General features: G+C 47.0%; 1 protein-coding gene across 5 annotated transcripts; it reads right to left on the minus strand.

Moving 5' to 3' along the window:
• Positions 1–36,098: 36,098 nt before the first annotated feature.
• On the minus strand, positions 36,099–46,051 carry LOC147666484 (uncharacterized). 5 transcript variants are annotated; one of them, XM_086949051.1, is made up of 6 exons: positions 44,925–46,051; positions 44,673–44,852; positions 44,325–44,588; positions 44,035–44,240; positions 43,561–43,866; positions 36,099–36,124 (listed from the first exon to the last, which is right to left on the minus strand). In XM_086949051.1, exons 1-6 carry the CDS (start codon positions 45,416–45,418, stop codon positions 36,099–36,101), a joined length of 1,476 nt encoding a protein of 491 aa, XP_086805177.1. In that variant the 5' UTR covers positions 45,419–46,051. The 5 variants fall into 5 exon arrangements, with proteins under 5 accessions (XP_086805177.1, XP_086805175.1, XP_086805176.1 ...); XM_086949049.1 differs by having other exon boundaries at positions 43,561–44,588; XM_086949050.1 differs by lacking the exon at positions 44,673–44,852 and having other exon boundaries at positions 43,561–44,670; positions 44,923–46,051.
• Positions 46,052–62,058: the final 16,007 nt, after the last annotated feature.

The following is a 62,058-nucleotide window of genomic DNA, read 5'->3' on the forward strand; positions in this document are numbered from 1 at the left end:
TCATCGTCTCTTCTTTGATGGTCTGCAGAAGAAACCTTTTGTTATAACTTTCTTTTATGCAATGTGTGTTTACTATCTGGAATTACATGATGTTTTAGATGAACGTTATTCTGTGCACAGATATGGCTTTGCTCTGGGTTAATGAAATACTAAATTAGAGACTTCACTTACAGTATAGTACTTTCCTCAGCTCCCACTTCCTCGCCACACCTAGATTTTGGAAATTGTTTAAACGTAGAAGGCTGGATGTCCTACAGTTTTTCAAAATAATCCTTCTTATGGCACTGACTTCAGTTGCCTGGTGCTAAATCTTGCTTTCTTCGTCAGTAATTTCAATCACCTATAGTATTAAAATTAAACAGTTAATACATGAACATTTCCAAAAATATAATTTACAAGCCAAATCAATGCAGAGTTGCAGAATTTTGAAAATGTGAGCTGTTTTTCAGACAGAGCCGAGTGTAGAATGGTAGCCTGAGAGTACTTGGATGTAGGGGTGAGGATTTATAGAATTTTCAACATTTTATTAAGCTCACAAAGGATACATGTACCCTATGGACTTGTAACATTGAATCCCAAAGGCAGAAATTAAAGTCATATGCACAGGCACCAAAACAGATATTTAAAAAAGGATACTATTAATTAATTTTTAATCTAGATTTCTGGGACGGGAATTTCCCCTCCATGGACAACAGGCATTTTTCCCTTGCCCTGAGTTACCACCTACTTGTATCTAGTATCCTGACTTTTGAGTTTTGGCCTCTGCCGCACACAAATCTGTTGTGTATTGCGAGGACTATGCCTAGACATATCCCTCAACTATGGTCCAGAGTATAAATCGAGGGCAATGAAATTAAGGCGTACTTTCAAGTGTTCATTGTATTCCACTTGATTAACCTTTGTTGGGTTTCTCTGCACCTGGATGTACCGGGTGCAGAAAAACAGGACACCATTTTTGTCCAGACAGGAAAATTAGACTGAAAAGACGCACAAGACTCTGGGTGCAGCAGAAGCAGCCAAGACTTATGCTGTTTTTTCACAAACTGGGGGAAACACACAATTCTTCCCTTTGTTAGACATTTCTTTACCCTTCCCTCCCCTGCTTCACCCATCGCCCCCCAACCAACCACATGCCTATATCTACCGCCTGCTTAAATCAAGTGGTAAATAAAAGCCCAAAAACATTATGAAATAATGAATGGCATGCGGTTTAACAGGCAGAAGAATCTGTTCCTTGTGGCAACTCCCCAGTCAATGGCGTCAAACTGGTAATTGCACATTACTGGGATAAATCTACCACAAAACAATTACATTAGATTTTGCTGCCTCCCCAGTACTGTGCAACTTCTAACAAGGGACTATGAGGGATCTTGGACCGGTCCTGTGACCTGGAGGGTCACACCAAGTGTGCCCTTATTTAAGGCAGAGGACTGTCATGGGTTTAACAGCTAGAGCGGTGGTGGCAATGCACCCTGTTGCAAGGATCAATAGCCTGATAAGATCATTGCATCATGGTCAGTGGAGTGGTGTCCTACTGACACACACATGGAACGCTCCATTTCTATGCCTGTGCCCAGACTTTGCGCTACCATCAAGTGTGTGTTTAGGGTGTTGGTGCGCGTAGAATAAATGCAATGTGAGAGTGCGACAGAGTAAACAGCATCTCCTGCCTGCCAGTTGTGTATGCAAGTGGGACCATCTATCCCTCTTTTATACCATAGTTCAAAGTCCTCTGATACCAATGAATAAAGTGCTCTACAAAGTACTCAGGTGCCTGCTGTGACACCAGGGCTGGTGTCAGCCTATCTAAGTTGCGGGGACATCACCTGCAGGCTGAATTACTTAATGGAGAAGCTGTGTACCTGTCCTGAAGAGCCTAGAAGTCTGCCTAGAAGCCTGCCTGTCTGGTAAGAAAGGGAAGGGAGGAGAAGGCTGTCCTGGAAGAAGCAAGGTCTGACACATCCTCGTTATCTGTAGGGCGGGCCGGAAAGCTATCCAGCAGGACCAGCTAGTCTGAGGGATTTCCCGCCCCGCCAAGACTCTCCCAACAGTTCAAGGAAGAAAATAAAACTCTACGACAAAGTGATTGTTGAGGCCCAGTTGGACGATTGTGTGCTGCCAACGGCGTGTTCAAGGTGGCATTTGCCAAATTCCTAACACAACAGGGTCTGAATCTACAAGATTCCTGGAGAGCATGTCCTGGGCTTTTAGCTGCTGAATTTCTGACTACTCTGTGTCAAAGGTCCATGAGGGACTACAACTATCCAAGTGTCGAACACCCTGTCTGAGCTTACGCCTGTGGTCCAGCCGGCCATAGTGTGGGCTCAATTGCTGACGGTCGGTCCTCCAGAGGGGCTGGACTTACTGACAGGCCAGGTGTGACTGCTACCCTGGGACTGCTGATCTTCAGGCAAAGGCAAAGAAAAGACCGAGTGGATGTCCTACTGTATGCAGCCTTACATCCAGGACAAAAGCGCTCCACAAAAGCCTGCTGGTGGGTCACTGCTCTCTTGAGTGTTCGGGCGTGCCATTCAAGTGCCGGGAAACAGGAAAGAGACCCAGACAAGACTGACTCATCCTGTGGAAGGACAAGACGCTTACGACAGAGCATATACGCATTGGGGTGACTGGAGTGACAGAACTGCACCTAAACTATATTCATGGTACTCCTAAATGCCCCTAGAGGGGAAGCGGGTATCAGAACCGGACACACCTGTCTACAGCACATGGTAGTCTGGCATGCCTGCACCTTCCTTTCACCCAGACTGTCCATAAAGTTGATTTTAGAGCTGCTACGCACATAGCAGGGTGAATCTCAGACCATTCTCTGGTGGAGGTGCAACTCGATGGTCGGGTTGTGGACTTCATCCTACCCCCAAGGGTTGATCCGTGATATTTAAAAGACAAGACGTACAAAGCTCGTATGAGAGATAGAGCAGAATTCTATTTTAAGCAGAACGTGCTATAGGGTGAATTTAAGGCAGTGATTCGCGGCCAGACACAAGCCTTGATTGGGAGAATGTCGAAGGAACGTAAATTGAAGTGCGCGGCTCAGGACAAGGAATGTGCTTTCCTGGAGGTTGGGTTGGCAAGTGGGGAATCAATTTCTCTCCGATTACACCATCAACTGAAGCAGCACACATTAAGAGCACTAATTGAAAATAGCGTGCAGTCTTGCGCTGGCTACCCAGCATTGTCTCTATGTTGTTGGTGATAAAGCCAATGAGTTACTTACATGGTTAGAGAGACAAGACAAAGGACGGAACTGGATCCTGGAGGACACTGACAACAAGGGGACGGACATACTGGGAGAGACTTCCTGAAAGAACTGACCCTGCCAATGCTAACGAATGAGGACCGAGACGCACTAGACCAAGACCTGACAGTAGACTGAATAAATAAGACAATAGGAGCCTTGCAAACAGGGCAAGCGACGGGGCCTAATGAGCTCCCCATAGAATTATATAAAAGCATGAAGGATAAAATCAGGGAGTGCCTCCAGAGTAGGATTCAGACTGCCTAAAAATAAGGGTGTCTCCCGGAGGACCAAAGAATGTCTGAGGTGGCGGTCATCTCAAAAAGGACAAACCACCAACTGAGTGTGGGTGTTATAGACCTATCTCCCCGCTTAATATTGAGACTAAGGTCCTTGCGAATGCCCTGGCGATCTGCCTGCGGACAGTAATTGCAACAATGGTTCATCCTGATCAATCGGGCTTTATGCCACACCAGGGAATGCGCTTAAATCTCCAACACCTTAATGAAGTACCACATGCAACAGGGGATTCCTTTGCTGAACCAGTGGCGCTGCTGTTAAGCTCTTGTATGTGGCCCCTCTAGCGAGCATGCGCCTCAATAATACATTCTACCGAGTCTTTGCCGTCCAACAGGGATGTTCCTTGTCTCCTATGCTCTTCACACATGTTTGGGTTCACTAGGACCTCTCTTATGGGGTATTCCAGTTGATCAGGAGTGGGATGTGAGAATCTCCGTCTACTCAGACGTTTTGTTATATGACACATAGCCAGCCTTCTCGAGTGAACGAATCCTACACATTTTTCACATACTTGGAGATTATTCAGGAGATAATATCAACTGGAAGAAATCCTTTGGTTGTGTTCATTACAAGAGAGCACAGGCAGGAACATACTCCCGAAATTAGTCTTCGCTGGGATCCCCCACACTTGCGGGCGCTCCCCCTCTCCTTACTGGGCTGGGTGGCCCTATTTAAAGTGATGACCCTCCAGGGTCTCCTGTACATTGTGCAAAAAAATCCTTTAAGATCCCACCAGACATTTTTTTTCAAAAGGTAGTCTGAGAACTTCGGCTCTTGTTGTGGGATGGTGGCACGTCACGCTGAGTAAGTTGCAGAGGGGAGTTTATTAAGGTGGACTGGTGGTCCGGAGCATTCACAAGTATTACTGGGACACGCAGCTGGTGGCAGTCAACAACTGGGTTTTTGCGGACTGTGAGGATCCTGCTTACCGGTAGATAGATTGGCCATGGGCAAGAGAGGTTACCTCACCCCGGTACTGTATCGATGAAAGTATGAGTGCACCCTACCTACTCATACCCAAACAGTGGTAAGGGTGAGGAAAGAGGCTACCAAGTGTTTAGGCTGGGAAGGTAAGCTGACTGAAATTACTCCACTGTATGATGGTGATTTCATAAGTGCAGTGGGAGGATTGCAGGGCTTCAAAAAATGGGGATTGATTAGCTTAGAACGGCCGGGCGATGTGTGGAGGGGACAGGCGCTTGTGTCCTTCATGATCCTACAACAAAAGTATAAATTAGGGGACTAAAAATGGTTCTGACATTTGCAGGTGGATCACGCTCTGCAAGGTCACATCCGGGAAGGGGGGCAGTTGCCTGATGCATCCCTACTGGAGGACCAGCTACTAATTGATCTCCTGACCGAAAAAGCAATCTCAACCATCTATAGGAAGTTGATCTACAATTCTCTGGATGCCTTGGGGATGCGGAGAGCTGTGTGGGAGAGGGATCTAGGCACACTTGGCGATGGGGATTGGGTTGAGGCCATTCAGGGTGTCAGGGAGTTGGCAATTAGAACTCATTTTTGTCTAATTTAACTGCAGATACTGATACTGCCAAATCAATGACCCTGTTTACATTAAAGGGCAGCTTGAACTCAGAGCTCAACAACAGACTCGATTGAATAAATGACCAGCACGCTGCTTATCTTGCCCAGACACAGGTACTTTGTAAATCTCTTTTTATTGAACTAGTGCTCAATCGATGGTGTTGACACCGAAAATACGGTGCACATTAGTGAGAGTGATTAGACCAAAAACACAAAGTCTGCAAATATAGAGTGAGTAACATAGCTTGGCTTGTCCTGACACTCCCTGGCCAAATCCCACTACATAAAACTAGATTGCCCTTTATCGAAGGCAGGTAGTCCTCCCAAGGTTCTGGAGGTCGCTGGGCTGCAAGACGACTTACCTTTTGGTTCTGGATCATCCAGGGATGCAGACAGGCCAGTAGGACTGGGACCAAGACAATAGTTCTCTACAGATCCACACCAGCAGAGAAGGCTGCAGTGCCCTTAGGTCGCCAAGAACTGAAATTCAGGGTCTGGGGATGCCACCTAAAATCTTGATTTAAGGGTGCTACAAGGGAGTGACAGGTAGAGGCTAATGGGCCCCTTTCCTGGGGTGTCTACACCCTCTATCATGCCCACCTCCTGTGGGGAGGGGACGTAGTCCTAGCCCTGATTGGATAAGTCCCATCATCTTCAAGATGGCGGGCACTACAAAGTGTACTTCACTTCGCCTCCAGCACCTGAGGGGTAGAGTTGACAGAGGGTGCGGTGGCACATCTCCTGTTCTATCTAAGGTTTCCCACCTGTCCTTGCACCTAAAAGGGGGTGAGGACAGGAAGATTGCTTGCTCCCTCTAACAGAAGAGGCTGGGGTCGCATTACCAAGGCGGAACGGCCTTTGAAAATCCCTGCCACAGATGGCTCTGCCTGAACAGGGGGAGGTGTGAACACCTCCACCCAGGAAAGGCATTGTTATCGACCTCAGAGTGTGCAGGCACTCTCCCCATGAGGACAGGACACTGTCTGGTGGTAGCAGGCTAGTTCAGGTCAGTCGATGATCACACAAAGGATTAGTAGATCTTAGGGGACCCCTCTAAGGGGCACCCTGTGTGCAATTTTTAATAAATTGGACACTGCAATCAATGCAGGTTTAATATGCTGAGATGTTTGGTATCAAATATCCCATATTTCAGGGAAACCTTCATGAGGCTGGGGAACTCCTAATGACAAGTGTCCAGCCAATGTGCTTACTATAGAGCTTGCCTGGTCACTTGCAATATCCAGGAACCGACAAGGACATTGCAGGAGATATCCCTAAAGCAGCGTCCACTATAAGGCCTGCTAGAGGGGTGTCTTACCTACATCTCAGACATTCCCTATGGGCATCGCATACAGGGATGTGTGCCATGTCGACTCTTCAGTTTTTTCTGCACCAAGACACACAGCTGCAGTGGCAGTATGTATGTATGTATGTATGGGTGTATGAATGTATGTGCTTGGTGGGGGGTCCCTTAGGGTGGCATAATGTGTGCTGCAGCCTTTAGAGACCCTCTTTAACAACAAGGCCCTTGGTACTAGAGGTATCTTTTACCAGGGACTTATATGTGAGCTAATGCGGTGCCAATCGTGGAAACGACAGGTACAATTTAGGGAAGGAGATCGGGCTCAGGGGACCTGGTTGGCAGGGACCCTATGCACTTCCAGTAAATATTATATCATTTTCCAGGTAAAAAGTGAAGGCTAACCATGTCCAAAACAGGCCCTTTCTTACATTGAGACATTATTTCTAGGACATCGAAAACTCTACAGCAGGTCTTGCTCACAGTCCTTATACTGTGACTGCCACTACTGAACATTAATCTTGAATTGTTAAAGCAGGGCCCGGATCTGGACAGGAGCCAATGAATAGGAGGGCAACTCACCAGATAATAGAAGTCTTCTGTCTTCACACTCACTCAGAGAGAACAATTCCATCCCATGTATTGCAGGAGAAAGACGCCACAACCCTCAGTGAAACACTCACCTCTCAGATGGGATTCGTTAATAAGAATAAAATGAACAAAACGGGTCCCTGGGGACCCCACAGATACACTGTTCCTACCAGTACTATAAATGCTTGGGGTCCCGCAGGTAAACCTAACCGTACTACAAAGCCTTAGGGCCCTACAGGTACACCTTTCCTAACCCAATTCTACAAATGCTATGTGCTCACTGCAGCAGGACTGGGCGTCTTAGGGGTGAAATGAAGTTGCTTGGCATTTATCTACCCTTAGCTAAGCCACGTGATAAAGGCAGTCGATCAGGATGATTCTCTTCGATCAGAAGTAGCTTTCAATATTGAAAAGGTGGAGACCCTGGTATAACACAAACGCAGATATGCGGTTAGGCTCTACCAGGACATGTAGTAAACTATTAATTTATGTATATGTAGGATTAGATTGCATTGCAAGTTAATTCTTATTTCACTATTTTCCGCACACAACATACAACATAGATTCCTCACGTGCATACCCTGATGAAGGGAGAACCCCCAAAATGAATTGGGCAGTCTGAATTTAAATTTACTTGCGGAACGGTGGATTTTGAAAGTGATTCTATGAGAATAAATATGCTTAAACTGGAATACAGGTGGATTTGCTTCCAAGGGAAGGAGACATTGATGCCCTTTTACGGGTACAAGCTGTGGAGCAGGAGACACAGACCAGATCTAGTCTGGGCTATATAAACAACTGTAGCCACACACATCTCCCTTCTGGCACGCGATGAGTGGATTACATAAATACTACAATAATGAATGAAAAATACGCAGCATGCATAGACAAGGTTTGCTATGTAACCTCTAGACTCCTGTAAACCTAAACAAACACCAGTAATCAGACACTAGGGACATCGCCTGCAGCAGCTCAGCTTTACCTTTTGTTTGGTATCTTGTCTTTGGAAGGTGGGTTTTTAGGATAAGCTATTTTTAGGTGTGTCTTCTTTTATTCCAGGATGGGGACTAGTTTTAGCATTGTCAGCTTTATACTCTGCATACCAATGCAGTACATAGAATACAGCCTGCATACCACAATCCATGGCTGTATCCCATAAAACATCTTTACCTCTTAACAACAAAGACTCAAGACCTTCTGGACTGTATTCAGTTAACCAGACGCATCTTCCAGTAGATTGACATCATATGTATGTGAAAGATATCTAATTGTGTTGTCTTTGTTCGTCTGCAGCCGGTGCCCCCATCGTACTACAGCTGCCAGGCCTTACACAAAACCATTCATTTTCCTGAATTCTAGTCTAAGTGCTGGTACTGCCAGAAGTGTATTCAAATTACATATTTTCCTTAAAATTGTCATTCAATTTTATTTAAAAAGTAGCATTTTGAAATAGCTATGCATTCTATAGCGTCCAGCAGAGTCTAAGAGACTTTGCTCGATATACAGGTGATACATGTAGAAAGTACCAATGGACATTGTAATAAGCCTCTAACCCACCTACACAACAAGGAGTTGTTTAATATGTGATCACTTCCATTCTGAAGATATTTTGTCCAAGTAAGGGTAAGGCTTCACTACTTCCAGCTACTCTTTACCAAGGTACCAATCACAGCTGCAATGTTTACAAAACTTATTTCCCTTAAAAATCAAACCTTTACTCCTGGAAATATAAACTTTCAAAAAGTGGGAAACAGCAAACTGACAGAGAGAAAACAGGAGGGTATTGGGACCCTGAGGCATTAAATCCAAGATAACAATATCATCTACATAAAGTAAACATGACAGATGGTGGACTCCTACAGACATCCCAGTTTCAATCCATTATTAGTATGAATTACGGCTGAGAGGCCACCATGCCCTCCTAAAAGTTCTTGCTGCCAGGTCGAGGAATGTAAGGCAATAACACTGTGGAAACTTCTATAAATGCTGCATAGACCGGTTTTTTTTCTTCTTGACTTTGTGGTGAAGGTGGTGGGCCGCATGGTACTTGACACACTTGTATCTTGGGTTGATGAAAACAACTTTTTATCCGATATCCATTAAGGCTTTCGCCCAGGTCATTCCACTGTGTAACAGTGTTTTAAACCTGTACATGGTTCTGAACAAATACACCGTTGCTTGTTCCAGCCCCATATACCAAGCTTTCATGGAGCAGTCCTCGGCATTCGACTGTGTCAATAGGTCCAAGCTGTGGCAGTTGATGTCATCCATTGGCCAGTCAGACAGGTTGGCTTTATTTCGATATAAAACGTATCTTAAAAAGCAGTACATACACATGATAAAAAATTTAACAAGATAAAAACCAATTCATAAAAACAGTCAGACGATACAATACATATAATAACAATGGATTGTTAAAAAAGTTTACAATTTTTTGATAAAACAGGATTAAACAATGTAATTAAGACTTCTTGACCTAAGCTGCCATGCCCAACTTAAAAACTTTGCAATGCCACAAGCAAACAGGGGCCGGGTATCAGACTTCAAAATTCTCAAAGCTACACTATGCTGTCTGGTACCCAATGTTTTGCACAAAAGCTTTAGCCACCTGTCGCGGGGGCATTTATAAGCTTGGCATTCAAACAAAAGATGGGGCACAGATTCTGACCTATCGGGATAAAGGGGCAGAAGGATGTAGTTTGTGCTGGGATCCTCCACCTGGAAGTCAATACCCCCACAGGAAGCAAGCCTATCCTAAATTTAAAGTATAGAGCCCTATCTGCAGGTAGCAAAATTATATCCAGGTAATCCTCACGGAGGGCTACTTCCTTCACTAATAAAAAATCTCTGGATGATTTACATAAGTCAGGGCTGGAATTCCTCCTACCTGCTACCTGCTACCCAGTCCCAATATACTCTTTTTAGAACTTGCTTAGGGGGGCCGATCTAGACTCCCAAGCTTCTTCGAGACCCAGCTCACCCAACAGGTGCTTTACATCCCTGAGCCACGTTATTTTCGACCAACCCGTCAAGGATAGTATTTCCCTCAGTCCCTCGGCATAGCTTCAAAGTTCAATAACCCTCCACACGCGAGCCCAAAGAAGGAGGGGTCTTAGTCTGGCCTGATCTGCAATAGCACGACAACCCATGTCTAAGAGTAGGGGGAGGGTTGGAGTGCTATAAGGGACGCACAACAGATCTTTTAAAAACTTGCTCTCCGAACAGGTAAGCAGGTCTATATTTTGAGAGCCCCACAACTCTGCCCCATATAGGGCCACGCTAACACCTCTTGCTGCCTAAATATCTTGGACCGGGGCAATAGGTTTGATACTGGATGACCTCTGTTCCTTTATGAGCGCCCCCACCACCCGTTTATGGCACAACAGCATTTTTTGGAGATGACTATTCCACCTCATGGTGTCAGTGAGGCAGATACCCAGGTAATCAAACTCCTTTACCCTTTCCAAATTTACCATATTTAACACTGGTGGTCGACCAAGTTTTCTTGGGGGGTTCAGGACCAAAAACGTGGTTTTCTCAGTGTTAATTTCTAACCCCCTGTTGTCGCAGGACTGAAAGCTATCAAGAAGCTTCTGCAAACCAACTGGGGATTTGGAAATTAAAAGGGTATCGTCCGCAAACAATAGGGTGGGGACTTTCCTGCCTGCCAGGGTTGGCGCATCAGCTGGATTTTTTAAAAGGTACTCCACCACTCCGTTCACATATAATGAGAACAGAGTGGGGGTAAGGACACATCCCTGGCGGACACCTTGATTAACTATTATACGGGCAGTCTTTTGGGCCTGTTTGCCCGACCGCACCTGCGCATAGTTCTCTGCGTGGAGCTTCATGATTAGGGATAGCAAATGCGGGTGCATCCCCATATTGAACAGTGCCCTCCATAGGCGCCCCCGAGGCACCAGGTCAAAGGCAGTCCGTAAATCGATAAACGCAAGATACAGACTGCCTTTTCCCAGTACGACTACCTTCCAATATAGCAGCAATAGACAAAAGCACTGTTCGATGGTCCAAGTGCCTGCTCTAAAGCCTGCTTGGTAGTCAGACCGGATTCTATGTTCTTCAGCCCACTGGAGGACCCTTCCATGGACCACTTTCCCTGCAACTTTTTTGTGTAGAGTCAATTAGGTTTATGGGCCGGTAGTTTCCTGGGTTGTCCCGTTCCCCCTTTTTAAAAATGGGGACAACCTCAGCCCCCATCCAGGATTCAGGGAGAATAGCACCCAAATAAGTTGCGTTAAGGAGGGAGGAAATGAGAATGCCCCATTCCGCAAAGTGGAGGCGAAGCAAATCCCCCGGTAAGCCATCAGGATCTGCAGCTTTATTGGGAACGAGGGATGTGATTGCCTTCTCCACTTCCATGGCAGTAAAGTCTATTGGCTCACTTATTCCAGGGGGACCAATGGTGGTAAAACAAAAAGGCCCAAACCTTCTTCCGAGGAAGAAGTATACAGGAGAGAAAAGTGTTCAAACCAGGATGCTTCGGGGATATTACATGTGATGAGTGAGTCGACAGGCCTATGCCTAGATCTAACCAGGTCCCAGAAACCTCTAGAGTCCCTCCCTGCACTTGCCGCTTTTAGATCGATCCAAAATTGATTTTCCCACCCCTTCTTAGCTTCCCTGATGGCGCCCCTATAGTTCTTTCTTGCGGTGCTAATTAGCCCACTTTTCCCTGCTTTAACTGCTTCAATTAGCTCCCTCTTTGCCCTCTGGCAATCAATGGAATACCATCCTGGGTCAGCCTTGGGACGTGCCCGGTCTGTTGTCCTACCTTCTCTACTACGTATGGTAAAAAGGTCGCCCAGGGTTTTTGTTATATGGCAAAAAAGTGTGGATATCTCCTGAGGCCTCTGAGTCATTGACTCCAGACTGGTCAGGGCCTCGGACATAATCACCCCTATATCTGCGACTTTCCCCTCATCAATGGCCACCTTGTTCCATTTCAGGCGTCTCCCACAGTTCGATGGGCAGACTTCACCCGCAACTGGTGCGCCTGTATAACATTGTTTACCTTCCAAAAGGTGGACAAGGATAGTGAGAGAGAGTTATGGTCACTATCCGAGGTTGGTATAACTACCATTTCCAACAAGTGGGCCCAAAGTTTAAGGTCCAACATGATATAATCAATTCTGGACGAGTGATCTGCCTATTGAACGTATGGGCACCACCAGGGTCCGACATCGTTCTCCCGTTAGTTGCTCTTAACTCATACTCCAATGTGAGAGCATTCAATTGAATGACCCGTTGGGACCACCTCTTAATTGGTGCCATTGATAACGGTGGAATGCCTCTTCTAGCGTCCTCTTCTAGGGTACCCAAAATATCATCAGCCGTCAACTGCTCATATGAGCAGTTGAAGTCCCCTGCTAGCAGAATATACGAATTAGGGTTGCAAACTCTAAGTTCCTCCTCAAGGCTCACTAGGGTTGGGGAAGACATACTCCCAATAGGTCCCCTAACATAGATATTAAAAATTTTCAATGACCGCCCTCCAAGAGGCCCTCTCATAGTAATCCTCTGCAAATCAGGGCTTTAATTTTCTATATGCCTAATCCGGCAGCCCAAAGAAATGCTTACCCAGATGAGTAGGCCGCCCGATGGGCGGCCCCTTCCTAAAGGGGGGGAACAGCTGGAACAAAGTAGGTCGTGTAACCAACCTTGTGCTGTGGTTCCAGGGACCAAGTCTCCTGGAAAAGACATACCCCGAAGGGATCAATGAAGGTGTTCCACTCCGGAGAATCCAGGTTTCGGGAAATTCCTGCTACATTCCAGCTGATAAACCTTAGGTCACTATCTATAGCTACTACCTCAACTGGGGATTGTTGCAGGGAGGAGGTGGACCCAGAAACAGGCTTTTCTAAAGCGCCCTCTGCCACTACCAATGGTTCCATAACAGTTGGGTTAGCACAAACAGGAAGAGACCCTGAGGAGAGACCAGAAGAAGGTATGTGAAAGAAGGACAACCCTATTTCCCCTTGGCTAAATATGCCACAGCCATGGAGATCTTCAGTAACGGCAGATAGATTAATAGTTAGGTTGCGACTATTACGTCAGTAGTCCCACCCTGGCCAGTTGTTACTCAAACCTGGATTATGGTACAGCACACTGGGAGAGGATAAATAGCTGGTGCCCCATCCCACTAAACCATGGGGTTGCCGGGTACGGGTAGAAATAGCTGAGGTCACAGGTGCTAATGCCCGAGGCATTCCCGCTAGGATGTTGACTGCACACGAACCGAGCTACCCTGGGGTCTTTGAAGTTGACTAAAATACAGTCACCCCTTAAGTCTTTAGGCCTGGTGCCCACCCAGCTAACCCGTCTTACAAAAATAACCTGGCCATTAATGGTACTGGGCAGAGGTCTGTTTTCCCTAAGCCAGTATAAAGTTTTGTTCTTAAGTTCATTATACGACTCTTGCTTGCCTGGCTTAAGCAGGGGTACCCCAGTGAGAACTACTACAAAAGGCTGGCAACCAGGAGGTAAATCAGCATTGGGAGCAGTTTTTGCTCCTTTGCCTCCTTCTGGGTGCGTCTGCGGAGCTATGATCGAATTGGCCTTCACAGTCTCGTTGGCTCGTTTGCTATTCCCAGAGTTCTTGTTCTTTACCAGGCACCTGGATCCGGGACGGGCAAGCTCTGTGGGATTCTTCAGAGGATTAATACTTTTCCCAGGGGCATCAGGCTTTGCTAGAGCGGCCGATATAGCCGGCCCCGTGATGGACATTCCCACAGGGACAACCACTGGGCTGACACTAAAAGTATTAGCCTCAGCGAGCCCCTGCACACTCTCTCCCGAACAAGAGAGAGTACTAACATCAGGAGAAATGGGTGGAGAATGTACCCTAGATGCTGTGATCCCTGCCAATTCACTATCCCTAATTTTGGAATGGAGCTTGGTCAAGGATTTCAGGGCAAAAAAATTGTCCAACAAGACCTGCTCAAACCTATCCAATCTTTCTCCTAACTTCTTCAACCTTTCGACTACTGGGATGATCAGGGATCTCATTAGATGTTCAATCTGAGCAACCGGAGATAGTTCAGGTCTGGAACCATCGACTGGAGCAGTAGGCAAGACCATATTCGACTGCTACCAGGAGGCACCAGAGACCTCTCCTCCCTGCTGCTCTTGACTGGTTTTTGCTCCAGTCCCTCCACCTTTCTTAGGCACACCATCCTGTTGTAATTTATCCTCATCTTTTTATGGGCTTTGGAGCGGCTACCCTTGCGGGGACTAACAGCCCTTTTCCTTTTTGTTGAATCTACTCCTGCAGCTAGCACTGGGACCTGCAACGATTGGGAGGTGCAAGCCCCAGGGCCGGGGGGAGTAGGTAAGGAAACTAAAGGGGCAGAGGACTCAAGGGATGCTGGGACAGGCAATGTAACTACACCTCCACCCTGGGCTAAATAAGACAGTCTATCCAGGCTTGCTCTAATAGCGTTTACACGAAGGTGGTCAGGGCCAGGGTGTTCATTAAGAAGAGCATCAACAACATGCACTGGCGAAGGTACAAACGTCAGTGCCCCCAAAGAAGAGCGTTTGTCAGTCGTGAGTTCATGAGAGAGTCTGCGCTCTGTCAGGGCAATCTCTTTTTCAACAACCGAAAATGCACGGGTGATAAATTGATCATGGTACCTAGTACACTCCCGCCTCCCCCCCTCAAGCTCTTACCCGAGCGGGTTGACATCGGTGTATACAATAAGAGACCTACAGAAGATAGTTGCGTGCGCTGAGTCAGCAGCTAACACTACAAAGAGTGAATGGTCAAACCACGTACCAATGGCCACCAAAACAAAGTTTCTTAGGGGGGTGGCCCGTCCCGGCACCTCCAGGCCCCGGACGGCCACAGATGGGCCCGCCCTTGGCCCGGGCTTCGCCTGGCTCATCCCGCGCACGTTCCGCGCAGCGGTAACCAAGCTAGGTTAATAAGATGCGCGACGGCCTGGAGGCTGTACTGACAGGGGGCGTGGACCAGGTGGCTGTGGTCAAGCAGGGACTCCTGGGAGAGTGAGTCCCTGCCACGCAACACTCCTCCTCTGCGGCGAGACTGGATCTCCCCTCAGTCTCGTCGTAGCCCACAAACAGCGTCCCTTGATGTTTCCGCACGATGCGGCACCTGCGAAGCAGGCGCAGCGAGGTGTTGGTCCGGGCAGTCACAGCAGGACAGCAAAGAAGACAGGAGTCAGAGGTCAGTTCACAAACAACACACTTGGCAAAAAGTTTCCCACTGCGAGTGGAAGTAGCAGAGTTTAAATCTGATTTACCAGCCTAGGGGCGGTACTGACAAGGGGCGTGGACCAGGTGCTGTGGTCAAGCAGGGACTCCTGGCAGAGTGAGTCCCTGTCACACAACACTCCTCCTCTGCCGCGAGACTGGATCTCCCCTCAGTCTCGTCGTAGCCAACAAACAGCGTCCCTTGATGTTTCCGCACGATGCGGCGCCTGCGAAGCAGGCGCGGCGAGGTGTTGGTCCGGGCGGTCACAGCAGGACAGCAAAGAAGACAGGAGTCCGAGGTCAGTTCACAAACAACACACTTGGCAAAAAGGTTCCCCTTGGCATAGGCAGTAACATCATTTTGTTTCTGTGGGATCTTCACCGTGATTCAACCGTGGTTGCCCACTATTCAAAGGATCTGAAAGTGTCCAGTCAGCTTGACATCAAGAGAGGGGTGTGTCAAGGGTGCATTTTAGCACCCTTTCTTTTTAACCTATACATTAATTCCTTAGAGAAGACCCTTTTGGCCACAAATGCTGATTGTACCCATGTAGGCAAGCGTAGCCTGCCAGTCCTCCTATACGCAGACGACGCAGTACTTGGGTGAGGACAGCTAGGTGCCTACAACTTCTTCTGAATTCTTTTGCCCTTTTTATGAAGGACTTGTACCTTTTGTTTAATCATTCCAAGTCGTTCATTATGCAGGTGGGACCTCGTAAAGCTAAGCAGTTCAGTTTTAAATTCGGACTTTCGTCAATACCGTAGACCAATGTTTTCTCCTATTTGGGAGTTGTGTTTGACGATTCCTTGAGTTGGTTCCCTTTGCTTACTTGGAAGAAAGGGGATCTAGTGAAAGCTTTTGCAGCTGTTTTTAATTTTGCCAGCAGAGTGGGAGGGAAGCCAATAGGGTCTCTTTTGAAGACATATGAAGACAAATATATCTCAAAGGTTAGTTATGGGAGTGAGATATGGGGCGACATTGGGGTAGGGGCAGTGCAAAGTGCTAAAAACTCTTTCCTGCGATGGGCCCTTTCTGTCCTACAAAGCACCCCATTTTATGTCGTGCACAAAGAGTTGGGGATGCCTTTCCTCTCAGATGTACTGGTTTTCGGTCCCCTGGCTTTGTGGCTTAATATTTGGGCTAATTAAGAAAATACACTTAGCAAAGGCGTCCTACGGGAATGCCTTTCACTTGACCATGTCTCAAGTCTCAGGTAGGTAGAAAGTATTCGCTAACCCTGAGTGCATATGTAAGAGGGATCTTTCTCTGGTCAAAGAGTGTTTTTTAAAGAATGAGCTGCTGTGATAGAAAGGGAAATGAGCTGTGCAAGCCTAGTGTGCGTAAGTACATTGTGTTAAAAACATTACTAACCACCAAACCTTATCTTCTAGGGCTTAAAAGCATCTATGATTGTTTTCTATTGTCCCGGTTTCGGCTCAACCTCTTCCATTACCTCATGGCACACCCTTGCGGCTTCCACAGAGGCCATTGCCTCATGCCCTGTGGCTGCAACGGTGAGTCTCCTCAGGACATGATGCACTTTTTTAATGTTTTGTAGTTTTTATGCTGTCCCTAGAAAGTTATTTATTATTCCCATTCTCAAAAAAGCGGGTTTTAGGCGGGTGAGACCAGCTCTTACCTTTTTACAACTGCTCTCTAATAACACTGTTTTGCATACGCTTAACTTTTTATGGGTCGCTGTAAGACTCAGGTCAAGCGGCGATTAACTTCTGTACTGTAATTCATGAATCTTTATCTTGTGTTCTGATTCACTTGGACATATTATATTTGTGAATCTGTAACTTGGAAGATGTTTTATCATTTTATGTATGACGTTTATGGTTTTCTTTTATAAAACCGAATGAAGTTTGTTGATAATAATCACCAGGGGATTCATTTACAGGGTAGCATCGTATCCCTCACAATAACTCCAGGAGTAACAGTTAACACAATGTACATGCTTTGTTCCGCCTACTTCCAACCTTACATGTACCCCTAATCACCTGCCCAAATCTCTCCCTGCTGATGACAATGCGGTCCTACGTCATCCCACAGACCAGATTTTTGGCCCCTTTGAAAGTGCCCATACAATGAAAATGATGCACTTGTAAAAACATATCAACTACCATTTGTTGTGTTTGAAACATTTTATTGAATAATAAAACCTAATAAACATAGCTGATTAATAAAGCAAAACAAAACATCAGTTGCTATACACATAAGAGACAAAAGTTGTACATAAAAATCAACATACTGTTACACAGCAAAGTTATGTAGAGCACAATTCTTCATTTTGGGCAATCTTTAAAGTTCAACAATAGAAACGTTCATAAAGAACAGAAAAGGAAAGAAGTTGGGATACAGTGATTTCATTAATGTAATGCTTCCTACACATAGAAAAACAAATACTAATTATTTTCCTTAAGCAATAAAGTCCGCATATTAAAATACTAAGAGAAATATAGTGAACAATGAACATTTCATGTGTAATTAGAATTCAATTTGAATATTTTAACCTCCTCAGCATTATTTGACTCATGATTACAACCTGAATTCTTTCTGGAAAGGAACCGCCTCATAGGGTTAAAAAATCATATCTTTTGCAACAATAGGATTCAGATGATAAACTTGAATTTCAATTCAATTTATTGATTTAGGCCTTTTTGGAGATCAACAATTTTAAATATATACAAAATCCATACACTTTTGTGAAATTGTCACCTAAACTTTAATTCAATCCACCTTTTGATGACACACTTCCCATTCCAGCCACCATCACAGGACCACTTGTTGTTATCTTCCTAATTAGTGATAATTTTTCGAATGGCAACAACAATAAATATGTTTAGAATTTTACCTCTGAAAATCAAAAACATGCCATTTCTGAATCATGGTGCACAATCAAATGAGGAGCAGAAGGGCATCTTTTGATGTAACCAGACTTGAAACTAGAATTCATGAACTTTTGGACAATTAAATGTTATATTTTAAAAGAGTTCAAACAGACCCAGCACGAGCTCCGCGAAAAATAGAAGATGACTGAATTGTACTTAGAGAAAATGTGCTGATAAGTAATCTATTGATGTAAAATACAGTGGTCAGGCAATGCTTGTGGATATAATCTATTCAGATTATAACTCCATAGTTTGTTCAATAAATTGACTGAGCATAATACTTGAAGGTCCATCTCTCAGATCAGTTCTATTACAGTTTTAGTTGCGATAACATTAAAAGAGATCATTGATAAATAGATTTTAAAAGCCATGGGTGGAATTGATCCTTGCACTAAATCTAGATTATTGTCTGCAATAGAAACCAGTACAAACAGATCACATCTAAAAGGACTGAATATGTTTATTATAGTGGTTCAGAGTAAACCCAGAAGACACACATTGTTCCTGAAACTCAGAAAATGTATCTAAAGATTATGATTACATCCTATTTTATGTCCAGAGACCACTTTAGCTGCTTTCCTGTTAAAGTGACAACATTTGCAAATATATTTAACAAAACATTAAAGCTGAATGTCAGAAATTCTGTCTTTATGTATTGTGTAAGAGTTATGTATGATGGTTTTTATTTGATCTGAAGCAACACTAACACTAAATAGGTATGTGCACAGGTTATCATTCAACTAACATTATTAGCAAACTTAATTTGGAGGGAACTGAGAAAAATGTACGCATGTACCAAGGGTTTTATTGTTAAAAAAAATCCACTGGTTTGGTAATTCACAGAGTTTGCAAATGCTAAACCCCTTTTTGAAATGTACTAAGCCTATTTAACAGTTCAGAATTTGGAAGGGGAATGTTAATAGTTTCCCTTCTGAATATTTAATACATCCTTAAGGTATGTATTAAGCTTTGAAACCATATGTGGGCTCAAAAACAGTAACAGGAGGTAGTAACCCAAGGGGACATTTGTGAATCTGAAAGAAAAATGGGGTGCATTAAAAAATGCCTTTATTTAAAAGCAATCACAGACACAGTAGTGTGCTGACTCAACAAGCAACCACTGTAGTACTGAAAATTCTGGACCCGCGTCGAATCATGACGATTTTTGTATCAGCAGACCGGTAATGAGTTAAATACTATGCACAAGCATTTTCGTCATGATCGAGTGACGGAATCACCCTGAAATCGGAGTTTCCGTTCCGAACCCTCGGGTTCCATTTTGTGAACGGCATCAATTTTGTGATTGCCCTCACATAGCCAAATGACTAAGGCTAAAAACGACTCTGAAGGACACGTACACCTTTGACGACTCTCCTGTGACCTGGGCAAGCTGACTCCACTGCCCGAAGCCAAACCTGTTCGGCCAGGTCCCTTCCCAGTGGCCGAGCGAGATTAGTATCAAGGCACAACATATCATAAACCTTTCATCGCACACAAACCATGCCTAATCTTACACACACCTGTCCCTGTTTCTTGCTTTATGACTTGCTTTACGAGGAGGAGGTACCCGATTTTATTAGGGGTCCGTCGATATCTGATGAAAATACTGGGCCTTGCCGGGTAATTGATTGTGTGCTGGACGGACAGAAATGTGGGCTTGTCATCATGACTCTGCTTTTTCTTTGTAGTGAAAATATGTGAATGGTCAACTGTAAAATAAGGAATGTTTGCCTGAAGCATATTATTTTGTATAAAAGGAGAAGACTGGCTTTGTAAGATCGAGCAGTCTCCTGAGAACATACATGCTGTTGTACTTCTAGGATACCTGTTACTGGCTGCAGCCAATAAATACGATCTTTGATTTCACCTAGAAGACTCTGTGTTTCTGTAGTCTGAAACAGGAAGGGCTCGAAGTCTTTGGGTGCTGTTCCCTGGCACCGCTGGGTTCTTAAAAACCCGGTACTTCACCACTTTTTACCAAATGTATTATTAGTACATGACCTTCAGTATTTCCTACATGCTGAAATTTAGTCTCTAATATTTTTGTAATGTCGTGTAAATATTTGTTCCTGTTAGTTCCCATTTCAATATTGTCATGAAATGTGCCTATTCTTTTAGTCAAACATATTGAAATATCTTTATCAATTATTTGGGGCATTCTAAAAAGTGTTTTCACCCTCTAACTTGAAACTTCCTAAGAAATAAATTGACGTGCAGTTCCTGGTTTCTCTAGATCATTTAGCTTTCTCACTAAACAAGCACAATATTGATTTGAGAGAGGTAGTTATTGTAGTCATACGCACTGGGGTTAGTTTTGAGAAAACAAATATAGAACTTCCTTTATCTTTAGAAATAATAATTGCAAAGATTTATGTTCAATAATTTCAGATAATTTACTAATAAAGATATCAGATAAAGATCCCCTAATTTCTTATACCTTGTGGTATCAAAAATCTGCTAGAATTAACAGACTTCTCTTCTAGATAAATCCAGGTTTGAGAAGGTATTAAATGTGATTATCAAACTTCTCTTATTTTAACACATTTTTCAGTGCACAGAGTATTTTCCCTACATAGATCACAACATTTCATGCAATGGTCTGTGCTTGAACGTACAATGAAGGGGTAAAAACGTATTTCTACCACAATCAAGAAACCCCCGGGTCTCTGAGGATTACTATATCAAATGAAGACCTAGCTAAGATGAAATATCCTTTTAAAAGGACGATTTTCCTCACCCACCATAGTTGGCATGCTTCCTTATTGGGAATCTCCTTGCACCGTGATACAACCCCGTCAGCGAGAGGGAGGAGTTCAGACATGTTTTGTTATAGAGAAAGGTATACTAAATACCACAATAATGAGCTCAGGGTAGTCGGGGCTAAAGGGTATGTGGTTTACATTATTTGTATGCCCCTGCGCCATGATTAAAAACAGGGCACTGTGGGAGAAATATATATGCACTGTTAGAGTCAATAAGAGGTCAACATGTTTCAGCCTATTAACCCTCCAAAGAGGTGTTTGCCACATTCTTCAGGACTTAATCAAAAGTTCTGCTGCTCAATGTACTCCATCAATAACAAGCATTGGCATAGCCAATAGGTCTCGCCTTTGGGACCTTATAAGTGTTTAGCCATGCAGATCCAGTAACAATGTGAAATAATTTCCATTAAAAAAAAGAAGACTCTAAACTAACTAAGCTTGACGTGACTTTATAACTGGTTAATCGAACATTTCTGGAGGTTTAGTATATATAAACCACTCCTTTTTCTATGGTGTGTCATATAAAATTGATGCTCTAAATTTTGGTAAGAGTACACAATGTCAAAAAATTCAATACTGCTTTTATATCAATTTACTTTTGAAAGCTTGAAGTGGTATTTGCTTATGACTAGGCGCTAATGACTATTTCCAGATGACAATGTAATTAGCATTTTTTGTATAAGATGTGCTAAAAGTATGGGTAGGGAAAATGGCTATTTTGGCCAAAGGCTCCCCTTTGTATATGCATGCTAGTTCAAATTTATACACAGAATCACAATTTTTTATGTGGTACAGTGTAATGTTAGATGAATCTATTTTACCCTTCTGACTCTTGAACTTGCTGGTAGGTCGCTCCCCCACCACACAGCTCCGCCTGTGTGTCCTGACCCTGCCTTCTGTTCCCTGATTGTGCTAGTTTTTCTTGCCTCTGTTCCCTGATTGTGCTTGTTTTTCTTGCCTCTGCCCCCTGATTGTGCTTGTTTTTCTTGCCTCTGCCCCCTGATTGTGCTCGTTTTTCTTGCCTCTGTTCCCCGATTGTGCTCGTATTTTCTTGCCTCTGTTCCCTGATTGTGATCGTTTTTCCTGCCTCTGCCCCCTGATTGTGCTTGTTTTTCGTGCCTCTGCTCCCTGATTGTGCTTGTTTTCTTGCCTTCTGTCCCCCTCGCTGCCCCTGATTTTTTACCTCACCCCCGTGCCCACTGCTCACCTCTCGACGCTGCTGTCCCCGCGGCCCCACCCTTGCACCCATTCGCCATTCCCTGCCTCCCGTCTCCCAGCTGCTCCTCCCTCCCAGCTCCCCTTCAAATAGTGGCAGCTGCCCGTCTGCGCCCATCCGCGCCTGGACCGCACCCAGCGCCAGAACCCCTGGACCCCGCAAACGCCATGACACCAGACTCCACTACGATGCCAGCAGCCTCCACGCACTCAATTCCAGGCCACCCCAAAACAGACCCACGGACCTTTCTCCTGCAGCTTCACCTGCGACAGAACCACCAAACCTCCAAGGTCTGGACCCAACCACCTCTACTGCATACTCCTCAACATCCGCTCCGCACGCAAACACGCCGTCAAGCTCTGGGATCTGCTCGACACCACCGCCCCAGACGTGGCCTTCCTGACCGAGACCGGGTGGAACGACTCCTCTGCAACCGACATCGCCATAGCCATCCTGGACGGCTACAAGATCACCCGCAGGGATCGTGCCAACGGAACAGGAGGAGGAATAGCCATCGTCCGCAAGCCCACCCTGAAGGTCACCACCCACGCAGACGACACCCTCCACACCGCCAAACACCTGCTCATCTACAGACCCCCCTGGTCCCCGGGCTCAGTTCAGCGACCCCATCGCCAACCTCGCCAGCATCCGCCAGCACGGACTACATCCTCCTCGGGGACCTGAACTTCCACCTCAAGAACAACAAGAACGCCAACTCCGCCAACTCCGCCACCCTGATCGACAACCTCGCCAACCTCTGCGTCAAACAGCTCGTCACCGCACCCACCCACGCTGCCGGCCACACGCTGGACCCCATCTTCTCCACAGGCACCCACGTCGCCTTCGACCACACCACCAAACTCCACTGGACTGACCACCGCTGCATTCATTTCACCTTCAAGAAACCAACCACGCACCACCGCACCCAACAGCTGGCTCGCTGCTACTGGAGCAAAGTCACCGAAGACCGGCTGATCACCACCCCGAGCAGAACCCACCCACCAACCCTACCAACCCAGACGCCGCAGCCCGCAACCTCAGACAGTGGATCAACGACTGCCCCAACACCCTCGCCCTCTCAAGAAACCCTCCCACAGCCACGCCAGCAAGAGAGCCACCTCGTTCACCAACGAGCTCCAGATCTCCAAACGCGCATGCCGGAAACTGGAGAAAATATGGCTCCACAAACGCACACCAGACAACCTCGTAGCCCACAAGGACGCCACCCGCAGACATCACCACCTCATCAGATTAGCCAAGAGATCCTCCTTCAAAGACCGCTTGGATAACAACGCACACAACAGCAAAGAGCTCTTCAGCATCGTGAAGGAACTCTCCAAACCCAGCGCCAACGCGAACGCCAACGACATCCTGCCCTCACAAGAACTGTGCGACTTGCTGGCCATCTTCTTCCACCGCAAGATCGCTGACATCCACGACAGCTTCAACACCACAACCGCCCGACTACACCAGACTCCACCTCCCCTGCGAACACCACCAGCGCCATCCGCCTGACCTCCTGGTCCAACGTCAACGACGATGAGTCACGCAAGGTCATGAACTCCATCCACTCAGGAGCTCCGGCAGACCTCTGCCCACACCACGTATTCAACAAAGCAGATGCAGCCATAACAACCCAACTATGGAAGGTCATCAACATCTCCTTCGAAACAGTGACATTCCAGGAAAGCTGGAAGCACGCCGAAATCGACGCCCTTCTCAAGAAGCCCAAGGCGGACTCCAAGGACCTCAAGAACTTCCGGCCCATCTCGCTGCTCGCGTTCCCGGCAAAGGTCATCGAGAAAATCGTCAACAGGCAATTGGCCCGCCACCTGGAAGACAACAACATCTTGGACCCGTCCCAGTCCGGATTCAGACAAAACCACAGCAACGAGACAGTCCTCATCGCCGCCACAGAAGACATCAGGCACTAACTAGACAACGGTGAAACATCAGCCCTCATCCTCCTGGACCTGTCGGCTGCCTTCGACACGGTCTGCCATCGCACTCTAAAGACACGCCGCCTAGAAGCCGGAATCCAAGGGAAGGCCCTTGACTGGACCACGTCCTTCCTCTCCGGCAGATCCCAGAGCGTCCGCCTCCCACCCTTCCGATCCGAAGCCACCGACATCATCTGCGGCGACCCCCAGGGCTCATCCCGACGCTGCTCAACATCTACATGGCCCCCCTCGCAAAAGTGGCCCGCCAGCACGACCTCAACATCATCTCCTACGCCGATGACACCCAGCTCATCCTCTCCCTCACCAAGGACCTACACACTGCCAAAACCAACCTCCATAAGGGAATAAAGGCTGTCTCCAACTGGATGAGGAGCAACTGTCTGAAACTGAACTCAGAAAAGATGGAGGTACTCATCCTCGGACCCACCCCCTCAGCCTGGGACGACTCCTGGTGGCCAACCACACTGGGAACAGCACCAACACCCACAGACCATGTACACAACCTAGGATTTATCCTCTCTCCTCCCTCTACAACGCTACACAGGTCAACGCCGTCTCCTCCTCCTGCTACATCACCCCCCGCATGCTTCGCAGGATCTACAAGTGGATCCCGACCGAACCAAGAAGAACGGTGACACAGGCCCTCGTCAGCAGCAGACTGGACTACGGCAACGCACTCTATGCAGGAATCCCAGCCAAACACCTACAACGACTACAACGCATCCAAAACGCCTCCGCCCGACTAATCCTCAACGTTCCCCGCCGCAGCAACATCACCCCCCACCTGAGAGACCTGCACTGGCTCCCCGTTGACAAGAGGATCACCTTCAAGCTCCTCATCCACTTACACAAAGCACTCCACAACGTCGGAACAGCCTACCTTAACAGCAGACTCAGCTTCTACACCCCCACGCGCCAGCTCCGCTCCGCCAGCCTCGCCTTCACCACTGTCCCCCGCATCCAACGAACAACCTCGGGCAATAGACCCTTCTCCTACCTCGCTGCCAAGACCTTAAACACCCTCCCTACCCACATACGACAGACCCAAGACCTACTCGCCTTCAGAAGCCTCTTCGAGCAGTAACAGCACCCCCTCCCCTCAGCACCTTGAGACCCTCACGGGTAAGTAGCGCGCTCTACAAGTACTCTGATTGATTGATTGATAAGCAAGGGATGACGATGAACAGTTATTAGGTCCCTGGTGTTAAACAGATTCAGGCTGGAACTGACTAGGTGTTGGTTGACTGTGCCTCAGAAAATGGTTGTTTCCCGCATGCTGCTTTCAGGCGACTTAAATCCCTTCAGTCGAAGAGGCGGCTGCATTCCTGCAGATATGGCCAGATCAGTACGTGGCTGTTTCGGTTCTCCAGTGGGGCTAGAATAGAAGCTGTTAAGGCCAGTGGCTTAGCTTCCTATTGGTGCAGCAGGTGCAGTGGCACCAGGCAGAAATAGATCTCATAATATAGGAAGGCCTATGTACAAATGCAGCTCGATCAGACAGGTCGGAAACGCCTAATGGCTTTGAACTTGATAAAGCCACATTAATCACTGGTCTTGAAATGCAAATGGCAGCATTAGGCACGCAGAGGTGTAATCTACGTAATCTCATTATGTTCAGGGTACGGGGGAGTGTTTAGGGCATAAAGCACTTTGACAAAAACATTTCTGCCACCATAGAAATTCAATCTTCCTTGTCCTACCCTAGTATACAAGTAGTACCACATTCTTTGTATACCTGAATTAAATAGGCACACAAAAGAGTACCGTATTTAAAGGCCCAGTTCAGAATTACATGGAAGGTGCATGGTCCCAGACTATATAACGGTGCAGTTTTCAGAGGGTGCTATCATCCCACACAGGGGGAGCACACCAGATTATGCTGGAAAAAGCATGTGGTGCCCCAACATAGGTACAGTTGTAAACCACCAGTCTGCTTACAAAGTAAAGCGTCTGGCAGCTATTAAATGAGGTGGAACGTTTCCCCTGCAGGTGGTTGGGGTCTGTCACCATCCTGTCAGGTGGGGGGTATACAATCAATGCGCCTCCTGACTGCTTGTTTGCGTTTTCGCCCGTGTCAATAATACAGTGCAGTCCTTGGAGGAGTAGTCAATTGTATTCATAAAAGACACTTGTGATTCTCGGATGTGTTATCCCCAGATGATGCCTGAACTGTTCCCCAATGGGCTACTTGTACATGGTATTGAATTGTATGGTCTTATGAGCACTGTTAATAATAAAAAAAGATTTAGTGGAGTGTTTAATTGCCTTCTATGTCACTCTACTTCTAAGCACCTAATACAGCTTGTACAGTGGTTACTCTCATCTGTTCACCTACATTATGCTTAACATAAATAGTGCACAATTTAGGCGTTTGTGTCTGCCTACAACGTGGACCTGATACAAATAGCAGTACCTTCAAGGTGGATGGTACAATTCAAAAAGAGTCTAAGATACTCCAGCACAACTGACTTTGCATCAACATTACGGGACATCAGTCTTATCAGTATTGTATACATCATTATCAGAGACTATACTTGCCTCTTGGATACAACTTTACAACAGAATTTTATAAATTTTCGTACAGTTGTGAGTATATAATAAAACAATCTACCCACCATAATTGATCTATCTATTCATCTTTTTGGGTTCTGGAGTAGCATGCTATTCGCCGAAAGGCACTTCAACACTTAAGCGATATATAAAAGCAAACCCTTCCCTCTTCTATTCCTCCACTATCCTTTTCAACCCAACTAACAGACCGACATGTCCAGCTCTCAAATTAATTTTATATTTCCCTATACTAATTCATCACTAACCATTTTTTGATTCTGGAGTAGCGTGCTACTCATCGAAAAAGCTCCTCAATGTTCGTCAGGGGTAGTAAACGTTATATAAATGCAAATACATTACAATTACTGTTTACATTGAGCTGCACTAACACAAGGATAGAAGTAGAGTGGGGCTTAGAGTTTATCTGCCCAGAACGAAGCATACTACAGAAAGTGTGTGAACAGTTTATATGTTGTGCGCCTGGCAGAGAAAAATACAACATACAATATCTATCGAAGAGTCTATTGGCTCAGTCAAGGCTTGTATTTTTAATACAATTCATCTTCGCAAGCACAAGGATAGGAAAAAAGCTTTCTAAATATACAAAAGAAAATTGGATGATTTTGAAAAACGCTCTGGCCCACACCCATATCCCACGTAGCCGGAAGGATACACTGTGAATGCGATATCCTCTGTGGACATGTGCGCCTCTACTGGAGTTACATTTGAATTATCAAAAAAATGCCTTCTCTCAAAAAGAAAATGTTACTGGGCCAACCGGAAAGTAAATGTAAAGCAATAAATAGGCACTGTATCAATACTGAAGGCATTTTGAACGAACCGGGGTTAAATGTTTCAGAAGGCAACAATTTGATGAACCAGACTACCAAAGCACAGGAATGCAGCAGGAGCCTCCAGCTCTGGGTCGGATTCCTGGAATGAGCACGTGCCGCAGGGAACAGATGCAAGGGGCACGCAGCGTTCTCGTAAACTACCTTGACTTATATGGTGCAAAAATCTAGGCCTTTTCATTACTTGGTATTAAAACTCATCGATATAGAAGACAGACCCAACGCTCCGGACCTCAAAAAAATGGATTCTTAGGCATTCTGAAATTTTTGTACAAGGAGGGATTTAAAATTAACTACGTCGCCTGCAAAAGGTCAGAGAGAACGGAGTGCTCCGGAGTGTGCATAATTTGGTTCCCAGAACTCCTTGCAAGAAGGAGCTCGAGAATTTGAGTCTCCACAGAGCTGCCGCAGGATCTCTGACAGTCAGTTCATCTCTCCAAGCTATTACACAATTTATTTCTCCTTGGTCAATGCTCAGAAACCGGCAGACGAGATCCAGTTTTCATGGGTTTTTTCGTACTCAAATCTGCCATAGCTTCCATGCACAGGGTAATTAACAAAAACGCTTCATTAAAAGAACAACGATTGGTCAGCAGGTTTTACAGCTTTTTGTTAAACATTGAAAAGGTCCCAAAGCAAGAGAGGGAAAAGCAGAAAAGGGGAAGGTGATAAAGAGAGACAACAAGGATGAACAAGCACGGCCGCACGTGCCAGGTTGGCGGCGAAAGTGAAAGCGCCGCGTTTGGAGCAAAAGTGCACCAGGGCCAGTGCGACCTCCATCTGTTCCCAATTAATGCGACAGCGAGACGCGGGCGCGATAATTGGAAACAGATGGCGTTGCTGCTCGATTCCAGAGCTCCATAAGCCAGGGGAGAGCGAAGGCGGGACATGAACCCGCCTTTGGCCAATAGCATGCTGGCTTTATTAGAAAGAATGCATGCAAAGGCCAATAGCGGGTGATGAAAAAAAAGCACACGAACGAGCGTGCGTTCAGAGTTTAAAGCCCTTACTAAAGGGGGAGGAGCTTCGCGGGCAAGCAAGATGGCCGCGTAAGCTCGGAGCTCCGGAGACCCTCCGACCCTCCGCATAAATCCTGATCGAAATCCTGTTCCACGGTGGTGGATTCTTGATGATGAACGGTCACTGAGGCGGGATCTGCTGTCCGTTTCAAAATCCGACGCTCGGTGACGGAGATACGTCGTGCTAAAGATCCGTGCCAGGGACGGACCATTGTCCTGGTGATGGCCGACGACAGCTACAATGTAACGCATGACCGATATGCTGTGTGAGTGACTACTGCGCCGGCCCTGCGGAGCACGCGAAGTTGCGGAGTGGCCCTTCGCTGAACAAATATCGGAGGCGGTTGTGCCCCGCAATTGCTAGCATACCCGTCGAGGCTTTGGTGTACCACCCTTTGTTCAATCTCCTGGTCTCAACATGGCGGGCAAGGGCGAACCAGACAGGACGGCGAACCGGGTCAGTAGGAAGGCGATCCAACCCCAGTCAAATAAGATTGATCGCTATGCCCAACAAAGGACCTGCCCGCTCAAAAGACACCCTTCGGGCAGGATCGCCGGATGAGTCGGAGCCGACACTCCGGGACATCATGGGGGCTATAGCTGGCATCAGAACGGAGATGCACAAGCAACATGAGGCCCTCACACATAAAGTTGATACTCTGGCGATCGACCTTAACCTGATCAGGGCTGATCTTGGCAAGACTAACGACAGGGTGAAATCGCTAGACCTCAAAACCGAGAGCCTCACTACTGATGTCTCGGACCTGCAGACGGAGGTTCGGGACCTGAGGTCTGCCAACGATCTCTTCTCGAGGAGGCTAGAAGATTTTGAGGGACGTGCCAGGCGGCAGAACGTCTGAATTATCGGGGTGCCGGAGGGTGCAGAGGACTCGGCCATTGATCTCTTTGTTGAAGACCTAATACAGACTCATCTGGCCCCTGCGGGCCTCAGCCGTTTCTTTTCCATTGAGCGGGCCCACAGAATGCCGGGGCGACCGCCCAAATCGGGCGCCACGCCGAGGCCCATTATAGCTCGGCTGTTCAACTTCAGAGATCGGGATGTGATCCTACAGGCCTCGAGACGACACGGGCCCCTCAAGTTTCAGAATGCGGATGTCAACTTCTACCCGGATGGTTGGTTCTGTTTGTTTTCTTTGTTTCTCCTTTTTTCTTTTAAGGCAATGCAATAGCTGCTCTATCTCTGTCAATGTATCTGTGAGGCCTACAAGGGTCGGTGAAGACCCACGATTTGACGATGGGGGGTAGGAAATTAAAAGTGCTGTTTTCAAATGTTAATGGTTTGGGGGATCGCATCAAGAGAGGGGTGGTTTTACAACTGTTCAAGAGATGTATGCCTGATGTTATTCTGCTGCAGGAGACGCACTTGGTGGGAAATACGTGTCGAGCGCTTAACAGGAAGGGATTCAAGATGGTGGCGCATTCAGGGTTCTCTTTGGGATCCCGGGGGGCGGGGATTATGGTGCGCACGTCTCTCCCATTTGAGGTGAATTCTAGCGTTGTTGATGAGAGGGGGCGGTACGTTGCTGTTTCGGGGAGATGGGAGGGACGATCTCTGGTTCTGGTTTCAGTTTACGTTCCCCCTGGGCTACAAAACAACACTTTTCAGGACCTTGGAGGCGCCATTTTGGGTCTACCCGAGGGGCTGCTTATTGTGGGTGGCGATTTTAACTCGGTCTGCTCGGGGACCTTGGACAGACATCCGCCCAGAGATCTCCGGAGTTCACAATCCTGGCTGCCCAATTTCTTAGACACCATGGGGCTGATTGACTGCTGGAGACTTATGCATCCCACCCAGAGTCAATACTCGTTTCACTCCGGGGCGCATGGTAGCCTCTCTAGAATAGACTATGTCTTAGCTCAGGCGGCCCATGCATCGGCAGTCTCAGAGGCCCGTTTGCTGGCGAGGGGCATCTCGGACCATTCCCTGGTCTGGGTGTCCTTCGATTTCGACATTGTGATTACTGAGCGGGCGGTCGTGGTCAATCCGTGGTATTTCCGCAACCCGAAGACGCGCAGACTCCTGTCCAGGGCTATCGAGCTCTATTTCTCTGAGAATACTGGGTCGGTTGCATCGGCCATCACTCTGTGGGAGGCATTTAAGACAGTTTTCAGAGGTGAGGCGCTCTCCCTTATTGCTGACGTCCGGAGACGCAGAGATGCCGACGTAGTGCGCATCGAGGCGGAGATTATGGAGCTGGACTCCCAATTGGAAGTGGGCCCGACACCTGAGCTGCTCCACGTTCTCTCGCTTAAACAATCAGAATATCGTGATACTGTCTCCGACGCTGCCAAAGTCATGGGTAGAGAGCAACAGGGTCGACTTTACGATGTCGGAGACAAGGCGGGCAAGCTCATTGCTTGGCTCGACAAAAAGGAGAGAGCTATTCGGGTGGTTCCAGAAGTGTTGGGGGAGGACGGCCTGCTTGTCACCGACCCGAGTGCAATAGTGGAGACGTTCGCGGACTACTTCGAGACCATTTACACCTCGGTCTCGGACCGGTCTGAGACCGACTCCAGTACGCTTTTGGCGGAGATAGATCTCCTGTGTCTGTCAGAGACGGACCGCGATGATTTAGATAGAGACATCACAGCAGACGAGATAGCCCTTGCCATTCGCTCCCTTAGATCCAGTAAGGCGCCCGGCCCCAATGGTATTCCAGTGGAACTCTATAAGATCAAGCCAGATGTCGTCTCTCCGCCCCTGCTGAACATGTTTCTGGAGGCACGAGAGAAGGGCATGCTTCCCCACGACCAGAGGCTGGCCACCATTGTGGTCATCCATAAGGAAGGGAAACCCAGAGACCTGTGCCGATCGTATCGTCCCATCTCTCTGCTGAATGCTGAGCCTAAGATTCTTGCCAAATTGCTGGCCAACCGCTTGATTGGCGCGATTGGCGACTTAGTGCACCCGGACCAGTCGGGCTTTATTCCACACCGCAACACTGCCCTTAATCTTCCGAGACTCCATGGAGCCCTTGCTAGGGCTCACACGCTTAGGGAGCCAGCCGTTCTGGCGTCGTTAGATGCCACGATGGCGTTCGACTCACTCGAATGGGACTACCTGTGGGCAGTGTTGGCGAAGCTCGGCTTCGGCCCGGAATTTGTAGGGTGAGTTAAACTTTTGTACGCCAGTCCGCTGGCCAACGTGACTGTTAATGGTCGTGTATCTGCGTCCTTCGCTCTCCAGAGGGGCACCAGGCAGGGCTGTCCCCTATAGCCCCTTTTGTTTGCACTAGCACTCGAACCGTTGGCCACGTGGCTACGGCACCACCCTGACGTGCACGGAATTCGCTGGTCCCCTGGATTCGAGGACCGAGTGTCATTATATGCTGATGATATCCTCCTGTACCTCACCTCCCCTTGCAAGTCACTTATTGTGGTTTGTGACGTGCTACGACTTTTTGGCCGACACTCTGGCCTGGTCATTAACTGGCCGAAGTTGCACTTGTACGTCCTGAGAGGGGGGACACCTCGTCTTCCAAGGGACTGCGGCATACAGGTTGCGAGACAGGCATTTAAATACCTGGGGATCTACATCTCAACTGACCCCAAGACACGATACGAGAATAATTTGCTTCCTCCTCTTGTTCGTCTTCGACGTGACGTGTAAGGTTGGCGTAAACTCCCGATTTCCCTCCTTGGACGCGCGGCATTATTTAAAATGATGTCCCTGCCCAGGTTCCTGTATGCTCTACAAAATACTCAGGATCCGGTCCCAGCTAGTTATTTTGAGGAAATCGAGAGCTTGCAACGTGCTCTGCTCTGGGATGGCAGGCCACGCATAGCTATCACGAAGCTCACGCTCCCGTGGTATGATGGGGGTATAGCACTGCCCGACGTTCGGAGATACTATTGGGCCTCTCAGTTGGCAGCCCTCAATCACGGCCTCTATGGCCCGGCAGACAGTCCGGGCTACGCCATGGATCGGTGGCTCCTAGATAGCGGGAAATACTATAGGGCGCTGTACACGAGATCTCCTGATATGCGGATGTCTGGGCCAACGTAAACCGCTGTGCACATTTGGAGAACGATTACGAAGTCACAAGGGTGGAAAGATAGGCTTACAATGGCAACTCCTCTCTACGACTCATATATTAAATATTGGGTAAATTGTGGCACACTAAGGGATTCGACAAGTGGGACACGATCGGCATATCTAAGGTGGAGGATATGATAGTTAGAGGGGAGGTGAAATCTTTTGCCCTACTACAGGCAGAGTTCCAGCTGGGCGGAACGGAATATTTTCGGTACGCTCAGCTGCGCCACGCACTCCTTTCGGCCATGCCGGAGGGCGATAAAATCCCGGAATACTCCCCCCTGGAGGACAGAGTACTGGACGGCCACATGCCGGATAGTGCTATTTCCTTAATCTACAAAAAAGACCTTCTTTTGAGGGTGAGAGACCAGTGGGTATGGGATGGGATAGAGATCGATGACGAAGACTGGCAATGTGCGGTGTCATCCCCCAAGGAGGTTGCTATTCCTGCCCGGCTGCGACTGGTACAATTGAAGATTCTGCATAGAGTTTATGTTACTGGTCCCAGGTTAATACATATGGGACACTCGGTTGATGGCCTCTGTCGGCATGGCTGTGGCGCTCTGGCCACTTTCATGCACATTATTTGGGAGTGTAGAGCGATAGCCTCCTACTGGAGGCGGGTGCACACGATTATGAGTGAGGTAACTGGGGTGGAAGTTCAGGCGGAGGCCCGGCGATGCCTTTTGAATGTTTGGGGCCCGACTGACTACAACACTGCACAATCCCAATGGGTTACCCTGGGGAATATGGTTGCAAAACGGGACATTGCGCAGATGTGGGGAGCGACAACAGCTCCGATGGTGGTACAGTGGAAGGCCAACATGGACTGGTGTATGTTCCGAGAAAAGACTGTGTACATATCCAGGGGTAAACCTAAAAAATGGGAGAAGCTATGGGGGGCCTGGAATGAGTATAGAGGTGACATCTGCATACCACCGGATACCGCCCCACTGGAAGAACGCTTGACCCCATAACCTATAACTCCAACTGACGTTCTGGTTTTACTACTATCCTGTGCTTCCCCCCCCTATGGTTCTATACATCAACACTGTATTTTAAATCTAACTGTGATTACTGAGCCTAGACGACTCCTTGACTGGGCCCCGCCGCATAATGGTTTAATTGCCTTATTCCTTAGCGCTTGTTCTGGCGCCTTTTTTCTGTACTTGATTCTTTCTTCATAAAACAAAAAATGAAAATTATAACCTAGATACGTACTGGTACTCTGCTTCTTGCACTTTGATCCATTGCCTTCTGACTTGCTGCCTAGCCTCCGGGATGTAAGGCTGAATAGCTGTGTGCACTATTTGAAAATAAAGGTTTTAAAAATTAAAAAAAAAAAAAATGCCCTTACTAAAAGCCTCGCAGGCGAGACCTAAAAATGGTGTACGAACCGATATAAGTATAAAGAAGGGTTTTAATATACAAAACCATCCAGTGATCATATTAATCTTCATATAGAGTGGTGAATTCACTGGTGGTACCTAAAAGAACACAGACATAGGAAATATAAGACTGGTTTGAAAAAATCTAGGTCAGACATTTGAACAACTATGCTAGCGTTACATTTCAAAGCTATTCAATCCAGGACATACAAAGCCATCCGAACGGGACACAACCATATACTGTATAGTCAATGTCTGTTATTATTAGTATAGGTGAAAAATAAAATAATTTTTAGACAACAAGGTTCACTACAATAACAATATACTGTAGAAGGGTTCATCCGCTGACGTCGGGAAATGTGCCTGAACTACCGTGGCATGCGGCTAGCTGCCCTATAAAGGAATTATTGGAAGGGGAGCATGGTAAGAAAATAAGTCTTCTGGAAGGTTGTAATTCTAGGCATTTCACAAAGAAGTGTAAAGAAAAAGTGTGCCCATGTAGATTAAAAACCGCCCAAATACTCATTGGCGGTGTCTGCAATAGTGATTGAGGTATTTTCGTATGGCTGTGAAGTCCCTAATAGTTTCCCCAAGCATGTATTCAGATGTCACTAAGGTCTATCGAGACAAGCGGGCAGCGTAATGGTGTTTAACACTAGGGGGAGACACGCAAAGACCGTGGAGGCAGTCGTGTGCCTGCCTTGAAGTTTGTGTATCAATGCTTTTGATGGCTCGTGCCTCACAAAAAGTGTGTGTTAAGGCAGTACAGGGTGAACAAAGGCAGAACCTAGTGCAGTAACTTCCAAAGCAAACGTAGTGTTGTGGGGAAAAAAAGACTCTTAGAGCTAGTTGGCCTAACACACAAGTACAGCGTGCTTAGATTTCAGAAGAAACTGCCCCATCAAAATATGCAGCGGTAAGGCCCATGATAACACTGCCTAGTTTTAACATACATGCAGCATTCTTCAAATGGCAAACAGCAGTCGTGTTTGATGTGCACTGCAATAACAAGGCTGCGATGCAATGGAGGAAATGCGCTTAAAATAGTTGACCTCAGCATGGGTGCATCGTGCTTTGTTTTCAAAATACAACACCTGACACTTTGCACTGAGAACTTTCCTACGACATGAGAGAGTGTGCTTTGAAACTTCGATATCTTTAACACGAATGCAACATTCTTTCCGTTTTCATAACAAAAGAAAAGACGGGCTTAGTGCACAAAAGATTCAAGTCAAACAAAAAGGTAGGTTCAGGGACCAATTCCTGTATACAAGGAACACGCTGCCTCGAAACAATTACAGATATAACAAACGTAGGGTCCGAGACCCATACCTGTATACGGGGAGCCAGCAATCTGTTATACCACAGCAGATGGAGGACGGTGACCAGAGTAATTGCTGTTGCTTGTATAGAGTATCCGGGGCTCGCTAAAGCCAAATTTGGTGTGTGTCTACTCACTCAGATTGTATAATCGCAGTCTCATGACCACGAGTACTTGAGAAATGTAGTCCCATGCCGGCAGCATGAATCTGAATGAACGTGCACTAAATGCGGAAGGCTTTCGTGCTTCTGTCACACACAGCCGCTTCTTCACGTGGAATAGAATCACTAAAGCCGGGCCTCCATCGAAGTTAAATGCAAACACCACAATGTACTGGCATGTGTTTTTAAAGGGTCAGAGGCGTATACCCAAGGGCAGAAGACCCATTAGGAAAATAAGCACACACCCGAAAACCAGATTGCCTATAGTAGAAATGAGTGATGGGTGTGTAAACCATGTCCCTTGCACTACACATGTATCCCGTTGCAAGCGGTCGGCCCCATACATCTGAGGGTATAGAGATGTCAGTGCACCCGAATCAGAGTGCCCAATCTTGTATGGATAAGTGTAGGATGGTTGGACCACGTCCAACGGACAGTCTGTTACAGGTATCTGGTGGTGCTAATCTTCTTCTGAGCTTATGAGAGGACAATAAAAAAAGAGATATATATGAAAATATAGAGAACAGGCAGTGTCCCTCGCACATATTCAAAGGCACCTGGTTATCAGGAGCCATCGTTCTAAATGGTTATCCATATGTATTCTCTTGTATGGTAGGTGACTGGTGGCACTTCACCACACACCCTGAAAAATCGCTCAAGTGGAAAAGGTCATGTCTAATGGCGCCCCCTCCGTCAGAGAAGGGACAACTCCCTTGTTCCTATTGCAACCAATGGAGATTTGGGCCTATCCTACATGGACAAGGGAAAATGGTGTTCAGGCCCCATTCAATCCCAATCACTGCTTTTGTTCCCATGGTTTGTCTGTGCCAATTGGGATTTCAGTTATATGTGTGTATCAACGATATTTTGGTCATCTGGCGAGGTGAAGATCAATCTATCACTACCTTCACTAAATCATTGTGCAAGTACTAAGAGTGTGGCATGCCAATGAGTGCTTCCACAACAACTTAAAGAAAATACTGTCCTACCTTATAGGCCCTATTAACGGCCACAAACTGAATTCTCCTTAAGAAACCATTGGTTTAACAAAGAAATCAGACTATGACGGAGATATCAGGGTAAGGCACTTTGCACAAAGGACATCTCAGAAATCAGTCTGGGTGGAGAGAGGTACAAAAGGGCCAAGGCTCGGGCTAAGAAAGAATGGGAGGAAGAAAGATGGCAGGAACTCAAATTGGTTTGCTTTCTTAAGAACTTCACCAGGTTTTGGGCACTTGTAAAGTGGAGGGGAGAGATGTCTCTGCTTCATAACATTTCTCCCCAGACCTGAGTTGATCATTTCTCCAATCTTTATTCAGTAACTCCTTTTAATGAGGTGGACACTGTGCTGGGAACTGTGTAAACAGACAACTCTATAGCTGTACCTGGCCCTTTCCTTGACCTGGCCGACACCCTTTGCTCTGGATGTAATAATGAGAGGTAGAAGTCCAGTATTAGACAGCATTTCAGCTTATATACTTCTGCTAGAAAGAGATAAATTGTCTTGGTATAACCTTTTCTTAACTAATGCCATTATCATTGGTGCCCCAGTACCTGACTCTTGGAAGGGAGCGGACGTCGTCCCGATATATAAGAACGGAGATAGATTCCATCCAGCCAATTACAGGATGATCAGCTTGATCAACAGTGCGGAGAAAATTTCTGCCCAATTGGTCTTGAGCAGGATTGAGGAATGGACTGCTGCTAAAGCCATCGTATCGTATCCCCCTTTCAGACAGGCTTTCAGAAGAAGATATCCACATTTTAACAGGTTTTCCGCTTCCTTTTATTCTATTGGAAGATCGTTGTGGTCGGCAGGGCAACAGGTTTTGGGTGATATGGGCATCCCAGGAGGTTCTTGAGCCTACTGATCTGTCTACATGAGGGTATTTATGCCCAGGTTCGCTGGAGAACTCAGGGCCAGGTGACTGAACAATTTCCTATCAATTAAGGTGTTCGCCAAGCTGTGCACTGGCACCCACCCAGTTTTCTTTATTTCTTAATGTTGTTCATTATCTGCCCTCTTTCTCAATTGATGCACTATCCCTGGCTGGCACAAAACGAACAAGTTACCTACTTATTTATTTATTTATTTATTTGATTTGTAAAGCGTGCAAATACCTGAAGGTGTCTCGGCGCTGGGGACAACGAGCATGAACCACACTACAGAGTAGCTTATTGAGTAAACAGCCATGTTGTAATTTTTCTGAAAGCAAGTAAGGACTGGCTGGCTTTGGTATGAATTGTGAGGGAGTTCCAAAGTTTCGCTGTAGCAACAGTGAATCGCTTGTCACCCCATGATGCTGTCTTAGTACGAGGGACCTTTAGCAGGATTGCTGTGGAAGAGCGTAAGGCCCAATTTGGAATGTAAGCATCAAGGGCCTCATTCAGAAACAGAGGTCCAGAGTTACATGAAGCTTTGTATGCAATACAGAGTGCTTTAAACATAATTAGATTTTTCACGGGGAGCCAATGATACTGGTGAAGTATATGTGAGATGGATTTGTATTTGGGGGTACTTGATAGCATTCTGGCTGCTGAGTTTTGAACCACTTGGAGTTTATAGAGGACTTTGCTCTGAGCATTAATAAGGAGCCCATTGCAATAGTCAATGGTGGACATAACTAAGGTGCTTACTGGTGTCTTTCAAGCCCCAAGAGAAAGGTAAGAGCCTTTTTATCATTCGCAATTTATGGAATGATGATGAAACCACAGCGTTGGCATGAGGGACAAAGGACAGTCTGTCGTCAAATATGACGCCCACATTTCTGACTTTGGTGACTGGCAGTGGAAGGGGCACCAAAGAAGATGGCCACCATGAAGAAGACCAATTTGGCAGTAATTTACTGAATATCATAACCTTCGTTTTTTCCGAGTTAAATTTAAGGCAATTGTTGGCCATCCAACAATTGATGGCCAACAAGCCTTTCTGCAAATTAAGCTGCTACTTCATCACCATCAGCGGGGAAGGTATTCCGGACCACCATCACAGGAGGGCTGGTGCAGCTTCTCACAGACAAGACAGTCAATGACGATGGTCTCATCAGGAAGAGTCACACTTGAACTTGTTTGACAGCGAGCCGAGGATTTACTGGCTGCATTGTTTGGTCCGACGAACGGGCGATGGAACTGCTTAGTTGAATTTGACTTCCTCCCAGGTACGGTGCCCCGAGATACAGAAGAATCCTTGCTATGTTGTACTGAATATAGTTGAGAAGCATATTGGAGAGGCGGCGATCTACCGTCCTGATGAGACCACGGTAATTAACTGGAACGGTTGAAACATTAACTATACAGGGACTGTTTCATATAAATTATGTCTTCTAGGAATCGCCTCTGCTTGATTTGTATTGTACAAAAGTATTTTCAACCCTGTTTCTGTGTACAAAATGTGGATCGGACGGTTTTATCATCATATCACTTTCATCTTGAGCCCTGCGCAGTCATCACTCAAGGATTTATATATACACTTGCTGCTGAGAATACAATTAGAATTTTGGGAAATGAAAAGGCCTCATCTGAATTCTAATCATGATAAAAATGGTGAATTAATATCTGGCCAGGGCCTGCATATGTGATACAGACCTGTGAAATAATGAACTCATAGGTAGTTGTTCACAGTGCGCCTGGGAAGTGCTTCTTTGAGTCTCCGCTTGTCCCTTCTGTAGCAGAATGACGTCGACACTGAGCTGCATGTTGTCTCCTACTCTGCTTTAAAGTTAGAGGACCCAGTCTGGTGTGTGGGGAATTTTCACAAGGTGAGGAATATGCAGGTAAAGGAGTATCCACCAGAAAGAGCGTTACCAAAGGCAAGTAACTGGTGTGTTATGTTTTCCTGCTGTTGTATATTATCTCATTTTGGATGGTGAACTCCGCGGAGCTCGCGTTGTTCCTAAAAACTCCGCTCCGTGGAGCGTAGCAAGGTTTTTTTCAACGCTCACACTCTTCAACGTTATGTGATGGAGCGAGGAAAATCCACCTTCTGATGAGATTTTTCCTTGCTCGCGCAGGTCTAGTTGGCGAGCAAAATCAACCACCTGGCGAGATTTCTCAAAGCGGGTCGTCGGATTTCTCAATGCAAGTGGTCGTGGCAGGTCACAACCACTCGCATTGAGAAACCTTCCTTCGCATTGACAAAGCGGCCGCTTGAGTAGAAGCAGCTGCACCCTCTTGTGCTGCACATGGTGCCTTTCGCGATTATTTTTATAGGGCGGGACAAACACTAGGAGATCAAAATCACCACGAACAGCATGACCCTTATGCACTCCGCTGCTTATGGAACTCTGCGTAGACCGCCAGAGTTATCTTTGTCACTTTGCAGAGTTCTTCATTGAGGAACTCCGCCTAGGCTTAATCTTACCATGAAAATATAGATATCAGTCATATGTTAAGAAACAAGGGTGAGTAGAAACCTTTTGGGTGGAGTAAAATTTAAGACATTAATATTGTGGTTTTTTTTACAATTAGTTGATTTTTTCAAGCACTAACACTTCTCTGTATCAAGTAAAGACCTTAAGAGTTTTGTAAATTTCAGATACTCAAATTGTGGATTCTGTTGCAATTAAAAAAAATTCAAGGCCTGAAATTTCTTTGGAGGTTGCATGTGGGCAACCTAAGTTATCCTGTAGGAGTTTCTTTTTTTTTTTTTAAAACCTTTATTGTGCAAGCAGAAACGTACAAATACGGGCCTACAACCAATCAGGCCGGCCACAACACATTACGGGCGCACAAAATCAGGATAGAAATTCTCCAGCAGTTCCTCAGCATTCTATAAACAATCAGTAAACATTAAAAGTCGCAATATAACCGCTAGGAGCAGGATAGGAGAATGTTAATTTTATAATATAATAGGAAGTACAGCAGGAACAATTGCAGCTGTTAGTTTCTGAATTCCTATGGCGGGCAGTTGGTGAAGCAGCAATACAAAGGAGCAGTGAGAATCAGAAATAGTAGCAACAATTGGCGAAAGCAACGCATAGTTCCCACGTTGCAAATCAGTTCCTACCGCTGCCCACCGTCCACCCGTCACCACTTGAATATGTGCTGGTACCAATCAAAGAAGTCAGAACTGCAACACAAAAATAGCCATCCTCTATACTAACCCAAAGAAGGGGAAAAGGAAAGGAAGGGTAAAAGAAGGAATGTGAAAAACAATGAAGAAAGAACGCAGCGCCGCAGCATGCGCCCCATGGCAGATAAGGCACACAATACTCAAGACCCACAATCGGAATCGAGGCAAGTAGGATGTGTAAGTGTGCTATCATTATCATTAACGCGAAGAAATCATGTCCTACACTGTCAGCGAACACCCCCTGGGGCATGCATGCGGACATAGCGTCCCGATAAAGGGATACAAAAGAGCCATAGAACTAAGAAAAAACGAACAATATACAGACCCTATCCCACCCACATCACCCTGCACCCCTGCAGAAGGCTACGGCCTACCCCCCCAGCAGCGTGCCTGTCGCCCTAAGTAGAACCCGAAATACAGAAGAATCAGAAAGTAAAGAAAGAACACTACAGACAAAAATAGGAAGGAAAGCGGGAAGAAAAAAGCAGTGGGAGAGGAGATATGCAATTGAACCGTCAGCTCCCACCCCCCACCTTAACACAATTAGAACCCACATCGAGATGAAATCGACACAAACTCAAACATCAGGAACATGAAGAGGAATTGGTCATACTGTTACAGCTGCGAGCAGTCCTCATCTCCACAAATTAATTGAGTGGAGAAGTGTGGCTCAGGGGTTAGAGGCGGCAGACCCGGAAGCTGAGATCGGCCCCGGACCAGGGTTCAATTCCCCGCCTCGGCGGGTCTTGGGCTAAAAATTCCACGGACTCGATAATTCTCGCTCCGGTGCCTTCTCGATTCACGGGTTCACTCTCTGCGACTCTGGGCAATAGCTTGCTTAATCTCCACAACGGCCCCTCGCGGCGGGATGCCTGGCTTTCACCTTGTGGATACCCTGCCGTTGTTATCTCACAGGGGAATACCAGGACGGGTTCCCTAAGCAAGCGCCGGGAAACCCACTGCGGGTAGCTGTGCGCTATATAAGCTCAAATACATTTACATTTACATTTAATTAGCAGTCCGCCGAGGCGAGTCCATCTCACCCCTGTCCTCTCCTGACCATTACTTTAGGCACGGAGTGTGCATAGGATCGGAACAAAGCAGGCCAAGGGTGCAAAATAGGGGATCCAAGTCTCGAGCAGCAATACAGATAGTGGCAGCCGCGGACCAGACTGGCGAAGAGCAACGTCAGGAGCAGCAGGCAGCGCGGGTTCAGTTTTGCCGACCAAAGGGGGGAGGTTTCCCCCACGGAACAGCCATGGGACCCCTTCCAAGCATTTCGAGTCAAAAAACCGCCAGGTACCCCAGCGAAACTGACCTGGACGGACCCCGGCGTGGGGCCCTCTCCCACGTCCACCTGAAGCAAAACCTCCTGTAGACTCGAAGCAACAGACATTTGAACTCTCAGATGAACGGCGGTCGCATTCCTTTCAACAGCCGGGAGAGACAAATCAGCACATTCCCTCGGTCGGGCCGCATACATGGGGGGCGGCCCAGCAAGCCAGGCGATAGAACCGCTATCCTGTGCAGCTGCGGCAAAGGCCATGGTTGTGCGCCAGGAACACAGGGCGGCGAAGACATCGCCAATCGTGGGCTCACTCCCACATTCTCCAGCCAACGTGCAGTTCGACAGGCCAGTTTCGCCGCCCCCAACGGGTCTGAGACCCAGGGCGCCGACCGCCATTTTGTCGGCACAATGAGGCCGCTACGGTCCTCGACCCCGATCCGGGCCATCAAACAAGGCTCAGCGGAGTCTCGCCGGATCCCGCTAATGACAATCTTGGTGCAGAAAGATGGGTCACCAAGACACTGGGGGTAGCCGGCGCCACCGTCTCATGGGCGTCGCCCGCCGATTCCGGGCGAAGGGCTTCAAGATGGCCGGACTGGAGAACAAAGGGGGGGCAAGCCTCCTATACGGTCAACCCCCGTCCGAGGGAGGCAGCGCCCCGCAGCTGGGCCCCCGGGCCACCAGACAGGGCCCGGTCAGTCGCCACCGGTCCAACCGCACAATGGCCTCTTCAGCCGACTCCTCTCCTCCACCAGGGGTCGGCGTTGATACCCCGCTGCGGCCGACCGTCGCAGGCGAGTCCCCGGCCTGCACGCCACGGAGGCTCCGGAGCAAACAAGGGCACAGCTCAAGATCCGCGGCACTCAGGAGCTCCTGGGACAAACGGTGAGTGCAAGCAGCCTTTCATAGTCCCATATTCCGTCGAATGTGTCTCCTTGGGGCAGGATAAAGTACAGGATTTACGGTTCAGGCAGGAAGGTTGACGGAGCCGAGCTACAATGCGGCCATCACGGTCGTGAGCTTGGCTCCTCCCCCCTGTAAGAGTTTCTTGATGAATCCTATTGCAACTACAATATGTGCTCTGTCATTTAAAGTCAGGTTGTTAGAAGCTTTTCTGCATCTCAAGGTACGCCTTACTTTTCACCTGGTGTGGATGCATTTCTCATGTTTAGTGAGATCTCCTTTCTGAGTATAACGTTTCTGGCTTTCCCCTCCTGTAAGGCTTTAGTCCAATGGGAATTCTCTCTTGTGAAGTGACATTGTATTCAAGACTAAACCTTATCTGACATTCAGAACACACATAAGGCTTTTTTCCCCGTGTGAGTTCGCTCATGTCAAGTGAGAAGTAATTCGTAACCAAAACTTTGCTTGCATTTCGAGCACTCATAAGGTTTTTCCCCAGAGTGGGATCTCTCATGAAGCAGAACAGTCTTTCAGATACAAGCTTTTATGGTATAAGGATTTTCTCCAGTGTGGAGCTTCTCATGGTGAGATAGCGTTTTTCTCTGCATTTTATTCTGGCATTCAGAGCACTCATAAGGTTTTTCATCAGTATGGAGTCGCTTATGGTTAGTGAGGCTGTGCCAATCAAATAGGAATTTCTGGCATTCATCGCATTGGTAATGTTTTTCCCCTCTGTGTGTGTGCTCATGTAGAGTGAGATTGCGTTTGAAATTGATGCTTTTCTGGCACTTGTAGCACTGAATTATTTTGATGGTGTGTTTTCTTATGGCGCTTGTAACCATCTCTACCTCTGAATCTTTTCTGACATTTAGAGCACTGATAATTTTATTCACCAGTGTGGATTCTCACATGTTCAGTGAGATGAGATTTTTGGCTGAAACATTTTTGGCATTCGGAGCACTGGTAAGGTTTTTCCCCAGTGTGGATTCTTATATGCTCAGTGAGATTGCTTTTTTGACGGAAACATTTGTGGCATTCAGAGCACTGATAAGGTTTTTCCCCAGTGTGGATTCTTATATGCTCAGTTAGACTGCTTTTTTGACTGAAACATTTGTGGCATTCAGAGCACTGATAAGGTTTTTCCCCAGTGTGGGTTCTTATATGCTGAGTGAGACTGCTTTTTTCACTGAAACATTTGTCACATTCAATGCACCGATAACGTTTTACCCAAGAGTGGGTCCTTGTATGTTTAGTGAGTCTCATTTTGTCACTGAAACATTTCTGGCATTCAGAGCACTGATAAGGTTGTTCCCCAGTGTGGAATCTCACATGTGCAGTTAGAAGTGATTTAAGTCTGAAATCTTTTGGGCATTCAGAGCACTGATAAGGTTTTTCCCCAGTGTGGGTTCTTATATGTTGAGTGAGACTGAATTTGTTTGTGAAACATTTCTGACATTCAGAACACTGATAAGGTTGTTCCCCTGTGTGGGTTATTGTATGTTGAGAAAGACGTCTTCTGTCTCGGAAATTTTTCTGGCATTCAGAGCACTGAAAAGGTTTTTCCCCAGTGTGGGTTTTTATATGCACCATGAGAAAGCGTTTTTCACTGAAACATTTCTGGCATTCAGAGCACTGATAAGGTTTTTCCCCAGTGTGGAATCTCAAATGTGCAGTTAGAAGTGATTTAAGTTTGAAATGTTTTGGGCATTCAGAGCACTGATAAGGGTTTTCCCCAGTGTGGATTCTTGTATGTTCAGTGAGTCTGATTTTGTAACTGAAACATTTCTGGCATTCAGAGCACTGAAAAGGTTTATACCCAGTGTGGGTTCTTATATGCCGAGTTAGACTGCTTTGGTCACTGAAACATTTCTGGCATTCGGAGCACTGAAAAGATTTTTCCCCAGTGTGGGTTCTGATATGCCGAGTGAGACTGCTTTGGTCACTGAAACATTCCTGGCATTCAGAGCACTGGTAAGGTTTTTCCCCAGTGTGGATTCTTGTATGTTCAGTGAGTCTGATTTTGTAACTGAAACATTTCTGGCATTCAGAGCACTGAAAAGGTTTATACCCAGTGTGGGTTCTTATATGCCGAGTTAGACTACTTTGGTCACTGAAACATTTCTGGCATTCAGAGCACTGAAAAGATTTTTCCCCAGTGTGGGTTCTGATATGCCGAGTGAGACTGCTTTGGAAACTGAAACATTCCTGGCATTCAGAGCACTGAAAAGATTTTTCCCCAGTGTGGGTTCTGATATGCCGAGTGAGACTGCTTTGGTCACTGAAACATTCCTGGCATTCAGAGCACTGGTAAGGTTTTTCCCCAGTGTGGGTTCTTGTATGTAGAGTGAGTCCTCTTTTGTCACTGAAATATTTCTGGCATTCAGCGCACTGATAAGGTTTTTCCCCAGAGTGGATTCTCATATGTTCAGTGAGTTTAGATTTACGGCAGAAACTTTTTTGGCATTCAGAGCACTGGTAAGGTTTTTCCACAGAGTGTGTTAATGCATGTTCATATAGACTCGGTTTGACTCTAAAGCTTTTCTGGCATTCAGAGCACTGATAAGGTTTTTCCCCAGTGTGGATTCTCATATGCTCAGTGAGATAAGATTTACGCCTGAAACTTTTTTGGCATACTTTACACGGAGAGTGGTTTTCCCCAGTATGGATTCTCATATGCTCAGTGAGATAAGATTTACGCCTGAAACTTTTTTGGCATACTTCGCACTCATAGTGGTTTCCCCCAGTGTGCATTCTGTCAAAATTGTGAGATGAGATTTATGGCTGTATCTTTTTTGGCACATGTAACTTTTTTCCCTAACTTAGGTTATTTTGCCTTGATTGAGGTGGTTTTGAACACTGAATTTGTTCTCACAGTCTGTGTTTTTATAAGGTGTATACCTAGACTTAATATCTCTACGTTTAGTTTTCTCTTGCTTATATGCCGCGATAAGAGTGAACCCGATTTTAGAGGCAGGCTTGTTTAGATAATGTTCAGCATTTATCTCTAAAAGAAATTGTGTGTAATCTTCTTAACACTTGAATTGAGCAAAATATGTCTGGAAGCAGCCCTGTAACACCTGTCGAAATGTTTCAAGCAGATAATAGTCTTTAGGTTATAGCAACTTATTTTGTGACTGAAGATTTTCTCAAATCTATTTGTATAGGTTCTTAACAATGCAGTGATAAGGTGTTAGTCTGATATTTAATCATTAAACTGATAAGTACCTTTTTGCACTGACGTAATTGCAGTACCTGAGGGTGTTAGAACGTGTACAGTACTATTGTAGATCACAAGTCTCAGAACATCAGTTCCTTTTACCCTTTCTTTGTTTGGTGTAAGGTTAAGATTTGTAGTTCTGAAGACGAGGATTTATTTACATTAGCTATAGCGCAACTGTACTCATTTAATCAATTTTTACCTTTAACAGTTTTACATATCACTCACGCACAGCAGGTAATGTTGAGGCGATTTAGATAGAATTACAGAACAGTACACAATAAAAAGGAAACAATCTGAGATAGTTATGAACATAATAAAGTGGTGAATTTTTAAGGTTTTCGCAAGAGTGAGCAGAGTGGGTCGTGGTTTTCTTCCCAGAGGCAGATAGTCTCAAAGTTGTGTAACTGGTTAAAACGGTTGTTGAACAAAGGTGATTTTCCAATCTTTCGGTTGTTAACGTGTCAGCTTCAGAGTCTTCTCTCAGCGTCTTTTCCTTGATGGTCTGCAGAGGAAACCTTTTGTTACATCTTTCTTTTATGCAGTGTGTGCTTCCTCTCAGGAATTACATGATGTTTTAGATGAACGTTATTCTGTGCACAGATTTGGCTTTGCTCTGGGTTAATGAAATACTAAATTAGAGACTTCACTTACAGGTATAGTACTTTCCTCAGCTCCCACTTCCTCGCCACACCTAGATTTTGGAAATTGTTTAAACGTAGAATGCTGGCTGTCCTTCAGTTTTTCAAAATAATCCTTCTTATGGCACTGACTTCAGTTGCCTGGTGCTATATCTAGCTTTCTTCGTCAGTAATTTGAATCACCTATCGTAATAAAATTAAATAGTTAATACATGAAAATTTCCAAAAATATAATTTACAAGCCAAATCAATGCAGAGTTGCAGAATTTTGAAAACGTTGAGCTGTTTTTCAGACAGAGCAGAGTGTAGAATGGTAGCCTGAGAGTACTTGGATGTAGGAGTGAGGATTTATAGAAATGTCAACATTTTATTAAGCTCACAAAGGATACATGCACCCTATGAACTTGTAACATAGAATCCCAAAGGCAGAAATTAAAGTCATATGCACTGGCACCAAACATATATTTCAAAAAGGATACTATTAATTAATTTTTAATGTAGATTTCTGGGACGGGGATTTCCCCTGCATGGACAACAGGCATTTTCCCCTGCCCTGAGTTACCACCTACTTGTATCTGGTATCCTGACTTTTGAGCTCTGGCCTCTGCCGCACACTACTCTATTGTGTGCTGCGAGGACTATGCCTAGACCTATCCCTCAACTATGTCCAGAGTATGAATCAAGGGCAATGAAATTAAGGAGTACTTTCATGTGCTCATTTTATTCCACCTGATTATCAGTTGTTAGGTTTTTCTGCACCTGGATGTACCGGGTGCAGAAAAACAGGACACCATTTTTATCCAGACAGGAAACTTAGACTGAAAAGACGCACAAGACTCTGGGTGCAGCAGAAGCAGCCAAGACTTATGCTGATTTTTAACAAAATGGGGGAAACACACAATTCTTCCCTTTGTTGGACATTTCTTTACCCTTCTCTCCCCTGCTTCACCCATCGCCCCCCAACCAACCACATGCCTATATCTACCACCTGCTTAAATCTAGTGGTAAAAAAAATCCCCAAAACATTATGAAATAATGAATGGCATGCGGTTTAACAGGCAGAAGAATCTGTTCCTTGTGGCAACTCCCCAGTCAATGGCGTCAAACTGGTAATTGCACATTACTGGGATAAGTCCACCACAAAACAATTACATGAGATTTTTCTGCCACCCCAGTACTGTGCAATTTCTAACAGGGGACTATGAGAGGTCTTGGACCGGTCCTGTGACCTGGAGGGTCACACCAAGTGTGCCCTTATTTAAGGCAGAGGACTGTCATGGGTTTAACAGCTAGAGCGGTGGTGGCAATGGAGCCTGTTGTAAGGATCAATAGCCTGATGAGATCTTTGCATCATGGTCAGTGTAGTGGCTTCCTACTGACACACCCAAGTAATGCTCCATTTCTATGCCTGTGCACAGACTTTGCGCTAACATCAAGGGCGTGTTTAGGGTGTTGGTGTGCGTAGCATAAATGCAATGTGAGAGTGCAACAGAGTAAACAGCATCTCCTGCCTGCCAGTTGTGTATGCAAGTGGGACCATCTATCCCTTTTTAATACCCTAGTTCAAAGTCCTCTGTTACCAAGGAATAAAGTGCTCTGCAAAGTACTCAGGTGCCTGCTGTGCCACCAGGGACGGTGTCAGCCTGACAGTCTATCTAAGTCGAGGGGACATCACCTGCAGGCTGAATTACTTAATGGAGAAGCTGTGTACCTGTCCTGAAGAGCCTAGAAGTCTGCCTAGAAGCCTGCCTGTCTGGTAAGAAAGGGAAGGGAGTTTGACTATCCAGCAGGAGGACAAGGCTGTCCTGGAAGAAGCACGGTCCGACACATCCTCGTTATCTGTAGGGTGGGCCGGAAAGCCATCCAGCAGGACCAGCTAGTCTGAGGGACTTCCCACCCCCCCCGCTCCGCCAAGACTCTCCCAACAGTTTAAGGCAGAAAATAAAACTCTACGACAACGTAATTGTTGAGGCCCAGTTGGACGATTGTGTGCTGCCAACGGCCCCTTCAAGGTTGCATTTGCCAAATTCCTAACACAACAGGGTCTGAATCTACTGGCTTCCTGGAGAGCATGTGTTGGGCTTTTAGCTGCTGAATTTCTGACTACTCTGTGTCAGAGGCCCATGAGGGACTACAACTACTCCAGTGTCGAACACCCTGTCTGAGCTTATGCCTGTGGTCCAGCCGGCCACAGTGTGGGTTCAATTGCTGACGGTCGGGCCTCCAGAAGGGCTGCACTTACCGTCAGGCCAGCTGTGACTGCTACCTTGGGACTGCTGATCTTCAGGCAAAGGCAAAGAAAAGACAGAGTGGGTGCCCTACTGAATTCAGCCCTACATCCAGGACAAAAGCGCTCCACAAAAGCCTACTGGTGGGTCACTGCTCTCTCGAGTGTTCGGGCATGCCATTCAAGTGCCGGGAAACAGGAAAGAGACCTAGACAAGACTGACTCATCCTGTGGAAGGATGAGACGCTTACGACAGAGCATATACGCATTGGGGTAACTGAAGTGACAGAACTGCACCTATACTATATTCATGATACTCCTAAATGCCCCTAGAGGGTAAGAGGGTATCAGAACCGGACGCACCTGTCTACAGCACATGGTAGTCTGGCATGCCTGCACCATCCTTTCACCCAGACTGTCCATAAAGTTGATTTTAGAGCCACTACACACATAGCAGGGGGAATCTCAGACCATTCGCTGGTGGAGGTGCAACTCGATGGTCCTGTTGTGGACTTCATCCTACCCCCAAGGGTTGATCCATGATATTTAAAAGACAAGACGTTCAAAGCTCACATGAGAGATAGAGCAGAATTCTATTTTAAGGAGAACGGGGGGCCTGTTGAATCAGCTTGCGTACTATAGGGTGAATTCAAGGCAGTGATTCGAGGCGAGACGCAAGTCTTGATTGGGGGAATGTCAAAGGAACATAAATTGAAGTGCGAAGCTCAAGACAGAGAATGTGCTTTCCTGGAGGTTCGCTTGGCAAGTGGGGAATCAGTTTCTCTTCCATTACACCATCAACTGAAGCAGCACACATCAAGAGCACTAATGGAAAATAGCGGGCACTCATGCGCTGGCTACCCAGCATTGTCTCTACGATGTCGGTGATAACGCTAATGAGTTGCTTACATGGCTAAAAAGACGAGACAAAGGATGGAACTGGATCCTTGAGGACACTGACAACAAGGGGACGGAAATACTGGGAGAGACTTCCTGAAAGACCTGACCCTGCCAATGCTAACAAATAAGGACCTAGACGCACTAGAGCAAGACCTGACAGTAGACTAAATAAATAAGACAATAGGAACCTTGCAAACAGGGCAGCGACAGGGCCTAATAAGCTCCTGTTAGAATTATATAAAAGCATGAAGGATAAAATCAGGGAGTGCCTCCAGAGTAGGATTCAGACTGCCTGAAAATAAGGGTGTCTCCCAGAGGACCAAAGAATGTCTGAGGTGGTGGTCATCCCAAAAAAGGACAAACCAGCAACTGAGTGTGGGCCTTATAGATCTATCTCCCCGCTTAATATTGAGACTAAGGTCCTTGCGAACGCCCTGGCGATCTGCCTGCGGACAGTAATTGCAACAGTGGTTCATCCTGATCAATCGGGCTTTATGCCACACCAGGGAACACGCTTAAATCTCTGACACCTTAATGGAGTACCATATGCAACATGGGATTCCTTTGCTGAACCAGTGGCGATGCTGTTAAGCTCTTGTATGAGGCCCCTCTAGCGTGCATGCGGGTCAATAATACAGTCTACCGAGTCTTTGCCGTCCGACAGGGATGTTCCTTGTCTCCTATGCTCTTCACACATGTTTGGGTTCACCAGGACCTCTCATATGGGATATTCCTGTTGATCAGGATATAATATCAACTGGAAGAAGTCCTTAATATTCCTGCCGGTGGCAAGGACCCTGCGGCTGCAGTCTAGGTGCACAGTTCGAGTGGCACTACATGGCTTTAAATATTTGGTTGTGTTTATTACAAGAGAGCACAGGCAGGAACATACTCCCGAAATGAGACCGTCTTTGCTGGGATGCCCCACACTTGCGGGCGCTCCCGCTCTCCTCACTGGGCCGGGTGGCCCTATTTAACCACATGGCTGCTGGGCGTTTTCCCCCCGCTGTGCTGGAAAATGCCATTTTAGTGGCACCATGACGAGCTCAGCTCGTCATCAGCACACGACACCCGTGGGTGATGACGAGCTGAGCTCGTCATCAGCATCGAAAGGGTTAAAGTGATGACCCTCCAGGGTCTCCTGTACATTGGGCAAAAAATGTCCTTTAAGATCACACCAGACATTTTTTTTGAAAAGGTAGTCTGAGAACTTCGGCTCCTGTTGTGGGATGGTGGCACGTCACGCTGAGTAAGTTGCAGAGGGGAGTTTATTAAGGTGGACTCTCAGTCAGCAACTGGGTTTTTGCGGACTGTGAAGATCCTGCTTACCGGGTAGATAGATTCGCCATGGGCAAGAGAGGTTACCCCACCCCGGTGCTGTATCGAAAAAAGTATGAGTGCACCCTGCCTTCTCATACCCAAACATTGGTAAAGGTGTGGAAAGAGGCTACCAACTATTTAGGCTGGGAAGGTAAGCTGACTGAAATTACTCCACTGTATGATGGTGATTTCTTAAGTGCAGTGGGAGGATTGCAGGGCTTCTCCCAAATGGGGATTGATTAGCTTAGAAAAATAAGGCGCCTGGCCCGGATGGAATACCTCCTGACCTATACCTCAGTAAAATAGAGCTGTGGGCGCCCATTCTCACGAGGGTCCTGAACGCGGCAGTGGAGGCGAGTCTGCCGCGTTCTTGGTCCTCGGCAACCATAGTTCCAATTTTCAAAAAAGGAAATCGAGATGACCCCAATTGCTATCGCCCGATATCTTTGATTGATGTCACGGCGAAGGTCCTGGGTAGGGTGGTTTTAAATCGCCTGACTGAATGGGCAGACACCCACCGGGTAATAAAGGACACGCAATATGGGTTCAGGGAGGGGAGGTCGACCACGGACCAATGCCTGAATCTCTACTTGTTGGTCGCTAAGTACAGCATAGCCAGCAAGGAGGCAGTCTACCTGGGGTTCGTGGACCACTCCACGGCATTTGATCATGTGAATAGGGAGAAGCTATGGGCCTCGATGAAAGGTCTAGGGGTGGATCAGGATTTAGTTAACATCCTAAAGGCTTTGTACTGGAACACAACAGCGTCCATCCGATTTAACCAAGACGGAAGCAAGACCTCACCATTTCCATGCAATAGTGGAGTGCGGCAGGGCTGCATTTTAGCTCCTTTTTTTGTTTTCACTTTATATTAATAATTTAGATAGGTATTTATGCAAACTTAGAGTGGACCCCCCGCAAGTAGGTATCCGCCCAGTCCCCGTCCTGCTTTACGCGGACGACGCGATGTTATTAGCCCGGACACCGCGGGGGTTACAGAGGCTCATCAATGGATTTGTGAGTTTTATGGCCTCACTTGATTTGTCAGCAAATCTGGACAAATAATATGTTATGCTCGCGGGGGCCAGACAAGACAAGAAATTTTCTTATAAGATAGGAACCCATAAAATTAGTTGGTGCAGTCCTTTCCTTATTTAGGTGTACTATTTGAAGGGCTTCCAAAGTTTAGATCTTTAGTGGACAAACACTGTGCAAAATTGGTGGCCTCATCTGGGGCTATAATGGGGTATGGGAGAAGGCTGGGAAGATGGTCTCCTGAGCAAGTGATGAATTTGTATAGATCGATATGCTGTGCTAAGGCAGCTTACGAGGCGGTAGTTTGGGGTTTTGTGAACATATACCCGGTCCAGGCAGAGGAAAACAAATTCTTCAGAAGGATATTGAAAGTCCCATCTAGTACATCTGCCTACATTTTACACGAGGAACTGGGAGAACCCTACATTGAAGACCAGATCAAGATCAGACCACTTTTGGCCTGGGTGAAAATCTGGTACAACCCCAAGGCAGGCCTCAGTAGACAAATTATCACAGACTGTTTGAAACGAGACAAATGGAGCTCTATCTCCTGGCTAAATTATGTAAAGTGCACACTAGAGGCCAATGGCTGTAAGAACCTCTTCACAGAACCTGAAGTCCTTATTGCCCAGAATAAAACGACGGTCAAGAAAATGTTTAGGGAATGGACAATTGCAAGGAGGGCGGCTACTGAAGAGTAAAATCTACAGTTGTGGCTTATAGATTATTGAAAATAGAAAGTGGAAGGGAACCCTATCTCTCACTGATCCATAATGCACAGGACAGATTTTATATGACCCGTTTTAGATTTAACCTGTTGCACCACCTGTTGGCTGATCCCTCCGGTTTTACCTTAACGGTCGAGCAGAAGGGTACCTGCGGCTGCGACAATAGGTCTCTGCAGGATACCCTTCAGTTTGTTTTGTTGTGCCCTTTTTATTCATTACCTAGGGCGAAAGTTCCTGGTGGGATTACTGAAACAAGCCAAGTTTAAACATGCTAAGGTAGCATTAATGTTTTACAGAAGGCTAATGATGCATATACCCTTTCCTGTATTATGAGTTTTATTAAGATGGCAGTGAGGCTAAGGAACTCAAGAGAGATGAGCTGAATATGATGCCCTGCAAAATGAGACTTTGGACTAAATGAAATGAAATGTATTGGATGAACTATTTTTTAACGTATTTTTAACTATTTTTATGTACTTTTATGGTATCTTTTTAAGTGCCGAATAAAGAAATATTTGATTTGATTTGATTTGATTAGCTTAAAACGGCTGGGCGATGTGTAAAGGGGACAGGCACTTGTGTCCTTCACGATCCTACAACAAAAGTATGAATTAGGCGACTAAAAATGGTTCTGACATTTGCAGGTGGCCACGCTCTGCAAAGTCACATCCGGGAAAGGGGTCAGTTGCCTGATGCTTCCCCACTGGAGGACCAGCTGCTAACTAATCCCCTGGCCGAAAAAGCAATCTCAACCATCTATAGGAAGTTGATACAATTCTCTGGATCCCTTGGGGATGCGGAGAGCTGTGTGGGAGAGGGATCTAGGAACGCTTGGCGATGGCGATTGGGTTGAGGCCATTCAGGGTGTCAGGGAGTTGGCAATTAGAACTCATTTTTGTCTAATTTAACTGCAGATACTGATACTGCCAAATCAATGACCCTGTTTACATTAAAGGGCAGCTTGAACTCAGAGCTCAACAACAGACTCGATTGAATAAATGACCTGCACACTGCTTATCTTGCCAAGACACAGGTACTTTGTAAAAATGTTTTTATTGAACTAGTGCTCAATCGATGGTGTTGACACCGAAAATACGGTGCACATTAATGAGATTGATTAGACCAAAAACACAAAGTCTGCAAATATAGAGTGAGTAGCATAGCTTGGCTTGTCCTGACACTCCCTGGCCAAATCCCACTATATAAAACTAGATTGCCCTTTATCGAAGGCAGGTAGTCCTCCTAAGGTTCTGGAGGTCGCTGGGCTGCAAGATGACTTGCCTTTTGGTTCAGGATCATCCAGGGATGCAGACAGCCCAGTAGGACTGGGACCAACACAATAGTTCTCTACAGATCCTCACCAGCAGAGAAGGCTGCAGTGCCCGGCTCTTCTTAGGTCGTCAAGAACTGAAATTCAGGGTCTGGGGATGCCACCTAAAATCTTGATTTAAGGGTGTTACAAGGGAGTGACAGGTAGAGGCTAATGGGCCCCTTTCCTGTGGTGTCTACACCCTCTTATCATGCCCACCTCCTGTGGGAAGGGGACATAGTCCTAACCCAGATTGGATAATTCCCATCATCTTCCCATCTTCAGCACCTGAGAGGTGGAGTTGACAGAGGGTGCGGTGGCGCACCTCCTGCTCTATCTAAGGTTTCCCACCTGTCCTTGCACCTAAAAGGGGGTGAGGCCAGGATGATCGCTTGCTCCCTCTAACAGAAGAGGCTGGGGTCGCATTACCAAGGCGGCAAGGCCTTTGAAAATCCCTGCCACAGATGGCTCTGCCTGACCAGGGGGAGGTGTGAATACCTCCACCCAGGAAAGGCATTGTTATCAACCTCAAAGTGCACAGGCACTCTCTCCATGAGGACAGAAAACTGTCTGGTGGTAGCAGGCTGGCTCAGGCCAGTCGGTGACCACACTAAGGATTGGTAGATCTAAGGGGCACCCTGTGTGCAATTTTTAATAAATCGGATACTGCAATCAATGCAGATTTAATATGCTGAGATGTTTGGTATCAAATATCCCATATTTCAGAGAAACCTCCATGAGGCTGGGGAACTCGTAATGACAAGTGTCCAGCTAATGTGCTTACTATAGAGCTTGCCTGGTCACTTGCAATATCCAGGAATCGACAAGGACATTGCAGGAGATATCCCTAAAGCAGCATGCACTAAAAGGCCTGCTAGAGGGGTGTCTTACCTATATCTCAGACAGTCCTTATGGGCATCGCATACAGGGATGTGTGCCATGTCGACTCTTCAGTTTTGTCGGCACCAAGACACACAGCTGCAGTGGCAGTATGTATGTATGTATGTATGTGTGTATGAATGTATGTATGTATGTGCTTGGTGAGGGGTCCCTTAGGGTGGCATAATTTGTGCTGCAGCCTTTAGAGACCCTCTTTAACAACAAGGCCCTGGGTACCAGAGGTATCTTTTACTAGGGACTTATATGTGAGCTAATGGGGTGACAACCGTGGAAACGACAAGTACACTTAAGGGAAGGAGATTGGGCTCAGGGGACCTGGTTGGCAGGGACCCTGTTATGTTATGTTATGTTAACTGTTTTTATACCGCGCACAGCTGCCCCAGCATAGGGGCGTCCTGGCGCCATAAGAATGTATACACAACACAGCATAAAAGATACTTAATCAGATTTATTAAAAAGGAAGGTTTTGATGGCACGTCTGAACTGGAATAAGTCGTCCAATGCCCGAATTTCAGCAGGAAGAGAGTTCCACAGTTTTGCGGCCACTACTCGAAAGGAGCGACCACCTGTCCTACTCAACAAGAAACGTGGGACAACAGACAGGTTCAATTCAATTCAATTTAATTAATTTATATAGCGCGCTACATACCCAGAGGGTCTCAAGGCGCTTGGAGAAGGGTGGGGAATTACTTGTCGAATATCCAGGTTTTAAGTTGCTTTCTGAATGCTAGGTGGTTCTGAGTGAGGCGAAGGTGAATGGGAAGTGAGTTCCAGGTTTTTGCTGCCAGGTAGGAGAAGGATCTTCCTCCCGTGGTGGTTTTGTTGATGCGAGGTACAGCAGCAAGGGCTTGGTGGGAGGAGCGTAGCTGGCGGGACGGGGTGTAGAAGGAAAGTCGTGTGTTGAGGCATTCGGGTCCAAGTTCGTAAAGTGCTTTGTGTGCGTGGGTTAGAAGGCGGAATGTTTCCTCTTATTGACGGGGAGCCAGTGGAGGTTTTTCAGGTGACCAGAAATGTGGTCTTTACGCGGAATGTCTAGTATGAGTCTGGCTGATGCGTTCTGGATGCGTTGGAGTTTTTTCTGAAGTTTTGCGGTGGTACCGGCGTATAGGGTGTTTCCGTAGTCCAGGCGGCTTGTAACCAGTGCGTGGGTGACCGTTTTTCTAGTTTCGGTGGGGATCCAGCGAAATGTTTTTTGAGCATGCGAAGAATGTTGAAGCAAGATGATGAAACGGTGTTGACTTGTCTGGTCATCGAGAGTGAGGAGTCCAGAATGACGCCCAGGTTCCGTGCGTGGTCTGTCGGGATGGGTGCTTTTTCAAGGGACTCAGGCCACCACGAGTCGTCCCAGGCGGAGGGGGAGGTGCCTAAGATAAGGACTTCTGTTTTGTCGGAATTCAGTTTCAGACGGCTCTGCTTCATCCACTCGGCTACTTCTCTCATTCCTTTATGTAGGTTGGTTTTGGCGGTGTTAGGGTCTTTGGTGAGTGAGAGGATCAGTTGAAAGTCATCAGCGTAGGAGATGATGTTGAGGTTATGTTGGCGTGCGATGGCCGCGAGGGGGCTCATGTATACGTTGAAGAGGGTGGGACTGAGTGAGGATCCTTGTGGCACGCCGCAAATGACTTCAGTGGCCTCTGATTTGAATGGTGGGAGGCAGACTCTCTGGGTTCTTCCGGCAAGGAACGAGGTGATCCATTCCAGTGCTTTTCCTTGGATTCCGATGTTTCTGAGGCGTTGTAACAGGGTGCTATGACAGACTGTGTCGAAGGCTGTGGAAAGGTCGAGGAGGATTAGGGCGACTGTGTCTCCATTGTCCAGTAGAGTTCGAATGTCGTCTGTTGCTGCGATGAGTGCGGTCTCAGTGCTGTGTTTGGCTCTGAAGCCGGACCGTGAGGAGTCGAGGGATTTGTTGGTTTCGAGGAAGGCGGCGAGTTGGTTGTTGACAGCTTTCTCGATGACTTTGGCCGGGAATGGAAGGAGCGAGATGGGGCGATAGTTTTTGAGTTCGGTGGGGTCAGCTGTGGGTTTTTTCAGAAGAGCGCTGAGTTCGGCGAGTTTCCAGCTTTCCGGGAAGGTGGCGGAGTTGAGGGAGCAGTTGATGACGTCTCGGAGGTGTGGTGCTATGATGGAATCTGCTTTGTTGAAGATGTGGTGAGGGCATGGGTCTGTGGGGGATCCTGAGTGGATGGAGTTCATCAGGCGGATGTGTCCTCAGTGGAGATTGGGTTCCAGTCATTAAGGATGCTCAAGGGGGGTGACGGTATGGCAGAAGGTTGGGTGTGTTGGTCTCCGGGTTGGTTGTCAAAGCTGTTGTGGATGTCTGCGATTTTGTCGTGGAAGAACGAAGCTAGGGAGTCGCAAAGGGCTTGAGAGGGAGTGATGTCGGTGGAGTTGGCAGTGGGGTTGGTAAACTCTTTGACGATGTTGAATAATTCCTTGCTGTTGTGGGCGTTGTTGTCAAGTCGGTCTTTGAAAGCGGCTTTCTTGGCAGTCCGGATCAGTTGGTGGTGTATGCGGGTGGCGTTTTTGAAGGCGTCCCTGGTGCTTGTGTTTGGGTCTTTTTTCCATGCCTTCTCAAGGGAGCGACAGAGTTTCTTGGATTTCTTAAGATCATCGTTGAACAAGGGGGCGTTTTTGCTGCCTATTTTGATTTGACGTTTTTTCAGGGGAGCTAGGTTGTCGGCGCTGTTGGTTAGCCATTGAGTGAGGTTAATGGCTGCTTGGTTAGGGTTCGAAGAGTGGGCAGGGGGGTTTTGAAGAAGCGATGAGGAGATCTGGTCGAAGGTGATTTTGTTCCAGTTTCTTCGCAGAGTAGGTTGAGGATGGTTGTGGACTGTGGTCTTTTTGTAGATAAAGTGAACGCAGCTGTGGTCCGTCCAATGGAGAGCTGTGGTGTGACTGAAGGAGATATGTTTGCTGGAGGTGAAGATAGGGTCGAGTGTGTGACTTGCGTAGTGAGTGGGGGAGTTAACAAGTTGTTTGAGTCCGAGGTTGGCGAGATTGTCCAGAAGGGTGGTGGTGTTGCTGTCGTTGCTTTTTTCCAGGTGAAAATTGAGGTCTCCCAATAGAATGTAGTCCTCGGAGGGGAGGGCGTGTGGGATGATAAAGTCAGTGATGTCTTCACTGAATTGTGCACGGGGTCCTGGTGGCCTGTAGAGGAGGGTGCCTCTGAGTGTGGTCTTGGGGTCGGTGTGGATCTGGAAGTGAAGGTGCTCGGCGCTAGCAAGGTTGACGTCTGAGCTGGTTGAGATGCGGATGGAGTTCTTATGGACGATGGCGATGCCTCCTCCTGTTTGCTTGGTGCGGTCTTTCCGGATGATCTTGTAGCCTTCCGGGATGGCAATGGTGATGTCTGGGGCTGAGGAGGCGTTCATCCATGTTTCTGTTAGGAAGGCGACGTCCGGAGAGATGGTGTCTAGTAGATTCCAAAGGTCGATGGCGTGTCTGTGGACTGAGCGGGTGTTGAGCAGGATGCATTTAAGGTGGTTGGTGTCAGGTCTCTGTTTGGTGTTAGTGGATGAGGAGTTGGTCTTGGTGCCGTCATACTTGCAGGAGTTGCATGTGAAGGGTCCATGGGTGTGTCCAGGGGCGGCTTGGGCGCAGTTGGGGAGTCGACCGGGGTTTAGGGCTAAGAGGGTGGAGGCGGCGTATGTAATGCGGGTGGGGTGGGTAGTACGGGGGCCAGGGGGTCTGGCGCTAGGCGCGGGCTTGGCGCGGACGGGCGTAGACGGGCTTACCTTTGGCACACCTTCGGCGCAACTGGGGCGAGACCGCTGCGCGTGAACGCTGCGCGTAGGTCCTTCTGACATAAGTGGAGAAGTGGAGGGGGGCGGAGCGTGGGAGGGGGAACTGGGAGGCGGTAGCGAAGGGGGGGGGACGGGCTGCAGGCACAACAAAATGGTGGGATCAACAACAACAACAGGACGCTATGGGCGCAAACAATCAGGCAGCAATTGTGCTTAGGGGCCAATGCGACTAGTGCGATCTAGCGGTGGAGCACACAGTAATGATAAAATCAATGAGCAAAGTAATGCGGAGCACTATGCCACAGACCGGCTTCCGAGTCAGTTTCAGTTAAGTTTACGGCAGTGGGGGAGAGGGCAATGCGAAGTGACAATCAGCAGCGCTATGCACACAGGTCGGATGCAAGATATAATAAAACAAATGCGAGGTCACAATCAGCAGCGCTATGAACACAGGTTGATAGACAATATTATAAAACCCTGAAAGCAATGGGAAGTGACAATAAGCGGCGCAATGCACACTGACCCATTGATCTCAAGGATCGAGAGGGGATAGGCCCTACAGCGCTCGGGGCAGGTCCCGACATGGACAGCACCACTGATTACACAACTGGAATGGCTGACGGAAGCAATGTTGAGGGTGGGGGGGTAAAAGCAGATACGTAAAACGACATATCAACCATGGTCCCTATGGGACGAGCACCGTGAGGTTCTCCTACTGAGTGGAGTATTATGCCGCCCGGCCTCCGGGATGCGGGCTGAATGGCTGTGTACGATATCTGTTTTACTATTGACCGGGGGGGATGTCGCGAGTGGACTGGTTGACTATTTGTATCCTGTGGTTTCTAATTCTGCAATAAAAACAAATTAAAAAAAAAAAAAAAAAAAAAGGATCGAGAGGGGACATAAGGGGTCAATAGGTTTGTCAATATAGGGGGGGCCGTGCCTTTTAAGATTTTAAAAGCCAAGCAAAGCACCTTAAACTCAATCCTCCGACCAACAGGCAGCCAGTGGAGCGCTTGCAGTGTTCTTGAAACCGGACAACGCCTAGGCAGTCCTACCACCGCTCTGGCTGCGGCGTTCTGCACTCGCTGCAGCCGCATGAGTTCAGCCTGGTTTGTTCCTGCTAGCAGCGCGCTGGCATAATCTATCCTAGATAGTACTGAGGCTTGGACCACTAACTGTCTGGTGGGGGCATCGAAGAATTTAAGTACAGGTCTAAGGCCCCTGATGATGCCAAAGCAAGAGGCTGCCACCCTCTTAGTGTGGCAGGTGAAACTAAGAGTAGAGTCCAGCCAGACCCCAAGATTTTTTATCTCCATTACAGGAGAAGGGGTCATTCCTAATTCGGGAGGCCACCAGTTATCATTCCACCATCCTGCCTGCTTTCCAACCACCATGACCTCTGTCTTCTTAGTATTCAATTGGAGACAGTTCTGATTCATCCAATTGGCCACCGCACGTAGCCCCTCGCGAAACCTGAGGGCCTCCACATCTGAGTCCCCACTCAACGTGACCGCCAGCGGCGTGTCATCCGCGTAGGATGCCATTGTCAGGCCCCAACGCTTGACTACCGCAGCCAGCGGTCTAACGTATAGGTTGAATAAGGTGGGGCTCAAAGATGATCCCTGTGGGACCCCCAGTGTCAGCGGGTAGGAGGTAGATTTATTTATTTATTTATTTATTTACTGGCATTTGTAGAGCGCAACCAAATACCCGTGGGTGTCTCGGCGCTAGACTGCAGTAATGTCTATCCTTAGAAGTAGGTACAGTGGGCTGAATATGTGAGTTACTGGTCAAATAACCACGTTTTTAGTTTTTTCCTAAACTGTAGGAGTGATGAGCTGGATTTAACGTAGTAAGGTAGGGTATTCCAGATCTTAGAGGCTGCAGCAAGGAAGCGACGGTCGCCCCAAGTAGCTGTTCTACTGCGTGGAGTGATTAGTTGATTAAGTGTAGAGGAACGGAGTGTTCTGACTGGATTGTAGGGTTTTAATTGATCTTTGAGGAAGCGAGGCCCCTGGTCCTGCATTACTTTGTAAACTATACACATGGCTTTAAACTTTATCCTGTTTTGGATAGAAAGCCAGTGATAGGTTCTCAGGGTGTCTGAGATGGGGGCGAATTTGGGTTTTTTGGATAGCAGGCGTGCGGCCGCGTTTTGCACAGTCTGAAGTTTTTTAGTGACTCTTTTTTGTGCATTCAGAAGGAGGCCATTGCAATAGTCTAGGGAGGTAAGAACCAGTGATGTAACCAGGGTCTTGGCGGCCGTGTCAGGTAGAAAAGGCAGGATTTTTCTAATCATCCTAAGTTTGTAATGGGCTGTGGAAGCTACCTTATTGGCATGGGTCATAAAGTTAAGTTGGTCATCAAACATGACTCCCAGATTTCTGACCTTGGAGGAGGGACAAGGTGGGGTGCCAAAAGTTGATGGCCACCAGGATGTGGGCCAAGATGGCGAGAGCTTGCCAAAGATGACCATCTCCGTTTTGTCGGAGTTTAACTTTAGGCAGTTACCTGCCATCCACTCACCTATCGCTGTCATGCCAGCTTGGAACCGTTCGGCCACCTCCTGACCGTCACCCTTAATGGCCAGCACCAGCTGCATGTCGTCGGCGTATGAGGTTAGGCTCATCCCATGTGCTTTGATGACACTAGCAAGGTCCGACACGTAGATGTTGAAAAGTGTCGGACTTAGGGATGAGCCTTGGGGAACCCCACACGGTAACGACCGACTGGCAGATTGGAATGGGCCTAGTGTGACCGCCTGGGTTCTGTTAGCCAAGAAGGAGGTCAGCAGATTTTTCGCAATGGACTGGATGCCCATTTTTTCGACACGGTTGACCAAGGTCTTGTGGTCAACCGTGTCGAATGCTGCTGAGAGATCTAGGAGTACCAGCAGGGCTGTCCCTCCCTGGTCCCGGATGGCTCTAATATCGTCCGCTGCCTTAATGAGGGCGGTTTCCGTCCCGTGATATTTGCGGAACCCAAACTGGGTGTCATCAAGCCGGGTTGTCATCAATTTACCGGGTGGGATAGCGACCTGGAATGATCTGTCAGAGAGGAAGGACCGGAACCAACACAAGGAGGACCCCCAAATGCCTGCTTCCTCTAGCCGCCGCAAAAGGATCTCGTGAGAAACCGTGTCGAACGCGGCACTCAGATCTAATAACAGGAGTGCCGCTGTTCGACTGGTGTCCAGCACGGAGCGCAGATGTTCAACCATAAACAGCAAGGCAGTCTCCGTGCTGTGGCCCGCCCGAAACCCATTTTGAGTGGGGTCCAAGATGTTGGCTTTGGCGAGATGGTCAGCCAGGATCCCATTCACGTGGGCCTCGGTGACTTTGGCGGCCCACGGCAGCAGTGAAATG

Source organism: Lissotriton vulgaris, unplaced genomic scaffold (assembly GCF_964263255.1).
Source record: "Lissotriton vulgaris unplaced genomic scaffold, aLisVul1.2 SCAFFOLD_1669, whole genome shotgun sequence".
NCBI lineage: Eukaryota > Metazoa > Chordata > Amphibia > Caudata > Salamandridae > Lissotriton > Lissotriton vulgaris.

Excerpts from the sequence above, each read along its gene's own strand:
- LOC147666484 (XM_086949047.1), bottom strand. The coding sequence starts at position 45,418 with ATGCACACTGGGGGAAACCACTATGAGTGCGAAGTATGCCAAAAAAGT.